General features: G+C 47.5%; 2 protein-coding genes across 2 annotated transcripts in view; both read left to right on the forward strand.

The window, feature by feature from the left end:
- The window catches only part of BPIFB3 (BPI fold containing family B member 3), a 15,020-nt gene extending 9,690 nt beyond the window's left edge, over positions 1-5,330 (forward strand). The window contains exons 10-15 of the mRNA XM_061125685.1: positions 72-242; positions 1,167-1,234; positions 2,648-2,690; positions 3,479-3,542; positions 4,148-4,224; positions 5,038-5,330. Coding sequence (XP_060981668.1) covers positions 72-242; positions 1,167-1,234; positions 2,648-2,690; positions 3,479-3,542; positions 4,148-4,224; positions 5,038-5,067 — 453 coding nt within the window. The 3' untranslated portion in view covers positions 5,068-5,330. The remainder of the gene's footprint in view (positions 1-71; positions 243-1,166; positions 1,235-2,647; positions 2,691-3,478; positions 3,543-4,147; positions 4,225-5,037) is intronic.
- A 9,066-nt stretch (positions 5,331-14,396) lies between these two features.
- On the forward strand, positions 14,397-40,499 carry BPIFB4 (BPI fold containing family B member 4). Its single transcript, XM_061125832.1, has 16 exons — positions 14,397-14,502; positions 15,470-15,532; positions 16,016-16,535; positions 17,503-17,607; positions 18,361-18,504; positions 19,707-19,770; positions 20,243-20,303; positions 21,320-21,411; positions 23,168-23,371; positions 24,684-24,737; positions 27,434-27,604; positions 29,794-29,861; positions 31,834-31,876; positions 34,054-34,117; positions 36,531-36,607; positions 40,264-40,499. The coding sequence occupies exons 1-16, from the start codon at positions 14,397-14,399 to the stop codon at positions 40,285-40,287; spliced, it is 1,860 nt and encodes a 619-aa protein (XP_060981815.1). The 3' UTR covers positions 40,288-40,499.
- The last annotated feature ends 30,340 nt before the right edge of the window (positions 40,500-70,839 follow it).

Consider the following 70,839-nt stretch of genomic DNA (forward strand, 5'->3'; position numbering starts at 1 on the left):
ACCGATCGATTCTATTAGTGGGGCATCTAAGATGCCCCCATGCCCCCTGCTCTGCCCTTGCTTCTCTCCAGGCCCTGCGGAAGCTGCCCCCAGGCCAGCAGCTCCTGCTCTCCTTGCGGGTGAAGAAAGCGCCCACGGTCACGCTTCAGAATCACAAGGCCACGGTCTCCATCCCAACTACCATCCATGTGCTGTCCTACCTTCCTAAAGGGGCCCATGAAGCCTTATTCCAGCTGAATGGGGTGAGTGGCTGAGGGGTGGGAGCCGGCACTGGGGTTCTGAGTAGGGCTAACCCACTCCAGGCTGTGGATCTTGGGGTGGGGGGCCCCACGGGACACAGCACAGGAAGCCCTCCCCCACTGTCGTCACCTGAGCTTCGGACTCCTGCCTGCTCTCTCATCACACATGTGTCCCAGGTGCTTCCTGAGGATCTCAGGAATTGTCCCCGCTGTTTATGGGGTCGCACAGAGTCGGACACGATTGAAGTGACTTAGCAGCAGCAGCAGCAGCAGCCTAGCCTCCCTGTGCTCAGATATCTCTTGGATGACCCTCCAGCTCCCCCTGGCCCCCCACCTCCAGTCTGCTCCCCTCCACCCCACCTCTGCTAGTTTCCCCAACCATACATCTGGGCAGAGGCAGTGCCTACCCTGCTCGCTCTCTGCCCTGGCCCCACATGGCTTGACACCATTCCTTGCCCCGTCCCCCACCCCCGGCCTCACTCTTCTGCTTTTCCCAGGCTTGCGCCCTAAGCCAGTTACTCAGGGCTGCCAGGTTCCCCCACCTTGCCCTTGTTGGTGCAGGGACCACCACGTTTCTCCCCTTCCTTTGGCTAACTCCTCGTCTTCCAGGATTCAGCACAGGGGTCACCTCATGGGCGATGCCTTCCCTCGCCCACTGCAGGCGGGATTGAGGGTCTGTCCAAGCGCCTGCCGCCCCAGGACTCCTTCGCATCCAACACTGATAGCCCTCAGTACTCCGGTTCCTGAGCACCAGAATCTTCAATTGACCTCCTCGTAGCCCAGCATGGACATGAACACACAGTAGGGCCTCAGCAAGGGGTAGTGGAGGAAATGAATGTTGGAAAGTCACCTGTTGGCCAAGGCAGACCTGTCTTCAAACTCCTTTTGTCGAATTTGGCACAATCTCTGCCTGCTCTTCTTATGCAGGTGATGACTTTAAATGCCCAGCTGGCTCCCTCGGCTACCAAGCTGCACATTTCACTATCCCTGGAACGGTAACGTGGGATCCTGGGTGTTGTCTTTATGAACAAGAATTAGGGGGACTTCCCTAGTGGTCTAGTGGTTAAGACTTCACCTTTCAATGCAGGGGATGTGGGTTCGATCCCTGTTTGAGTCACTAAGATCCCACATGCCTCATGGCCCAAAAACCAGAATGTAAAACAGAAGCAATGTTGTAACAAATTCAATAAGGACTTAAAAAAAAAAAAAAGAATTAGGGACTAGCAAAAAACCCTTTATTGAGAGGCAGCTGAATTGCAGGTGTTTGTTTGGCCAGCATCTTCCTTGCCTCTGGAACCTGCTGGGAAGGGGTGGTCTTAACCCATTTTACAGATGAGGCAACTAGGGCTCAGAGAATCAGCTCCAGAGTGGGCATCTTCCACTGCACCTGCTCAAAACCTGGCCCTGGAGATAAACCTGCTGCAAAGGTGGAGTCCAGACTTCTGAGTTATCATCCCTAGAGGCAGGCCATGGAGATACCTGTCCTTGAATGTGGTCAGATGCTTTGTTATTCATGTGGACTAGCTATTTCTCTAGTTTCTCCTCGCCTCTGTTAACTAGGCCTCATGATAATCATAATAACCGAGAGGGTGAGGTTGATGACAATCCTTCCTTATGCATGCACTGCACTTTACAGTTTGCAAAGCCTAGGCTCCAAAAATGCATTGTTCCTGGAGGCAAGTCCTCTGTGTAGGCCTCTGTCTCCAGGCCCAGCGCTCTCATCTTGGCCTGGGGCCTGGGGCCTCTCCGTCCCTCCCCTGGAAGCAGGATGCAGGAATTCTCCCAGGGGACTCTGAGATCTGACTGCCCTGTGCCATAGGCACCCGGTGCTCACCTGATCCCTGCCTGCCCCTCAGGCTGCGACTGCCCCCACCATCCCCCCCGCCTGTCCTCCACCTGCAAGGCTCTACCACCCCTCCATTTCTAAACTTGACAAAGACCTCACCCACTGCCAGGGTTCATCTCCTCTTCCTGGTGGCTGTCGAAGCTTCAGCTCTTCAGAAGAAGAGATGTGTGTCCGGGCTCTGGCCCTGGACCTTTGTGTGGGCCAGCTGTGATCCATTGGTGGTTTATTGCTGTTAGTGAGCAGCTGTGGGGTGCAGCACACCCTGTATCCAGGGCTCAGTCTATGGGAGGGCTACTCCTCAGAAAGTGTCAGTCAAACAAGTGGGAGTCAGATCAAGGTTCCAGGGCCATGGAGTTGGAAGTGGCAGTCATGACATTTCAGAAGGAGGTTAGCCCCCTCCAAGCCCATTTTACAGGTAGGAAAACTGAGACCCCGAGTCAAGGCTGAACGGAGGCAGAGTTGGGCCTGTAACCCTGTTTCCTGATCCTGGAGAGCTAAGGATGGGGCAGGCCGGGGTGTGGTAGGTGCTGGGGCCCCTCAACATCTCTCTTCTCTCCACCAGGCTCAGCGTCAAGCTGGCGTCCTCCTCTGCCCACACCTTTGATGTAAGTTCCTGGGAGGCTGGGCAGTTTGGTGGTGGTGAGGGTCTACAAGTGGGGTGGAAAGGAGGCAGGATGAGTCAGGCCATATGACTGAGCTAGCCCCAGTCTGGGCTCTGCCCCAAAAAGACAAAGTGGACAAACATCCGGGCCGGTGTGTGTCTCTATATGTGCATGCACACACGTGCACTCACTTGTCAAAGTCATTGTCTTAGGAAAGTGAATCTCACGATCTTTCAAAATCTTGGAACCTCACAAAGTTGCAAGTGTGTAGAATCTCACAAGGGCTCGAAATTCTGAAACTTCACACAAGTAATAAGGTCCCTGAACTCAGAAAGTTCTAACATTTCAGAGACTCACGGAGCCTTTAGTTTCCTGCTTCTTACAAAGTTCTGAGGTTCTACAATTTCATGATGGTTTCAGATTCTAGATCATTCTAAGGGTTTCTCAGCTCCTAGGAATCTAAGGTCAGACCACACAGAGTTACTGGAGCTGAACTCATTTCCTCCCTCTTTCTCAGACACAGGCCTCCACCAGGTGCCCCAGATCCTTCCTCCAGGAGAGCAGCCCTTCCAAGCTCATGGGGCCCAGAGTGAAGCCTGCCTAAATCAGAGTCCCCTTTGGGGTCACTGCTGGACTGCCCACCCCAGCAGTTCCTGTGCCCACTAGGAGCTGTGTCGTCAGGCTTGTGGGGAGGCTGGGGCAGCTGGACCTCTGGACTTTTCTCCCTGGGAAGGGTGGTACTGCTCCCTGCAAAGCCACCCCTTCCAGCCTCTCTGCATGCTCTGTTGCAGGCGTCCCGTTTAGAAGAATGGCTCAGCAACGTGGTCCGGCTAGCTTATGTGCCAAAGGTCAATGGTAAGCGCAGCCTTAAGTGTCTTCTTGGACACATAGAGTGTCTGAACTCAGGACTGCCAAATCCGTTGCCTCTCTCCATTATTCTTTTTTTTAAAAATTGAAGTATAGTTAATTTATAATGTTGTGTTAATTTCAAGTGTACAGCAAAGTGATTTGATCATTCTCCGTTGTTCTTAATAGACACTGAGGTTGGAGAGGGCTTGATCCCCCTTTCTAAGATGCAGAAACCAGGACTGTTTCCAGTCAAACAATATGGATAGCTACTACATCATGCCCAACTCTGGGCGTCAAGAGCTATCTGACGTGGATCGTGTCTTCAGGCTCACAATCCAGATGGAAATAGTTGTATAACAAATGAATAGAATATAAATGACCCAGAATGTGCAAGAGACTGAGGGGACCTCAAGGAGGCTCTGCTGAGGGAACCCCTTAAGACAATAGAGAAAAGGGACATTTTTGTTTGGGTTTAGTAGGATAAGTAGGAGTCTCACAGGAACCTGCATCTCCAAGAAGAGAATTGGCTAGCTCAAAGTGGTGGAATAGGGTCAGCAGGTCCCACCTTAGCCCCTCACATATCTTTGCTTTCAACCATGTCCTCTTCACAGTGAACCTAGATTTCGGGATCCCCCTGCCTAAGATCCTCAATGTCAATTTTGCCAATGCGGCCCTGGCAATCATAGAGGTGAGTTTCCCATGGTGGAGAGAGTAAGCCTTGATGGGCCTATAGCTTGTCTCTGGAGAGGGGACTGCTCTGCCTCCAGCAAGGTCTGTCGCTGCGCCTTTTTCTAGGTTGCTCAGGGATTATAAACTACCTAACTTGGGAATGGCAAATATGTGACATACATTCTAGCACTCTTTTCCTTACTTGCCCAAGGCAGATATTGTCAAGCAGTCACAGAGATCTTTCTTGTTGAATTCAGACACGGGACTGGCCTGTAGGATGGGATCTCAGGTTTCCTCACAGAATCACAGTTCCCCTGGTCCAGGAGTAGCAAGAACACTTTCTGTTTCTCCCCTGTGCTGTGCCTGTGGCAGCCTTATCTAATAGATCAGGACGTTTTTTCCTGCTGAGATTGGACATGGTCTCACAATCCTTTTCAGTCCAGTCCGCCTTTGAGTCTTGGAACAGCTCTAGGAGATAGGCAGATCAGGGAATGCTGGACCTACTTCTCAAATAAGGACCAAGGCTGTAGGAGGCCCAGTTTCTGGTCCAAGATCACACAATAAAGTCACAGGAAAAGTGACCCTTGAACCAAAGTCTCTAAAATCAGTGACCTCTCCCACACTGAAGGTCATTTATTCCTCGTTCCTTCATTTGTTCACTCATTCACTTCCTAAGTTCCGGTTGTGTTCCCAGTACAGTGCTCGCCCCAGGGCATGGGGTGGGTGTTGGGGGTAGGGGACGCAGAGTTGCTGGATGGGTGGTGGGGGGGTATAGCGGGGTGTTGGGCACAAGGGCTCAGAGGACCTAACCTAGAGCCATTGCTCCTTGCAGAATGCCGTGGTGCTGACCGTGTCATCCTGAGGCTGACAGAGGGCTGCCATCCCTCTGTGTTGACCACCAGAATCCTGCCCACCTGCCCACCTGCCTCAGTTTCCCTCCCAGGCTCTAACCCGTGTCTGTGAGAGTACAAGTGTCCCTTATCCACCCAGGGCCCCCCAGGTGCTCCGGCCCTGCAGCTCTGCCCCCAGTCTGGAGTGGGGACTGCAGGGTTAGCCACAAGACTCTGCTTTGGAGAAAGATCTAGGGCCTCCTTGGCAAGTCCTGAGTTTTCAATAAATGACTCGTCTCAGCACCTCCTGGCTGGTTTGTTCTCCAGTCACACTGGGGCCGCCTTGGCCTCTGCCTCCGGCGCCCTCCCCAGCTCCAGGCAGGGCTCCTGGCAGGTGAGGGGACTTGGGGCCTAGTCATTGTAGCTTCGTGTCCCAAACTTAACTGGTTGACCTTGGCAACCTCTGTGTCTTGTCTTGCCTTTGTCCGCCTCTGTGTGGCGCTCCCTGTGTCCCCCTCCCCACTTCCTTCCCCTCTCTCTATTATTCTTTTCTTATTATTTTTTTATTGGCCATGCCATGCGTGGCATGTGGAATCTTCGTTCCCTGATCAGGGATCGAACTCATGCCCCCTCCCTGCATTGGGAGCATGGAGTCTTATCCATTGGACCACTAGGGAAGTCCCGTCCTCTCTCTGTTTTTCTAAATGCCTCCATCCTTCACTCTGTTTCTCTGAGCCTGTCTGAGTCTGTGTTTCTCTGACTTTGGGACACTTCTCAGAAGTGACATCTGAGTTGAATTTTGAAGGCTGAGTACGCGTTTTCCAGGGGGTAAAGGAGTCAGTGCTCCAGGAAGCAGAGATGGGTGAGACTCCTGGAAGGTGTTGCCCTGGAGGGGTCACTTAATAGTTGCACACCTGCCATTGACACACCTCAGGACAGGCCTCAGGACAAAGCTATGCTGAATGCTCAGAGTGCGGGTGGGGAAACTGACGCCAGAGAGGAGCCTGGCTGGCCCGAGGCTGCACAGTAGCAGAGCTGGGATGGGAAACTGGGGATCCTGCCTCTCTTGCCCGGGACTCCTCTCCGCTGCTCAAGATGGGCCTCCTTGGGTTCTGGAGAATGGCCCCAAGTTGGTACAAATGGGTGGACTTAAGTGAAAAAGTGCCAATTAAGTTTTGGGAACTGGATTAGAGGATCTGGGGGTGCAGGGGGGAACAGAGGAGAGTTGGAACCCATCTAGAGGTTTACGCACCAATGGGAATGACCATCCTCTCATCCATCTACCCACCCATCCATTCACACATCAATTCATCCTCTAATCCGTCCATCCGTCCACTGTTCTACCCTTTCTTCCTCCCTATTCCCTTCTTTTTTCTTTACCTCCCCTCCACCCACCTGCAGCTATTGGTACGTACTACCTGCCAGACCCAGTGCTGAGTGACATGTGGGATTTATGTTTGACTCCCTTCTCACCTCCAGTGTCTCCTGACTCCCATCCAGGAAAATACAGTGAATATATGAGTAGCTTGAATTTTAGCTGCCTGTGTTCAAATCCCAGGGCTTCCCAGGTGGTGCTAGTGGCAAAGAACCCATCTGCCAATGGAGAAGACATAAGGTTCCATCTCTGGGTCAAGCAGATCCCCTGGAGGAGGGCATGTCAACCCACTCCAGTGTTCTTGCCTGGAGAATCCCATGGACTGAGGAGCCTGGTGGGCTACAGTCCACAGAGTGGCAAAGAGTCGGACATGACTGAGGTGACTTAGCACACACGCGCACAGGTTCACATCCCATCCCAGCTGCCATGTGGCCTTGGGCAAGTCATTGAATCTCCCTGACTCTCAGTTTCTTCATCAGTAACTTGGGGATGATGGTTAGTATGGTTTTGAGGGTTAACCAGCACTCAGGATGTTGACTTACCCACCAGTTCCCGTTAGCTCATGTTACTGCCACATTATTCTAGCTCTCATCCTGCCTTCATCTGCTCCTGCCTCTCCACCCAGACCCCAGCACACCTTCCTCCTCTCTCACGAGGGCTGCACCTGCCTATCTTATTCTTCACACTCTCCTCTCTTCCATTCTGTCCTCTTTCAGCCCTTTCTTGACCTCGTCTGGCCATCTCTCACCTCTGCTGACAGACTTTCCACGGCTGGGTTCTCACAGCCAGCAGAAAACCATCCAGACTCCCAGGTTTGGCATCAAGGCTGCCTGTGGCTTTAGCTGATCCTCTTGGAGCATGAAGAGGAAGCAGAGATGGTTCTGTGCCTTGGGCTCCTCGTCTGTGAAATGGGAATCATGTCTGTAGGACTCCTAGGTTATTTGAGGATGAAATGAGATAGTCCTTCTAGAATACAGAGGAGTGCCTCCAGCCTCACAGACCCTAGGCGGGCTCTGTTATTGTATTCGCCGCCCTGGATTGTCCCTGCCTCACCTTGTTCTCCCACTTGACCAAGAGCTCCCCAGGGTCAAGGTGAGGGAGGGTCTTTGCTCACCCTGGTGAGTCACGTGTTGCACAGAGTGGCAGTGAGAGCTGCTAACCTCTACTGAGCGCTTACCGTATACCAGCCTCTGCGTCAGATGCTGATGTCCCTTCGCTCAGTTAGGTTTCATAGAGACCATAATCAGTGGGTATTATCACCCTGTTTTAAAGATGAGCACTCAGGCTCAGAGAAATGGAACCGGACAGCTCCTAAGTGGCAAAGCCAGGGTTTGAACCAGATCCTTCTTCCCCTTAATCCGAAGCCTGGGCTTTTCATGACTGTGCTACAAAAACAATACTTTCTGTGTTTATTGTATGCTTCCTAAGTGCCAGACACTGTCCTAAAGACTTCTGATACTTTTGTCATCATCTCCTTGAATCAACCCTGCTTTCTCGGAACTGATTTTACGTTCACTCTAGAGGTGAGGAAACTGAGACCCAGAGAAGTTAAGAGACTTGCCCAAGGCCACACAGCTAGGAAGTGATGAGGGTCAGCACTTGAACCCAGGCCCCTGACTCCAGAGCCCAGGTTCTGAGCTGCCACATTTAGGGTTGGCAATGAAACCAGCCAGATGTGCAGAAAGTCCCTAGGTCAGCAGTGAATCAACAGTTCATGAGGGGGATAGGGGTTAAGTTGGAGGGATTGGTAGTGAGGCTGGGTCTGTTTCCTGGTCCCAACTCCCCACTTCATGAAGCCCCTGAAAGGCCCCCTGCAGGCTGAGTCACCTTCCGGATGAGTCACCTCCCAGGGCCTGGTCCCACCAGCTCCAGACAAAGGTGCCCTTTGGCTGCTAAGCCCAGGTGATCTCCTCGGCGCCAGAGCTACACTAATCCTCTCGGGGCCCCAGGGGGCAGGCTGGCCTCATGGCCACCAGGACCTGGCTGGTCTTGGGGCTGAGGACAGCACTTAACTTCATGTGTGCACCGCCCTCTACAGTTTACAGTAGGCGTTGATCCCTGCTCTCTGGTGGGAGGGAAGGGCAGGTGGAGAAAGGCGCGGTTGCCCTCTTTGCCCCATAAAACTCCAGGCATGTTCCAGACATTTCCTCTGCAATCCTGGAAACCTTTCTGGAGCAGTGTGATATTCTGTTCATTTCTCAGATGGCCAAACTGAGGACCCAGAGAAGAAGGGATTGTCCAGAGCTGAGAGGGCAAGTGGGATGTGGGAATACAGGCATGTGTGGTTCTTGGGGTCCCTGCCCTGGAACCCTCCTAGCCCTTACAGGTGATCAGTTGGTCCAGGGCCTGGGTTCAGGCACCCACTCACACCCCTTGTGGGTTTTACCAACTTGCTGCCTTGTGGTGCCAGCAGGAACCCAGGATGATGAGAATAAAAATAGCGCCTACTGAGCACCTACTGGGTGCTGGGCCTTGTTCTCACCACTTTGCATGATTAGATCACTGACTTTTACGACATCCTTTTGAGGCCAAGTCATTCTGGTCACCATCTTGACACCAAAGAAACAGGCTTGGAGAAAACTGGCAGCAGAATTCAAACTGCGCCTCTGGCTCCAAAGTCTGTTTTCCACTGAAGCACCCACCACAGATGAGGAAACAGTCCCAGAGAGGCGCTGGCCCAGGGTCTAGTAGTGACACTGGTGAGGTTGGCAGAACTTGATATCACCCATGCCTGCCTTCAGAGTCTCCACAGCTCTCAGACGGCAGGGAGGAAGCATCTCCCTGCAGAGTTCAGGGGAACACTTGTTTATGCTCAGCCTGACTTGAGAGCAGGCCTCAGTGGGGGAGAGAAATGCCCCCTCGCCCAAGAGAGCTTCTCAGATGGGCTTCATGGGTAAGGAGGAAGTGTCATCAATTAAGCATGGAGGTAGGGGGTCTTCCCTGGTGGTCCAGTGGTTAAGACTCTGCACTTTGAATGCAGGGGGCATGGGTTTGACCCCTGGTCAGACAACTAAGACCCCATGTGCAGTGGGGTATGGCCACAAAGTAAAAAAAATAAACATGAAGGTAGAGCCTGGGCCTGGGTTAAGGGTGGGAAGCAAGGAGGACTCAGATTACTCCCCAGGTTGTGTGCAGTGATTGAGAGCATTCGTTCATTCATTCGTTCATTTGCTGCACTGGTGTCTGTGCCTGTGCTGGGCTGGGAGTGGGGCACAGGCCTGGTTTGCCCAGAGCAAGGCCATCTCAGTAGGGCGGCAGAGGGCCTTGGGCGTCCAGAGGCAGCATCCGAGTTGGGGGTTATCACAGCATTCTAGAGAGGCTGGCATTTCTGCACTGGTATGACTAACAGAATCTGGGGAAGGGTGTTCTTTGGCAGAGAGGGCACGTGCAGAGGCTGGGAGACAGGGAGGTTGGGGGTGGTGGTAGTGAGAGGAATGGGCACCTTTCAGTGTGGAAGGCAGATCCACCTTCAGCGCCAAGGAAGAGGTCTGGTCTGTGTTCTAGCAGGTCTTGGAGGGGGCAGTGGCTGCCTCTGAGGGGTGGGAGCAGGTGCTGACTGAGAAGGAACAGGAAGGAAAATTCTGGAGTGAAGAAAATTGCAGGGAGCCGGCCTGAATGTACAGGCCCCTTACGGCCCTAAGAGAGAACAAAAGGTCTCTCTTTGTCCTGCCACCCCTTCTTGTTAAAGTATAGACTGGCATTTGTCTCCTTCAGGGAAACATCCTGGTGACCTTTTGCCTGTTTTCCTGGTGCTGATAAACTCGTCATGCCTGAACCTGTTTTCTATCTAGTTAATGTTCTATTGATGAAGCCTGTTTTCTATCTAGTTCTATTGATCTTAATCATGTTGGGCGCTAGGGTAATTAATGCTTTACTGATCTTAAGTGTGGGAATTTAAAACATCTGTAGCTCTGCACGTATGCAAACCCTCGACCTATTCTTAGTAACTCCTGTTAGCATATATATAGGCGTGGTATTCTTCAATAAAGTTGTCGGAGTCAGACGCAGGCGGACTCTGTCCCTCTCAACCCCATCTTTCTGAGTCTTATTTTCCTAGGTACTCTGGTAATTGCGTTCTCGACCAGTTCGTTTGCCGGCAGGCTCTGGCAGAAAATATGCTAAGACAGGGGTGCAAGCTACATACTGTATAACATTGTCACTATTTAAATAAACACTTAATATTTATGATTTTCACTGTATGTAAATTTTACATCTAAAGAAGAGGATCATTATGGCATGCATGTTAAAGTGTTTAGAGGGAAATATATTGTTAACTGCAACTTTCTTTGAAATACATTTTAAAAATATTTTTTTATTTTTACTTATTTGGCTGCACCAGGTCTTGGTTGTGGCATGCAGGATCTTTAGACATGGCATGCGGGATCTTTAGTTGTGGCATGTAAACTCTTAGCTGTGGCATGTGGGATCTAGTTCCCTGACCAGGGATCAAACCCAGGGCCCCTGTATTGGGAGTGCAGAGTCTTGGCCACTGGACCACCAGAGAAATCCCTGAAATACATTTGTCTTTTTTTTAAAGATGGATTGATGGATTAATGAATGAACAGATACATAGTAAAGTAAGCGTAAGAAAATACTGATGGTCGATGTAGCTGGTGGGTGGAACATGACAAGTGTATGGGTGCTCACTGTACAACTTTTTCAACTTCACTGGATATGTGGACATTTCATAATGAAATATTGGGAGAAAAACGTCTGCAGATCAACAGAAGCCAGTCTGCTTGTTCTCTTCACACTTGCCCCAAATTTGAAGAGTCAGGTCCAAGTTCATCTCCCTGAATCCTCAAATCAGTCCTGTGAGGCAGGTATTCTACCCACTTAACAGAAGGAAATACGTGATGAGAGGCAGGGAACAGGGGAGTGGCTGACCCAGGGTCATACATTGAGTTCTGGGTTTAGTGACACTGAACCAGGGTCAGCTTGATGCTGAGTCTGGGCACAGCTGTCTGCCCTGGCCAGCTGGAGTGGGCAGTGCTTGCTTTTGTGCTGAAAACTAGGTGCTTCTGGGGGTGCTTCCACTTCCCCCATCTGGGGTCCTAGCTAGGGTCTCCAATAATGTGCCCAGACCAGGGGCTGATAAGCCCCAGCTCATGTGACACCATCCGGGGCTGAACAAGTTCTCAGAATTGGCCACAAACCACAAACCCTTGTGGTTTTGATTCCGGTCTAGAATCCGGTCTCTCATAATTACATGGTGTTTCCCTCCCTGGGTCAGGGATCAGACTCCTGCTGCTATATAAGGCCAGCCTGCAACCAGATTCAGCCAAAGCAGAGGGCCCGGTGAATGGGACCTCTCAAGATCGAGCTGCAGGGACCTCCCGGGGGGTAAGGAGGTGCCCCCTCCCTCTTCAGAGTCTGGGCAGGGGGAGCCTGAGGTCTGGGGAGGCGATGAGGTGTGTCCCAGACTGGAGACCTGCCTGGGTAACCCTTTTCTGAACCTCAGTGATCTTGTCTGCAACATGGGCATAGTCAGGAGACCTCTCGGGGATCAACAGAAGGGCCTGAGTCACTTGAATGACGTGGGTGAGCAGAGCTGCACTTATCTTCCCCAGGAATGTTGGGGTTGGGTACCTGGGACCGTTGCTACCTCCCTGAGACTCGTTAGCTGCTTGCTGATGCCAGAAATCCCTCCTTTGATGCCCATCTTTTTTTTTTTTTTTTTTTTTAAATCATAGTAAATGTTTATTGGGTTGTTTTTTTTTCCAGATACAATAGACTTTATTATTTTTTTTTTCCATTTTCTCTTTTTTAAAAATTTTTATTTTATTTTTTTACTTTACAACATTGTATTGGTTCTGCCATAGAGTGACTTTTTTTTTTCATTTATTTTTATTAGTTGAAGGCTAATTACTTTACAATATTGTAGTGGTTTTTGTCATACATTGACATGAATCAGCCATGGATTTACATGTATTCCCCATCCTGATCCCCCCTCCCACCTCCCTCTCCACCCGATTTCTCTGGTTCTTCCCAGTGCACCAGGCCTGAGCACTTGTCTCATGCATCCAGCCTGGGCTGGTGATCTGTTTCACCCTAGATAATATACATGTTTCGATGCTGTTCTCTCAAAACACCCCACCCTCGCCTTCTCCCACAGAGTCCAAAATTCTGTTCTGTACATTTGTGTCTCTTTTTCTGTTTTGCATATAGGGTTATCATTACCATCTTTCTAAATTCCATATATATGTGTTAGTATGCTGTATTGGTCTTTATCTTTCTGGCTTACTTCACTCTGTATAATGGGCTCCAGTTTCATCCATCTCATTAGAACTGATTCAAATGAATTATTTTTAATGGCTGAGTAATATTCCATGGTGTATATGTACCACAGCCTCCTTATCCAGTTGTCTGCTGATGGGATGCCAATCTTTTTAACTGAAGGTGGTGATCCCTCTTTGAACAGAGAATTCTCTGGGCAGCGGGGTTCTAGGATGAGGTGAGGAAGCCAGGGGGAAGAAACTCTTGAATATATTAGACTGTAATATTCTTGTATGAATGAGTTCCCCTGAAATTCTTCCTAGGAAAGCAGGGAAAGAATGTAGGGGCTGTGTGAACTTCAGGGGATGTAGAGGGCAGGAGAAAGGGAAGAGGGTGCATATGTGGAAGGGGTTGAGGCCAACAATTTCATAGTTTTGCCTGGAAGGAACCATGTTCTGTTTTGATTCTCTGAGGCTGGTGAATGGGTAGACTGGTTTGGTGGAGTAAGAGAAGTTTATTAGACATGAAGGCAGCAAAATAAAGTTTCCTAGGGGTTGACCTGCTCATCCCCAAATGCATGCTTCACCCCCCCATCTCATAATACTTCGCATCCACTTCTTAGCGGTGTGAAATAATAGTCCCCCCAAAATAGCTACTGTTTATTGAGTGTCTGCTATGTACCACATATGATGTGCTGATGACTGCATGTATGTGCATGCTAAGTCACTTCAGTTGTCTCTGCGACGCTATGGACTGTAGCCCACCAGGCTCCTCTGTCCATGGGATTCTCCAGGTAAGAATACTGGAGTGGGTTGCCATGCCCTCCTCCAGGGGATCTTCCCAGCCCATGGGTTGAACCCACATCTCTTATATATACTGCATTGGCAGGTGGGCTCTTTACCCCTGGTGCCACCTGGAAAGCCATGATGGTGACTAGGAAGCTGTAATTCAAAAGGTCAAATCTCTCTTCTAAGGATTAGAATCCAGAGAGGTCTGATCTGGGGCCCTTAATCTTAATGACATGATGATGGAACAGTCTCCTCCAAAGAGATGGGAAGGGGTATTTGCTAGCTGGCTGGATGCATGCAAGTGTGGCTTGGTGAATGTATTGACAAGTGGATGGACTGATGGAAAGATGTATGGATGATGGATGTATGAAAGGAAGGAAGAAAGGATAGGTGGATGGATATAAGATCAGCTTGCTGGTTGGTTGGGTCATGGATAAATGATGGATAGATGGGAAGAAGGATGGATGGATGGATGAATAAGAGGGGGAATGGATGGTTGATGAGTGGGTGAATGGATGGATGGATGAGTGAATGGAAGGATGGATGGGTGAGTAGTTGAGTGAACAGATGAGTAGATTTCTCTAGAAATCTCTGGAGAAATTTCCTCTGTCTGCCTTCTACTAATTTGCTATTTTGATTGGAATCCCCAATACTCAGAGTATTTTTTCTCTATTCCTGAAGCTCCATTTGTAAATTTTCATCTGGGGAGATATTAATAAAACATCTGTGTTATCGGACAGTTTGGTTAATGGTATCTCCAGAGTCACTGCAATTTGACAAACTCAGAAGGTGGTATCAGGAACTCTGGACCTGCCCTATTCTATGCCCTTGGGTGGTTTCCCCTGTTTCTGGGCCTCAGGGTCTTGATGTGACTCTTGATGGGTTGGGGAGGGGTGGTGCTAACTCCAGCTGCTGGGCAGGGTGGTGACACCCAGCCATGGCCCTATGACCTGCTGTTTCCTTTGCAGAGAAGCGTGCCAGCATGTGGACGGCGTGGTGTGTGGCTGCTCTGTCGGTGGCGGCTGTGTGTGGCGCCCACCAAGGTACACAGAGCACCCTCAGGGTTTCCAAAGCCGTGCTGAGCAAAGGTGAGTCCAGCCCTGCAGAGGGTGGATAGTGGCAGGGGGTGGGTAGGGAAGTCCAGCCAACTCTCAAATTCCCAAGCACTCTCTTGCTCACTGGCAGATTCTACATCAGAAGGATGGGTGGCTTCTCTCTGGGCCTTAGTTTCATCTTTTCCGTAGGCTCCCACTTACTGAGCACTTGCTAGGGGCCAGACACCATGCTGGGGAGTTTACGATTGAGGCAGTAGAAAGCAGCGATTAAGAGCTTGAGTCTTGGAGTCAGCCTTCCTAGAGTTCAGATATTGGCTATATGACCTTAAGTCTATGACTTGAGTTCTCTGAGCCTCAGTTTTCTCACCTGCAAAAAGGGTGTCATTATGGTCCCCATCTCAGAGGACTGATAAAAGAACCTAATGAGATGAATGACATTTTGAAAACTTATCGCAGTTCCTGGTTCATAGAAAGCACTCAAAGTGGGAGCTGTCATTGATCCTGCCTTCAGTTCTTAGGGTCTTGCTTTTGTCATCTGGCAAATCAGGACATGTCTTCTGCCCTCATTCCTGTCTAAGGCTGTCATAGAATGAAAAAAGGGGTCATTTCCTCAGTGTCACAGGCCTCAATTTCTTTATCCATCAAGTGGGGACAATAATTCTGGCCTTGACTGTTTTCCAGGAATAAATTGGAATAATGCACTAAGAAGTAGGGTTTTTTTGTTTGTTTGTTTTTTACACTGTAAAGTGTGGAGTGCTTGGAAGGAAGGATCATGAAGAAAATCTACCCAGGTTTGGCTGAATGGTGTCAAAATCCAGTTAAAGTGTGAGAGGTCAAAGCCAGCTGCTAATGAGTTCACGGGGATGTCAGGGCTGGTCAAGAGGAGCCTTACCATTCAACCTCAGGCATTTACCAGTGGGGAAAGGGGGACCAGGGAACGAGCAGTGCTGGGGGCCGGAGGGGGAACGAGCCTCTGAATGAGACCTTTGCTTCTCCACAGCCATCTCGGACACCTTGCAGCAAAGTGATGTTCTTCACTCAGCCCTGAGAGAGGTGCCCATGGGTAAAGCTGGTGGTGATGGTGGTGGGCCTCTCCTGGGGGGTCTGCTTGGTGGAAGTGGAGGTGGTGGGGGAGGTGGTCTTCTGGGGGGCCTGCTTGGTGGCGGGAGTGGAGGGAGTGGCGGTGATCTGTTGGGCGGAGTTGGAGGAGGCTTATTGGGTGGCAGTAGTAGCGGTGGTGGAGGGCTCCTGGGTGGCAGTGATGGGGGGCTTTTTGGTGGTGGGAGTAGCAGTGGTGATGGTGGGCTGCTGGGGAGCAGTGGTGGGGGGCTGCTGGGTGGTGGAGGCCACCGTGGTGGAGGGCTCTTGGGTGGCAGTGGTGGGGGGCTCTTGGGTGGTGGAGGCCACAGTGGTGGAGGGCTCTTGGGTGGCAGTGGCGGTGGTCTCTTGGGCGGCAGTGGTGGTGGTCTCTTGGGTGGCAGTGGTGGTCTTTTGGGCGGTAGCCGACACCGTTACGATGACTACAGACGTGCTGAATTCCCCCGAGGTGTCGGTGGTGTTCCCTACAATGACTTCCATGTCCGAGAACCACCCCCAAAGTATACCAATGGCCGCCAGCTGGGCGGTAATTACAAGTATGGTCACATTGAGACCAGTGACAACACCGCTCAGCTGGGGGGCAAATACCGATACGGTGAGATCCTTGAGTCCGATGGAAGCATCAGGGACCTCCGAACCAGCAACTACCACAATGCTGAGAATGCACACGGCAGCCACAGGGACCACGAGCGGTACAGGTCTGCTGAAGGTGCGGCGCCCGCGGGCAGACTTCACCGGCGAGAACTGAGGCCTGGAGAGATCCCGCCTGGTGTAGCCACTGGGGCACTGGGCCCGGGTGGTTTGCTAGGCACTGGGGGCATGCTGGCAGCTGATGGCATCCTAGCGGGCCAAGGTGGCCTGCTCGGCGGAGGTGGTCTCCTCGGTGACGGAGGACTTCTTGGAGGAGGGGGCGTCCTAGGCGTACTTGGAGAGGGCGGTATCATCAGCACCGTTCAGGGCATCACTGGGTAAGGAGGGGCTGGGGTCTCCCTGTCAAGCTCCATGATGATCTCCGAACAGAATTAATTACCCTCAGGGGCCTGGAGTTGGAATAAGGATGGTCTTCAGTGTCTCATACACTTTCAGACCCGGCCTCAGGACTGGATGTCTTGAGTCTTGTATGTCTTGTATAATTTGGGATCTTGCTGTTAAAAGTCCTGAATTTGAGTCCCAGCATAGCCTTTTATATTAGCCTGTGACTTTGGGCCATTCTTTTCCTCTATCTGAATCTCAGTTTCCTCCTCTGTAGAATGGTCATAGTAATATAGTCAAGGTGGAAAAGACCCAAGATTGTGCATACATATTATAATTTCAACTATGCTCAGCCTCCTCCTCATATTCACTATTTAATTTGACCAATATTTAGAGCATCAACTATGTGAAGGGCGCTCTATTGTCCCTAAGGGCATGACCTTATGGTGAGCCAAAACAAGACACATCTCTTGTTCTGATGGGGCTTGCAGGCTGGTGGGTTATATGGCATCAATAAAGAAGCCTGGAAACAATTAAACACTTACAATGCTAAGAAGTTCATGGAGAAGTGAGGAGGTATACAGTGGAGAGATCAGGGGAGGCTTCCCAGAGGAAGAAAACATAGACCTGAAATCTAAAGAATGTGTGGGAAGAAACCAGACAAAGGCGGGCAGGGACAGGCAGAAGGAGTAGCATTTTTACATGAAGAAAAAAAAAAAAGATCAAAGCAAAATATGGAAATATAAGCAATAGACCTCCAGGCAGTGGGAGACTGGGTCATAGCATATTTTTTGCCTTTAATTTTTCTGTTTTCCAAACTCTATCCACAAATTGTAGGTCTTTCTAGAGTTGAGAAGAATGAATGAGGTGCAGAGAAGGGAGATACGGGGAAGACGGTCCCTGGGGAGTGGGGTGCCGGGCAGTGGAGATGGCTGCCCTTTCACTGCTCTCGGTGCCCTGCAGGTTACGCATCGTGGAGTTGACTCTCCCTCGGGTGTCGGTGCGGCTCCTGCCTGGCGTGGGCGTCTATCTGAGCTTGTACACCCGCGTGGCCATCAACGGGAAGAGGTGTGTGCCCTTGGTTCCAGACGGGTCCCTGCCACCCTACATCCTGGCTGGGAGATCTGGGGCAGGTCATTTCTCCTTTTTGTCCATAATGTGGGGACTAAAAGACCTGAGGTGTCATCAGCACGCACATGGCTTATACCTTTGGGCTCAGGTCATCTCCTGAGCAGCAAGTAGTGAAGGCAGCCTATGCAGAGGTTAAGATCCTGGGAGGTTGGAGTCCGGGGGCCCCTTGGGTTCAAATCCTGACTCTCTTTTAACCTGTGTGAAGTCGGGCCGGTTCTCCTAATGTCACTGAGCCATAATGTCTTCACCTGCAATGGGCACAATAAGACATATCCTTTCCCAGGTGGCTGCAGCCACTGTGACAGATGGTCTCCCTGAATAGTGTCTGCCAAGTAGTTGGTGCTCATTAGGGGACCTCAGGTGCTGGACTTTTGCATTGATTTATCCCCATGGGATGAGGTCATGCCTATAAAGCAATATGATTGAGTGGTCTCCTTGGAAACCAGAATTTGGACATAAGGTTCATTTATTGACCTCTGTCCCCAGCCTTTGAAGCTCTCCTAAGTTAAGTGGGGATAGATTTGTTCACAGATGACTTGAGGGTCCAGGGAAGCCTTCTGGTTGGGGACCCCTAGACGTGAACCAGCAGCATAGTAGATGGCAGGAACCGCCAGGGCAAAAGCCGAGGTGCAATGTGGTGGTTGGGGGTTGACTCACTGTCTCCCTGCACCATGGTCTCCTCCCCTCTAGTCTTATTGGGTTCCTGGACATCGCGGTGGAGGTGAACATTACGGCCAAAGTCCGGCTGACCATGGACCGCACGGGTTACCCAAGGCTGGTCATTGAGCGATGTGACACCCTCCTGGGAGGTATCAAAGTCAGGCTGCTGCGAGGGTGAGTACCAGCGGGCTGTGGAGTGCCTTGGCAGATGGTAGAGTGATCATTTTTTTGCAAATCATAATTTAGAACAGAGGCTCTGGAAGCAGCTTGGGGTTCCAACCTCTTCAGCTTCACTATTGCTTGCAGTGTGACCTTGGACAGTTCTGTTGCCCTCTCTGAGCTCCACTTTCTTTATCTGTGAAATGGGGGTAATTTTTTCCCCTTTGGAATTGAGATGGTGAATGTAAAACACCTAGTGAAAATCTGGCACATTTTAAGAGTCTACGTTACTTGAATAACATGGGTTTTGTGTCTAATGGTGCTCTAACTCACAGGGAAATTTCCCAGTTGATGCTATTCAATGTGATCTTAATCAGATGTTGAGTTTTTTCTATTACACTCTACCCACAAAGTGGCTGAGTCCACACCTTGTGTCCAGAGGGGTTTTCGAGTGTCTGGCTGTTGGCTGGTATGGCCAGTATGCTGCCCCGAGATGATGGTCTCAGATGAGGGCACATCAGGGCCACTCATAACTTTCTTTTCACTCCCTGGCCCTCATCTTGGGAGATCCTCATCTTGGTTTCTCTGAAGCCCCCTAATCCTTCCTCCCCTGTCTCATCAGTTTCTTTCTTCTCCAGTCCTCATCTTATCTAGACTGTGGGATCAGAGAAATTCACTGATGAAGCGACAGGCAAATTTTCATTTGAGCCCCAAATTTCCTATTCCTGTGGGCTTCTCTGAGTCTTTCTGCTCCAGGGTGGGTGGAGGCAGAAAAAAATCAACCCCTGGGGTTCTGGTGAGATAAGGAGGGGGAAGGAAACCCAGAAACTTCACAGACTTTTAATTCACATTTTCACAAGGAAAAATATCTGGTGGTACATTGTTCAAAATATAAAATGATAAAAAGGCATGGCCCCCTCCCTCTCCATCTCCCATCTTCCCCCTTCCCAGAGAGCTCACCTTGGTTATTTGGTTCTTGATTCTCCACCCAATTTTTTTAAACAAATGAAGCAAACATGAATGTAAATTTCATTCCCCTCTATCATTTTAACACAAGTGAGCACATACTGGAAATATTGTTTTGTACTTTTCTCTCATCATTGGTCTATTGGGAGAATTTTCTGTACCAAACATGAAGTTTCCTTTTGCTTACCTTTATATGGTTGTGTAATATTCCACTGTTTGGTTGAACTGTCATTGATTTGCTCTCTCTTCAGGCTTCTCCCCAACCTCGTGGACAACTTAGTAAACCGAGTCCTGGCCAATGTCCTCCCTGACTTGGTAAGAATCCATCCTGGGACCAGGAGCAGGAAGTACAAACTTTCCCCAAAGCGAGGGGCCACAGTGCAGCCTCCATTCCTGGAGGCACAGAGGTGACCCAGAAGGAGAGAGGGAGCCAGGGGGCTGGGATGTGTCCTTGGGGGGTCTGGAAAGGGCCCTAGGGGATGCAGAGGGACAGATTAGTGAGGGGGTAAGGAAGTGAGGCTTGAGATACACACAGTTCTTGGTTGGAAACCCAGCTCCAGCACTTCCAAGCTGGGTGGCAGTCACATCACCTCTCTGAGTCTCAGTTTTCCCATCTGTAAAATGGGGATCATGAGAAAGCCTTCCCCACAGGGCTGCGGGGAGGACAGGACAGGGCCACTCACAGAAAGGCAGTCAATACAGTTGCTAGTATCATTGTTCTCATCTGTGTATGACTCCCCAACCCCCTGCGTGGTCACCAGGATTCCATGCCCTCTCTCCCCTGCAGCTCTGCCCCATCGTGGACGTGGTGCTGGGCCTTATCAACGACCAGCTGGGTCTCGTGGACTGTAAGTCCTTCCTTCTTTGCTTCATTCACCCAACATCTTCTAGCACCTGATCTGGGCCCAGCCCTCAGAAGGGGCCAGGGACACAGCAGTGTCTGGGAGGAGGGCCCTGTGTGGTGCACGCAGTGCTATGTGTCTGACGCCAGGGGAGAGGGGCTACCTGGCCCTTCCTCTTGTCCCCGGACACCCCTCCACCCAAGCCCCAGAGGGAGGAGCTTCCCGCTTGGACCCCTGGGCACTGTGGCTCTGGATGGTGTCGGGATGCTGGGTTTACTGCCCGCAGGCAGTGTGTGGACTTGGAGAGGCTCTTCCCAGTTTCCTCATCTCTAAAATGGGGCAGTTGGCCTCAACTCCTAGAGAGACTGGAGTGACTAGCACTAGATTAGAGAGTGACAGACTCCATGGAGACCGTCCAGGTCTTCAGATTCAGGCTCCGACACTCACCCTTGATCCAGGATTTCAGAGTAAACATTCCTGAAGGCAAGTCTGCCCCGTGTGGTTGTCCAGGTCGTGCACTCCATGACTCCAGGGGGCCTCCATTCAGATAAATCACAGAATAATGGTAGCACCAGTTGGGCAGTACACAGTCTCTACAGCCATACAGGGTTGGAAGAGCCTAGAAGTTAGGGCCCTTTATCACAAGCAGTCAGAGAAATGCCAAACTCAATTAAGCACCACGTTGTGGAGCCCCATAATTTCTTCCCAGTACAGCACTTCACAGCTTACAAAGCTTATCAATATGCAGAATCTCATTGCCCACCCCCAACCTCAAATATGGCCCGAGGACTTCTGTTAAGCCTATTTTACAGGGGAGGAAATGGAGATTCAGAGAGGTGCAGTATCTTGACCAAGATCATACAGCAAGGAAGAGGCAGAGCTAGGTTTTGAACCCAGAATGCTTGCTCTTTCCATGGTGTCTGGAGCCAGAACCTTGCTGCCCCACTCTCCTCAGGTCACAAAGAAGGTGTCTGGGTGGGTGGGTCGGGGGAGCCTCCTGTGACCCCCACCTTTGCCTGCAGCTCTGATTCCTCTGGGGATACTGGGAAGTGTCCAGTATACCTTCTCCAGCCTGCCGCTCGTGACTGGGGAATTCCTGGAGCTGGACCTCAACGTGAGTGCCTGGGCTTGGGTGGGGGAGGTGGCCCTCTCCCCACAGGCTGAGGTGTGAGCGAGGACCCCACCTCCCCTGACCCCTCCCCCCGGAGGTCCCCCCACCCCCACACCCCCTGCCACCAGGGCTGCTGCTGAATGCCTGGGAGGCAACATTTGAACAAGACCTTTTCCTGCTAGGATGAGGACCTTCAAGAAGCTGTGTTGGGAAATTCAATCACAGCCAACACTCACTGTGTGCCAGGCACATTCCTAGAACTTTATGTAGATTAACCCCGAAGTAGGCACTCTTATTGAGGAAAGTAAGACACAGAGAGGTTAAGCCACTTGCCAAAGGTCACACAGCTAGTAAATGTGAACCCAGGCTTTGGAGCAGGCAGTCTGGCTTCTAGCTGTGGAGCTGCTGCTATGGGCTTGGGTTTGTTGGAGGAGTGAATCTGGCTATTTGTGTGCTGGTAGACATTAACACCTGATTCTTTAAAAAAGTCCTAATTTTCCATGGTTAATTTCCATGGTATAAGTACCCCTACCCTGACCAATTTCAGGCTACTAACATGACTCATTAAACACAGGGTTGGAAAGAGATGCCTGGAATTGGCTCTTGTGAGCTGATGCGCGTTAGCTCAAGCACACCACTGAATCAGGCCCATAACTGTGTAGGTGCATGCACACACACACACGTACTTACCCTGGGCTGCACAGACACAAGTGCCTTCCACTTCCTGCATCAGACCCAGAGCAGGCACACCCATGCTCTCAAAGACACAGCACACCTGTGCACACATGTATGTGCACACAGTATATCCACAAGCACAGAGTGATTCAGGAGATGTTTATCAGTTAGCTGCTGTGTGCCAGACTCTGGACTGGAACTGGTGGTGAACATAACAAGATCCCTGACTTGAGGGAGGTGACCATCTACTGGAGTGGATGGGCCATCTAAGAATCACTCAAATGATTAGAGATCTTGAGCTATGTGAAAGGGATTCCTGGGCTATCAGAGCCTAAAGCAGGGGATATGATTTACCCAGGGAGGTCACAGAGGGCTTCCTGGAGGAGGTGATACTTGAGCTGAGACCAGCCAACGGAGTGGGACAGAACAGAAGAAGAGTGTGTGGGAGGAAACGGCAAGCAGGAAGCATCTATGGATGGTAGGGGTGCTGAGGTGGAGGTACAGATAGACAAGACCCTGGTGGCTGCATCGAGGAAGGGGGGTGAGGGAGGCAGAGTGACTCCAGATGAGGCAGACCGCGCAACACCTTTTATGCTATGGAGAGTAGTCTGGCCTTTAAAGAGTGGGTACTCCAGTGTATATGGAGGGTGCATCAGCTTGCTACATTGTTAGTGGAGGGCTCTCATTCTTCTATTTCAAATATATGGCACTGAACCATGGCTTAATTATAAGTGTTCATAGAGCAGGAACTGCAAGAGAGGCTTGTTGTTCAGTCACTAAGTTGTGTCTGACTCTGTGACCCCACAGACTGCAGCACGTGAGGTTCCTCTGTCCTCCACTATCCCCTGAAGTTTGCTCAGATTCATGTCCATCCAGTTGGTGATGCACACTAACCATCTCATCGAGAGATGCTATTCCATCACAAATTGAATTTATGGGACCATACATGAAAGTCACTCAGACCCAGTGGGTTTAACCAAGGAAGGCTGCCTGTAGGCAAATGTAGGGATTCATTCCAGCCTTCACCCCTCTCCTGCACTCTTCTCTCTGCACCTCTCCCCCTCTTTCTTCTCTACTTCCCCAGACTTTGGTTGGAGAAGCTGGAGGAGACCTCATCGACTACCCACTGGGGCGGCCAGCCTTGTCTCCCAGGCAGAAGATGCCAGAATTGCCCCCCATGGGCGACAACACCAACTCGCAACTGGCCATTTCTGCCAACTTTCTGGGCTCGGTGCTGACTCTCCTGCAGAAGCAAGGGGCCCTGGATGTTGACATCACCGATGGCATGGTGAGTCAGGGCCCCCGGGACGGGGCGGAGGGGCAGCGCTCAGCTCACTGTTGATTCTCTCTAGTCCCCAGTGTCCTGGAAATGGCTTGAAAGCAAAGACTGTGGACAGTCCACCCCTTAACTCATGACACTAAACAACATCGAAACGTTGCTCCCTATCCAATTCTACATAATTTTATTCCAAACTTTTAAAAAAGCATAATATAAATCCATATGTCTGTAACTCAGTACAAGTGTTTTGAATCCTTTTGCTTGGTAAACATTGATAATGCATAACTAAGAAACATAAGAATAAAATATCACCTTTAGGTATGTTCCATAGTCATTTTCTCTCCAAATCTTTTCTTTTAAAACATTTCAAGCTTTCATCAAAGCTGCAAAATAATACAATTAATGTCATAATATCCTTCACCTAGATTCACCAGTTAATGTTTTGCCACATGTGCTTTATATCTATCCATCCGTCCATCCACCTATCTTTATCTGTCTGTCTGTCTGTCTATCTATCTATCTATCTATCTACGTATCCCTCTATCTGCTGTTGAACAGCTTGAGTGTTTGGAGTCATCACATTTTGTTCCATAAAATTCAGTGTGTATCTCATAAGAACAAGAGTTTCTCAAAATAACCCCATCATGTGCCTTATGTCAACCTTGATTCTACCAAGAGAAAAGTCTCCATTTGGTGCCAGTCTGATGTGACCCTCCCTTAAACTTTTAGGTGTCCTCTTTTAACTCAGGGAGAACAGAACTCCCCCCCCCCCACCACCCCCTCCACAGACAATGGTATCCACGCACAGTGTGAGGTCATTGTTTTGTTTTTGTTGCATTTAGTTTTACAGATGCCATCACCTTCTGTCAAGTGGTACTGGCTTTCCATTTCTTAGTATTTGATAATTTTTAAAAGTTAGTCATTTAAGGAAGATATTAACTAAATAATAGCACAGGTAGTTCAGGGATATGGCGGCATCATGCACTTAATGGACACTGGGTTTCACACATGGACCTGCTGATGTCCATCTTGTTAAAGACTCACATTTTTAGAGAAGAAAGGTTCAGATCTTGCCTCCTGCCCTGAGAAGCCCTGTCTGTGGAAGCTTCAGCGGCTGCCCCATCCACTTAACCCCCAAATGGCTACCTCGCTCTGCATGGTGGCCCCTGTTGGACCTGTGGTGCCTCCCCAGAGGCCTTAAGGGAGAGGACATGCCTCCACTGGTTGTCTGAGAGGGGTAGAGGTTTAATCACTGTGTTAGCAACTCCTGTCTGTCTCCATAGCCTCAGGGACCCATACAACCCTTCTTCTTTCCCTGCAGTTTGAAGAGCTTCCTCCACTCACCACGTCCACACTGGGAGCCCTGATTCCCAAGGTACGCATGGGTGGTGCCTCCCCTTGCCTTCAGCCCCACGTTCCCTTTCACTTTCCCAGGAGCTGGGTAGGAAGGGAAGACACTCAGCACTAGGGTGGAAGATCCAACCTTCTCCCTGCACCTTGAAAGGACAGTGAGAAAGGCTTGGAGACCAGACCCCTGGGGGTATGTGGGCGCAGAGCTCTGAGGTGGAAAGCACCTGAGCTCTAGCTGTGGACTGGCCTGCCAAGGTCTAATCCCAGCCTGGTCACTTCCTCACTGTGTGTCTTTGGGCAAGAGTCTTAATGTCTCTGAGCCTTAGTTTCCTCATCGGTCAAAAGAGGATGGTAATAACTATTACACAGGTTCATCCAGGAGGGCAAAGGGGATGATGCTCGTAAAGATACTGATGCAGAGCTTGGTGGTGGAGAGCATGGAGTCCTAGAGGGAAAGAGCCACATCTTTGGAGCTGACAGACATGAATTTGACTCCAGCTCAGCACATCCCAATCATACTCCCTTAGGCAAATGACCTCTCTGAGCCTCGGTTTTCTTACCTGGACGACCTCACAGGATGACTGCAGCTCTGGGATATGAATATAGGCCCAGAGTGGGCATTTGATAAATGTTAACTGGATGGCATCACCGACTCAATGGACATGGGTTTGGGTGGACTCCGGGAGTTGGTGATGGACAGGGAGGCCTGGAGTGCTGCGGTTCATGGGGTCACAAACAGTCGGACATGATTGAGCGACTGAACTGAAATGAAATGTTAACTATGATAGTTCTTGTTAATAATAACATTAAAAAAAAAAGCAAATGCAAATGCAGTCTTGGATCAGCTGCCATATACAGTTGGAACAAAGGCTTTTCTGATCCCAGTTCTTGTCCTAGCTCTGGTTCCAGGCCTGCTACCCTGAACCTGGCAGCAAAGAGCTTCTTAAATGGTGTTATACAGGTGCCAAAGATTTCTGTAATTGACAGCCATTTTAGACATTTTTCATCTCCTGTCTACCTGTCCCATCTTGTTCTGGGTGGAATTCAAAGGAAAGGAAACTGCACTCAACAAATGGTCACTATCGCCCTCGTGTGGTTGAATGCTGAATGGCAGGGCACCGTTGACACAAACGGAGGCATCACCAGGAGGCAGGCGGACCCTTCAATCAACCGGACTTTTGTTTATCAGACCATTTCATACATGCACTGCACTTTATGGTTCATGAAAGTTGTTAAGAATCCACAGTTTCATGTGGTTTTAATCCTCCTCCCATCCATTGGGCCAGAAGGGAGGAGAAACCCAGTTACAGGTGGGGAAACCAGTTCAGAGCGGCCACACCACGTGGCGGCAGCCCAGCTGAGTTCAGTGAAGCAAAGACTCAGGCTATGGGGCTGGGCCTGTAGCAGGGGGGGACTGAGGATAGGCATGGAGGAATGTCTCCCGGAGTTACCAGGAGGCGCTTGGCCAGAGCCAGGATAGGTATCCAGAGTTTTCTGCTGCTGTGGAGAGAATTCAAGGTAACCTCTCAGGGTTCCTGTGAATGGAGAGTTGTGAATTCTTGGAGATTCTGCATGTTGGGGTGGAGGTGGTTGGGACACTGGGCCCCTCTGTGGAAATATCCTGAAAACCCTTTTGTAAAAAGCCAATGAGCCAAATTATCAATTTGTTGAGAGGCAATTTGCCCAAAGGTGAGTCCACTGAGTGGCCAATTGGCTATATTTATTAGATTTGCTGTTAGATGAAGAGTTTTCCAGAAGAGTTTCACCTTGAATGTGGTCAGGAAAATGAATGCCTTCTTAGGATCAGGACACACCCTGCTGCACTGGATATAGAAAAGTTGACGTTTAAATTGGTTTCTTTTTAAAGTAACTTTGGGATTTTTTTCCATATATTTATGCTCACTTAACATATTTAAGAAAAATGTTCCTTAACCTTTTTTGATAAAGCAGTTATTTAGTAAATATGGGGGCTGGTCATTTGATGACTTGTCCCTTTAGCCAATTTGGAGGAATCAGTTAGCAGCAAGCAGGCTCTGATCCCTCCCACCATATATCTCCAGAGACCCCAGCAAATCTAGGCGGGTGGGGCAGGCTGTGCCTTGCTCTGGGAATTTCACTGTGAGGCACCTGGAATTGTAGACTTTCTCATTCCAGGTGGGACATCCGGAGTCAGTAGGAAGGGAGAGAGGTCCTGGGCTCCCGAGTCACACAGACCTGGCCTAGAATCTCAGCTCTCCTTGTGGCCTTGGACAATTTGCTTGATGTTCTCCCTCTGAGCCTCAGTTTTCTCATCTGTAACATGGAGAAGAAAAGCAACGTATGGAACTGTGACGAGTCAATGAAATCATGAATGTCCAACACCAAGCTCAGTGCCCCTCCCCCACCCCTCCCCCCTCCCCCAGGACCCTATCTCCCTAAGGACCAGGTTTTCAGCATTTCCACAGTATCAGTGTCAGGTATTGAGTTTGAAGCTTTGCTGGCATGATTACATTGAATTCTCATGATATCTCTTTGTGAGAGGCTTGGAGAAGATTGCCCCTGGCCAAACCCCACAGTGGTTGGAGGCTTTGCATGTGGTTTGTAGGACTCAAGCAATATTGCTGAGTCTGAGGGGATCCAGTGTGGGACCCCCTGCTCTGTGCTTAGAGGTTGGCTGATGACCCCCTGAGTTCCCCTCTGCTATGGAGGGCCCTGCTCACCCCATCTGGTGTCTGCCCACAGGTGTTCCAGCAGTACCCTGAGTCCCGCCCCCTCACCATCAGGATCCAGGTACCGAACCCACCTTCCGTGACGCTGCAGAAGGACCAGGCGGTGGTGAAGGTGTTCGCCACCTCTGAGGTCATGGTCTCCCAGCCCAATGATGTCGAGACCACCATCTGCCTCATCGATGTGGTGAGTGGGGGTGGGAGGTCATGTGGTCTCTGGAAGCCTGCAGACACCTTCAGAGCCCCCCACGCCCCCCCCCCCATAGTGACTATGAGATGGATTTGGGGGCCACATGACCTGATTCAAATCCAAGCTTTAAGGGCATTTGTGGCTGTGTGACCTTCGGGCTTCATTTTTTTCCCGTACCCCATGGCAGTGGCAGCAGGGCATTAATAAGATGCTCAGGGAAGTACCAGAAACACCAGAAGGAAGCCAAAAGTGCTGGCTGGTATTATTTTCACAGGTTGTGTACCACAACCCATGCTGAAGCAGTCCTCAGTCATTTGTTCAGCAATATTTATTGAGTACCTACTATGTGCTATGTTTTCTACTATAGGCTGGAGAAAGGGGAACAAAACAGGTAGTTCTGGCTTTCTTGTCCATGGTACTCAGGAGGAAAAGATACAAATCAACAATTTCCACAATTATTTCATAGAGGGGAATTCTCTTAAAATGATGTAATTCCTTTGATCGAAAGTCTTTCTCTCAGACTTACACAGCCGATCCTCTGTCATCCACAAAGTCCTTCCTGAGCATCCTCCGGTCACCTTTTGGCTTCTCGGTGTTCCTCCAACATGCCAGGCACAGTCCCACTCGGGGACTCTGTCTCGAATGCTCTTCTCCCAGACATCTGCGTGGCTCACAGCTTGACTTCCATCAGGTCTCTGATCTAATGTCACCTCCTCCGAGAGGTCTTCCCAGACCACCTGTCTCAAATACTCCCACCCCTCCCATCTCTCTCCCTGTCTCCCTTGCTTTACATTGCTCATAGCCTTAATGTGATATTATTAAATGAATTCATTGGTTAGTTTATTACTGGGCAGAGACCCAGACCATTTTATTCACTGTAGGATCCCCAGAGCCAGGCACAGAATCTGGCACACAGTAGGTGTTTGGTAAATATTTGTGGGAGGAATGCGCTCAGTTGTGTTGAGTGCCATTTCCCCCTCCGTGGTGAAAGGTTCGGGCTCAGACACTTAGGGTCCTGTCCTGTCTGCTGTATCTTCCCAGTCTCTCCTCCCAGGGCTGGAGACATGGTGAGCCACCTCCAGTCTGGGAAGTGGGTGTTCTCGGCTGGAGCTCACATGGAGTCCATGCTAGGCATCGTCAGATGAGAAATTTAAAGGGGTGATTCTCACCCAGGAGTGGAGATGGCTGCCCCTCAGCCAGTCCCCTGTTGATGTGTCCCAACCATGCAGGAATTTTTTTCCATCAATAGCCCATACATTTGATCCAGCTCAGAACCCTGCCGTGACCCCACTGCCCCCAGGATCAGCCCTGATTCCACTCCAGCCCATGTGCCCTGCCTGGTCTGGCCCCACCCCCACTCCAGCCTCCAGGAGTCCCCTCCCTCCTCACACTCTGGTTTTCTCTCTGTCCCTCTGCCAACCCCTTTCTTGCCCTAGCTCTTATGCACACGCCCTTCCCACTGCCTGGATCATTCTCACACCCTCTTTTCCATCTGGCCAAGTTGTACATATACCCTTCAGGCCTCAGCTGAAAAGTGCCATTTCCCCAGGAGAACTTCCCACGCCTGGATCAGTCTCTGCCATACACATCCAGTGCTCCTGCTGCTCTCCATCGTCCTAATTATTGTTTTTACTAATAGCATCGCTTGAAATTGTTGGAAGCTTCCCTTTTCTCACAAGACCAACTTGTTTTATTTTATTTTGGTGGGGGGGGGAGGGCCAAGAAGCAAAGAGGGGTCTTCTGACAGCAAGGCTTCTGTTTAGAGAAGGGGATGAGTCTGAACCTTTTATAACCTCTCTTGAGGGGGGACGGGGCAGTTATGACTGACAGTGATGATGCCCAATCGCAACTACAACAACTGTTCTGAAGCAGGTCCCCTAGGCTGCAGGCCAGGCCCCCCTCCTCTGAGACAGCTCAGAGAAACTCAGTAAACACCCCCGGCCCCTGTGCCAATCATTGGCTTCCTGTGGCTGTTGTCTTTCCTAAGAATGTTCCTCCAACCTTTGCTTTGACTTACTTGTGAACAACAGTTAATGCAGGCAATTTATGATTTCCAACTCCTTCCCTCCAGCGGTGGGGAAAATCCATTACATTGTGTGTTATTGGGGGTCTCAGAGGGAGCCCCCGGTGAGCGATGAACACTGTAAGATGGCAGTGACGTTCCATTCACCTTCCCTTTCTTCCAGGACACAGAACTCTTGGCCATGTTTTCCGTGGAGAATGATAAGCTTATGATCGACACCAAGCTGGACAAGTAAGTGGGTTTGCTGCCGAGGGTTCTCGCTTTTCATAAAGACGTCTTTGGCATTCTTATGTCTGGTGCCAACCTACAGGGAGGGCTTAGAGGTCTCTGGACTTGGCTGCTGAGTAAATCCAAGGGACTGCACAAGGGAAAATGGGCCATAACTGCCAAAACCACTGGTGTGAGCAGGGCAAGAAGGGTGGAGCTGTGAGCCTCACAGAAGGACCTGCCGCCAACCACAGCATGGACAGTAATGATACTGCTGCAGCTGGTGATTAGCCGGGCTCTGTGCTGGCTACTTCTGTGTCTGATCTCGTTCAGCCTTGCAGTGGCAGGGCTATTATTCTCCCATTTTAAAGAGGAGAAAACTAAGGCTCAGAGAGGTGGATTTATTTACTCAAAGAAGGCTACAATATGAGAACAGAGTGGGGGCTGTGAGCCATCCCAGTCTGTCTGACTTGGAGCTGTGTCGAATGGTTACAAGCACCAGCTACGGAGCCAGTGGTATGGGTTCATACCATACCAGTTCGAACCCCGACTGGCTGTGTGATGTAGCCAGGTGACCTTGCCTCTCTGAAACTCAGTTTTCTCATCTGAAAATGGGCATCGTTGTCTCTACCTTATAGGACTCATAATAATAGCTGTTATTTATTGGGTGCTTTCTATGTGCCAGGCATTGAGCTAAGCCTTCAAGGTGTCTTCATTCATTTAATTCTTGACATCAGCCTATGGCCGCAAGGGTTATTATTATTGTTATTATTGTCTTGAAGGGTCCCACTTCAAGACAAATGAGAGTGTATGTAACACTTGCAGCGTGTGCCTAGTTCATTGTAAGGTTGTTGTCTTGCAATAAATATTTATCAAGCTCAACAGTGAGAGCTGCTCCTACTGTGATGCTAATTGGAGCCATTCAGGAGTTGCTAAGGAGGTCTGAGACTGAGGCCTGGAGGGAGAGAAGGGGTAGAGTAGAGCCTGAAAACTTCCAGGGGCAGGAAAGAGCTTGGGTGTCCTGGATGGAGCAGGAAGAAGGAGGGACGGAGTAGAAGTCGGGAAGGAGTAGAAGTCGGGAAGGACTCCCACCTTCTGAAGCAGTCTTCTCCCCTGAGAAGCCTCTATTGTTCATTGGTTTTGCTCCCCCTGGAGGTCAGTGGCTCCAATGTCTCTTTGCCCATGAGCGGTCTGGTCCCGCCTCTCTCAGGTGGGACTGCTGGTTTGCCTGTGAGATTCAGGTGCAGCAAGACCGAAGCCCTCACAATGCAGAGAAAGACCTTGAACCCAGGCTCGGGCCTCCCTGCTCAGAACAGCCCAGCAGCCATGAGTGCATCTCAGGGCGTGAGTCTGGGGCTTCCTCTCCCAGCTCTGTGGCCTTGGCCGGTTTCCTGGGAGCCTCTGGTTTCTCCTTTGTGGAGTTCCTGAAGGATCTTGCCAGGTAGTGATGATGCTCGTGTGTGCATAGCACTCACTGGGTACCAGGGGTGATTCTATGGGATTTACTTGAATTACCCCATTTAGTACTTATAGACACCCACTCTGCAGAGGAGGAAACTGAAGCACGGGGAAGTTAAGTACTTTGCCAAGGACACATAGCTGCGATGCGAGCCTTATGCACATGTCATCGTGTCTGGTACATAGTTAATGCTCCATAACAGAGACCAGCCATACTCATATTAACTCCCCCAGATCCAGAGGGGTCTCCCTGAGGTTGTTGGTGGACGGTCTTCTTACACTGAAATGTGAGCCTCTTATGATTCTCAGGCAATTGCTACTTCTTTCTTTCTTTCTTTGGCTGCACTGGGTCTTTGTTCTGGTCTACTGCAAACTCTTGGTTGCAGCATACAGACTCCTAGCTGAGGCATGTGGGATCTAGTTCCCTGACCAGGGATTGAACCCAGGACCCCTGCATCGGGAGCTTGGAGTCTTAGCCACTGGGCCACCAGGGAAGTCCCAATAGCTCCTTCTAATGAGCTGTTTTCTTCATCTGCAGGACCAGCCTCAACCTCAGAACCTCAAACGTGGGCAATTTTGATGTAAGTACCAAGCTCAGGCCCCAGAGTTAAGTCTGGGAATGGCACCCTGTGAGGCTGGCCGGGGACTGGGATGTCAGTGAATTCCAAAGCGTTGATTGGCATCAGTGCTGTCAGGCCTCATTTTACAGATGGAAAAACTGAGGTCCACAAAGCAAGTGAGGGGCAGAGTCCTGATTCACAGCTCCTTCTACCATGCCTGTGGTGTCCCATTCTAACTGCCCCCACGGGGATCACTTGGCCCAAATCCTCCACCCCAGGGTGGGTGGCTGTGGGAGCAGCCATGACCTTTGGGACCTCTTCCTTCCTGGATTGGGGGGACTCAGCTTTGCCATTGACTCTTGTGTGACCTTGGCTATACCTACCCACTCTGAGTCTATTTCCTCATCTGTAAGGCAAACAGGTTTGAATTTCTTTTGAAACCTCCACGTTCTAAAATTCTGCCTTTCTAAGGATCATGAATCTGAGACACTTATATTCTAGAATTTGGTCCTGTTTCATCAATTTTTTCCTTCTTGTGTCCCCCACCCCATCTAAGACTTTGAAAATGCCCATTTGGGGTCGCAAAGAGTTGGACACGACTGAGTGACTGAACTGAACTGCCGATTTTATAAATTGGCAGTGAAATTGATGCTTGCTTTCTGGGGCAAGTTTGGGTGAGATTTCCACTTACGCAGAGACAATCAAACCATCTGGTGCTTTTCTTATCCAAACAACTCATAGGATTGGTATCATCAGCTTCATTTTATAAATGGAGAGATTGGTACCCAGATAGGGGCAGTGACGTGCTTTACAGCTGGTCGGAGCAGAGCTCAGACTAGAATGGAAATCTCTGGACTCCAAATGGAAAAAGACACCAGTACTTAATGGGAAATTAATGAATATTTCTGGAGCAATAGAAATTGGCATCAGACACTAGGTTAACCTTTTATTTATTTATTTTTAAATCAAGCCTTTCTCCATTGATTCTCAAATCAAACTTATGATTTGGGTGCAATTACTGGCCCACTTTCCAAATAAGAGAATCAAACACAGAGAAATTGAGTGACCTGCCCAAGGATGTGTTAGTCATTCAGTTGTGTCTGACTCTTTATGACCCCATGGACTGTATAGCCCATCAGGTTCATCTGCCCGTGGGGATTCTCCAGGTAAGAATACTGGAGTGGGTAGCCATTCCCTTCCCCAGGGGATCTTCCTGACCCAGGGATTGAACTGGGGTCTTCCGAACTGCAGGCAGACTCTTTACCAACTGAGCCACCAGGTAAGAGGCAGTGCTGGGACTTGAATCCCATGCTCGGTCCCCATAGTATCACGTGGCACCACACCATGGCAGGTATTCTACACAGAAGAGCTTATGTTTGGTTTGGACAAGTACTCCCTGAGGTAATGATTGTCCACGCACATTTTCAGACGTAGAAAGCAAGGTTTAGAGAAGTGAAGAGCAGTTCTATATGAAAAAGGGCTTCCCTGGTGACTCAGAGGCGAAGTATCTGCTTGCAGAGCAGGAAACATGGGTTCGATCCCTGGGTCAGGAAGGTTCCCTGGAGGAGGGCATGGCAGCTCACTCCAGTATTCATGCCTGGAGAATCCTATGGATGGAGGAGCCTGGCGGGCTACAGTACATGGGCTTGCAAAGAGTTTGACACAACTAACTATAGCATGCACACACGCTATATGAAAAGGCTCAAGGCCAAGCATTTTACATGATCTGCTCCTAATCCTCATTGCTTCCTTGCAAGCTGGACTTGTTGGCCCATTTTACAGCTGAGGAAACTGGGGGTCAGAAAGGTAAGGGAAGCTGCCTGGAAGTCCGTGGAAGCTGAGCTGGGGTGGGACCTGAAGTGCTGGTCACAAAGCACAAGGGCCTTCCAAACCACCAAAGACCCCGTGCTCTGTGCCCCTTGGGAAGACCGTTCTCCCTTGGTCTCTGCCTCACCATGAGCCTTGGGCCAGCACTTGCCGGGCACTGGGCCTCAGCCTGCCCATCTGTACAAGGAGCAGGTGGACCAGATGTGCCTTGGGGTTGGTGGTTCTGGAATCACAGGGGCTCCGGCTGCAGCTCCCAGATTCTTCCGAAGATGCTCTTCGACTTCCTCTCCAGCCACGGTGGCGGAGGGCAGGGAGCTCAAGGATCTCTTTGGACCTGAGCGAATCTCTGCTTTTTCGTTCTTCCTCTGCAGGTTGGCCTCTTGGAGGTGCTGGTCGGGAAGATTTTTGACCTGGCGTTCATGCCTGCAATGAATGGTGAGAGAGGGTGCCCCAGGGGTGTGTGGCCTGGGGATCAGGAGGTTACTGGTTTGTTGGGCATATATGATGCACAGCTGTTTCACCTCAAGAGCATTCCTGAGACCTTTACTCTAAGCTTATTTATCTCAGCCTCTGAATGCAAATATTGCCCCAAGATTCCATCAACTTCTTTGTTTGCTGTTTTTGTTGTATTATTTTCCTGCCCCACCTTGCTTGACTGATTTCTCTGATTAGCTATGTGAACTTCTTGTTATATGTGAAAAGTATATGTGTGTACATTTTAGAAAGTCCAGAGAGGCTAGAAAACAAAATCTCACCTCCCAGAGACAATTAATCCCAATATCTGGGTATACTTCCTTCTAAACTCTTCTTCTTTTTTTTTTTTAATTTTTTATATTTATTTTCATTGGGTTTCTTTTCAGTTGTGATAAGATATATATATAACATAAAATTTGCCTTCCTAACCATTTTTAACTTAATTCACATGGCTGTGTTCCTGACTTATTTTTTCTGACTTATCTTTAATTGTGTATTTATTTTTACTTGCGCAGGGACCACATGTGTATTTTATTAATGTAAAAAGTTCAATCAGTACAGACAGAACTAAAGTTGCTGTTACCAATATTCCCAGCCTCCTAACCCCTAGACAGTTACATGGTCAGTTAGAGGGTTTTCTTGCCTAAATTTATAAATAGATCAAACAGCGTGGTGCCTCATCTCTGTGGCTCCATGTTGAGCCCTGGGGCCACTGGAGGTTGGGTCAGCTGCTCCATCAAGAACCACAGCCCTCAAGCTGTTACCAACCAGGGTTCTTGGCCCCCTTAATCAATAGAAATCAATAGAAATTGATCAGAGGCCAGACAAGAAATGCAAGCAAGGCTTTATTGGGGTCCCTGCTGCAGCAAGGGGGGAGCAAGAACAAACAGGTTCCCTTGCTTACTGTCTGCCTGAGTGGGGCAAGCTTGCTTTTTATATGTGGTGAGGGTAAGGGTGGTCTAGTGGTCAGGCAGGAGGGGTGACCTAAGTGGTTTGTCCACCCCTTAGGTGGTATTGTGTGTACAGGGCATGCACAGTACCCTGCTTGTGTTCCCAACCTCCTCTTCTTTGCTCCAGGCTCTTCAAAAGTGGCAGTTAGGTTTTTGGTTTGTCCAGAATTTGCCCCAACTGTTATTTTTAGTCCCATACAGTTTCTTTGTATTTTCTTGCTTGAGGAGAGGTGTGTCCAGGTGCAAGCATTGCAGCAAAGGGTCCCAGGTCCCAGCTTGTCTCATTACTACTGGACCCCAACCTCTCTCCCCACTTCTGCATCCTGGAAGATGGGATGAAGAGGGGTGGCAGCAACTGTACCAGCTCAGTTCGTTTTGAGAACTCTTGATGTCAATCAGACCTTTTTTCAGGGGACTGTCACCAGAGGAGACTGAATCAGAACCACAGAAAAGCGTTGGTCACCAAGCCCATGCTCGTTCCCTGGTAGGAGAGGATGATATCAGGAGATGGATGGGACTGGGCTGACCTGGGAGCCAGTAGATGGAGATGCTCACCTGGGCTTCACCACTAGGAGGTGCTGTGAGCTTGACAGCAAGTCCCTCAATCTCACTATACTGCGATTTACCATTCTCAAAAGTGAGAGGTTGGGTTAGATCCATGATTCCCAAGAAGGATTCCATAGAAAATCAGTCCCACAAGATACTCTAAGAAAAGGGTTCCATGACCAAGCAAGTTTGGGAAATACTGCATAGGTTCCTTGGGGGTAGATTCACAATGTCCTTCGTCCTTTGAAAAATCCTGCTGGAGTCAGGTAGTGTTTCAACCTCACTCAGTCCTGTGTTCCCCACCTGCCTCTCCCACCCTTTCCTGGCTCCCTTCCTCATTCGATTTCTTCCTTCTTTCTTTCTAGAATGTTAATCAGCAGGTCTGCTTAGGCTCCGATGACCTAAACCATCTGATGATCTAGACCATCCGTGGAAGTCACTTGTTGGGGTCCCATGTGTTTCCTTCTGTGCCTTCATTCAGCAAGCCTCTGTCTCCTCCTCTGTGCTCCACCCAGGTCTGGGTGATGCTGGGGACACAGTCCTTGCCCGAAGAAACTCACAATCTGGTGGTGGTGACAGATGTGAAGACAGGATGTTAGTATGTTGTGGTTTCCATAATGGAGTTGTTCAGGAAGAGTGGCAGGAGCCCAGAGTTGCTCTGTCTGGTGGGTAGGAGACCTCACAGAGGTGACATCCAAACAGAATTTCGGGGAAGTCTCAGAACTCAGCAGGCAGGCAAGGGTGAGGCTGTGTGCTCCCAGCACAAGGACAGGCAAGGACAAAGTCCTGGAGGCATGAAAGACATAATACTGGAGGCTTCGGGAAGGTTGATGGCTCTTGGCCATGCTGATTTACCTGGTCATTTTTTTCCCCCACAGCTGTGCTGGGCTCTGGTGTCCCTCTTCCCAAAATCCTCAACATCGACTTCAGCAATGCAGACATTGACATCTTGGAGGTAAGGAGAGAGAGAGCTCTGTTCTGCCTTCCTTGGCAAACCCAGGAATTGGGAGGAAGAAGAGAAGGGAAGGGAAGGGTGGGACAATAGCAGCCTCTACCTTCAAAGGATGGGGCTGAGGGAACAAGAAACAAAGCTGCTAGGAGCCTTAAATGAAGCTTTCCTCACTGCCCCCATCTCACAGATGGGTATACTGAGGCTCAAAGCAGTAAAGGACTTGCCCAAAATGAAAGTGTGACATAGTTCATCAGAAAAATTTTTATTGAGCACCTAATATGTGCCAGACAATGCCCAAGGGGCCGAGGAAACAGTAGTGAACAAAAACCCTGGCCCTTGCAAAGCTTCAACCAGTGGGTAGATGGGCCTTTGGGAAAATATTTCTGAAATAATTACTAATTGGAATCATGGCTAGTGCCATGGAGGGGGTCTTGTTACCACTACCAAAATACACATATGTTCAATATCTGAAATTCAAAAAATACAAAAAAGATGAAACAAGCACACGTTTATCTTCCTAGATATATTTGCAACCCAGAAATTATTGCTTAGAACATTTTGTTATTTTTCATTCCAATCTCTCTGGAATTTTATTTTTAAACATGGCTTAATCAGGGGGTTGATCATTAGAGCATTGGAGTTAAAGAATAAGGGTCCTGGCATCCACTGGCCTGGGTTTAAATCCTGACTTTGTCAGTTTCCAGCTGAGTGATTCTGGGCCTGTTATCTCTGCTATACAAAGGGGCTAATCATAGTGTATATCTACAGGGTTGCACTTAGGATAAAAGAGGTTCTGCACATAAAGTGCCTTGTACAGCCCTTGGCACAGAGTCAGCATTCTAGAAGTGTCTGTCATTATCAGCATCACTGTAATAAAGAAGGTGCAGTGTACATCCTGGTGCACAAACTGTTCTGGCTCCAGGATTTAGTTCTTTAGAACATGATCCCAGAACATGATTCCAGATTGACAAAGTCCTTTTCAAAAGGTGACACCTATTTGCATAGCCACCAGCTGTGTGCCGAGAGCCAAGCTCCTCACACTCATGCCAGGCTTGGGCCTCAGCCCAGGGGACAGCCCAGCCCCCAACCTTTGGGGAAGAGTCAGGAGAGGTGGCAGTGACCTTGAATGGGCAATGTGGGTCAGATGCCGGCCCTGGGCAGTCCTTAGGGGTGCCAGTCATGGTCCCTTCTCCTGAGCTCCTGCAGGACCTCAACACTACTCTGAGCCTCAGTTTCCTCATCTGAAAATGGGGAACACCACCACCACCCACCTCATGGAGTGGACAGTGAGAGATTAAGTGAGATACAGCATTTCAGTGTTAACGGTCATCATTCACTTTTTAAAAATGGGTTAGGAAATGTGAACAGGATTGGCAGCAATTTATTATCCCCATCATCACCACTGTCATCATTTCTACCATTTACTGAGCATGTGCGGTGCTCCATGCACTGTGTTACATGCATTTGGGCCTTACCAGGGCTCCGGTCAATGTTTGCCTCACATCGTAGGTGAAGGACCTGAGTATTAGAGAGGGTAGGCCACTTGCCCAAGGTCACTCAGCTGGTGAGAGGCAGGATTTGTCCTGAAGTAACAGAGACAGCTCAAACCAGTGGTTCTCAACCAAGGCTGTATTGCAACCCACCTCCCCAGCCTGAAGGGGATTTTGAAATGAGTAAGGGTGAATTTTCTTTCCTGAATAATCACGCTTGAGCATTTTATATCAAAATCTGGGGTTGGCCAAAAAGTTCATTTGGGTTTTTCCATAACATCTTATGGAATAACCCAAACTAACGTTTTGGCTGACCCAATACATATTATTTTGTTATAAATTACTTATCTTTTATTTCTTCTGTATATTCCAGTAAAAGAATTATACTGGCTTTTAAAATATATGTATCAGTAGATTATGTAATCTATGAGATTCGTTTCAGAATAAAGGAAGTAATATGAAGACCTATAATAAAATGAAAAATGGGTGTTGGGTCTGAAAGGTGAAAAATCACTGGTTTAAAGAAAGATTCAGAAAAAAAAGAGAAAGATTCAGAGGCTCTTGTAGGCTCTCTGTTGTTGTTCAGTGGCTCAGTTGTGTCTGACTCTTTTCGACCCCATGGACTGCAGCACACCAGGCTTCCCTGTCCTTCACCATCTCTCAGAGCTTGCTCAAACTCATGTCCATTGAGTTGGTGATGCCACCCAACCATATCATCCTCTGTCATTCCCTTCTCCTCCTGCCTTCAATCTTTCCCAGCATCAGGGTCTTTTCTCATGAGTCAGCTCTTTGTATCCGGTGTCCAAAATATTGGAGCTTCAGCTTCAGCATCAGTCCTTCCAGTGAATATTCAGGATTGATTTCCTTTAGGATTGACTGGTTTGATGTCCTTGCAGTCCAAGGGACACTCAAGAGTCTTATAGGCCCTCTGTAAATGGTAGCTATTCTTCTTCTTATTATTACTACTACTATATGGGTCTAGCCATTTATTTTAACTTTTTATTTTAAAATAATTTTAGACTTATAGAAAAGTTGCAAAAATAGTACAGAGAGTTCCAGAACACTCTTCACCTATCTTCCTCCAGTGTCAGCATCTGCTGTAATCCAAGTACAAAGATCACAGTCAGGAAATTAACATTAATACAAATCTTCAGGCCTCAGCTACCAGTTTTCCCACTAATGTCCTTTGTTCAGGATCCAGGCTCCCACCTCACAGCTGGTTGCCACACCTCCTTAGTGCCCTTCAATCTGTGACAGTTCCTCAATTTTCGTTGTGTTTTGCGACCTTGACATTTCTGATGAGTTGGGCTGGATTTGTGGGATGTCTCTCAATTTGGATTTGACTGATAGTTTCTCATTATTAGATGAGGTTATGTATTTTTGGCAAGAATGCTGCCAAACAATGCTGTGCCCTCGTCAGGGTACCATGTCAGGGCACGTGACGTCAGCATCTCCTTCCCGGAAATGTTCAGCTTTGATCTTGTGGTTAAGGTAGATCCTGCCAGTTTCTCCACCAAGTTACTATGTTCTCCCTTTATAACTAATTAATATCACATGGGGCTTAAACTTCAACTCTATGCAAATATTCTGCTTCTCACCACACTTTTCCTATTAATTTTGTCGTTCATTAATGATTTTTGCCTTCAACAGTTATTACTGTGCTGTTTGCCTGAATGGTGATTTTTTATCTCTGCAATTCCTTTCACACTTACTAGTTGGAGTTCCGCTGTAAAGAAAAGTTATCCCTTCTCATTTATTTATTTACTCAATTACTTATAACAGTATGGGCACATGGGTATTCATTTCTGCTATGAATTAAGTCTGTTGCTTTTATTATTGTTGTAGATCTTTTTAATTATGAAAACTGGAGTTTGGAAGAGGAGTTTGGAGAGGGTTTGGAGAGGGGCTCAGGCCTGCTTCTCTTTATTTGGAAAAGAAGGAAATGAGGGGTAGGGTATGAAGCATCTTGCCCAAGATCCCCTGCTCACAGCAAGCTAATGACACAACCAGGGTGATTCTCAGGCCCCTTTGGCCCCAGCTGTCTCCACTGTTCAGAGTTACTGCTGCCAAGAAATGCGGCTGGCCTGACCCCAAGGCAGGTGGCTGTCTGCTGAGCTGCAGCCAGAAGCCACCCCACTCACTAACCAGCACTGTGTTCTGCCCTCCAAGGACCTTCTGGTGCTGAGCACCTGAATGACGGAGGCAGAGCTGCTGCCACAGCCTGGGGAGAAGCTGGAACCAGTCCTGGAAAGGCTTGGCCTGACACAGTCCCCAGCTCCAAGTCTCTTCAGCTCTTCAACACGTCCCTCCCCACCCCTCCAACCCTCTTCTCACCTGCAGCTGCCCTGAGAAAGGGTCCAGCCACTGCCCCCATCGACCAACAATCCCATCCATGGTCAGCCCCCCGCAGGGGCATAGAGTTCTCCTAGAAGACCGAGGCCTCTCAGGCTCCATGCCATACCCCAAGCTGAGAACTTTATGCTTTCAATAAAAGATTCCTCTTTCCCTGCAGTTGGGGCGAGTCTCCCCAGAGGACCCTCCCTCAGGGTCTGGGTGTTTCTTTCCTTGTTCAAGACTTCGCGGGGGGCACCTGGCAGATGTAACTACAGCCTCATGAAAGATGGTTCAGTCCATGACTGAAAAATGCCAGACACCTCTGAGGGCCCTGTGGATGGGTGGGCCCTGCCTTCTTCAGCTCTCAGCTTGGCTGATCTCTCATTCCTGTTTCCCCATCCCCAACTCCACAGCACACGGGGAAGGTCAGCACTAAGAAGCAGCAAGTTCAGTCATTAAACTGACTGCACTGCTGGAGGGCTGCCCTCTGGCCTAACTCCCATTCGCCAAGATGACAAAGCTCTCCACTCTTGTCTCAGCTTTCAGCTGCCCTTGCCCCTCCCCATCTTCTCTGTGTTCCCAGCGTGTGACTTACTTCCGTCCAGAAGGGTGGTGGATGGGAGCATCTCAGGTCCCAGGGGACAGGTGAAAGAGGCAAAAATAAGATATCCTCCTGCCTCATCCTCCTGAGAGATGTTTATGGAGTGCTTGCTACCTGCTGAGCCTGGCACTGAGACTTTGGTCTCATTTAACCTCACGAGAGCACCATGAGGTAGGTATCAGGATAGTCCCTATTTTGCAGGTGGGGGAAACTGAGGCAGCAAGAATTGCAGTGACTTGCCCAAGGTTGCACAGCTGCAAAATGACAGCTGGGGTTTAAACCTGATGATTTAGCTGCAGGGCTTCAGCCCTCTCCACTTACCACACTGTCTCTATTCGTAAGCTGCAGGGAGAAGCCCTGGGCTGAATTTGTCCCCAAATCTGCACAGTCCCCAGAGTGAAGAAAGCATAAGGAGGGAGTCAAGCACCAGCACTTCCAAGCTTCCACCAGGAAGCATCGCTTTCACTCACATTTCATTGGCCAAAGCAGGTCACACGATCTAGCCCAATGACTGTATGTCCGTTGAAACTTAGACTCTGGCCAATTATTGTCTGCTGAGAGCAACTGCTCCCCAAGCCCCACCCCAAGGATCCTGGAAACCCTCTCTGCCAGACAGTGAGGGAAACGGCCAATCTCTTCATGTTGAAAACCATCAGACAGCATTCTACAGAGAGGTTTACCCTGCCACAGGACAGCTTTATACATCACCAACCTCAACTCTGGCATCAGGAGGTCATTAAAAAGCAAGACTTTTGGAGTCAGGAGAATGGGGTTCACATTCCATCACCGTCACTGGTTGACTTAGTGAGGCTCTTAGCCTTCTAATCTTCAGTTTTCTTATCTGTGGGCTTTGCTGGTGGCTCAGATGATAAACTATCTGCCTGTAATGAGGGAGACCCGGGTTTGATCCCTGGGTTGGGAAGATCCCGTGGAGAAGGGAAAGGCAACCCACTCCAGTATTCTTGCCCGGAGAATTCCATGGATGGAGGAGCCTGGCAGGCTACAGTCTATGGGGTTGCAAAGAGTCGGACGTGACTGAGTGACTAACACGTTCTTATATGTAAAATGGATAATAATACTAATACCTTAAAATGAGTGTGAGGCTATTTAGATGAGATCATTTTTTGTTGTTGTTGTTTTCTGAGGTGCTTATTAGCACCAAGGCTGGCACACAGTAAGTGCTTAATTTCTGCTTGCTGTGGTTAGAATTTCTAGAGTGTGAGCCTTTGGGACCCTCTTGCCTCAAAGACTGCCAGTTATTTCTTCAGCAAAGATGAGCTTCTTCAAGACCAGCAGAAAAGTGTAACTCGGGGCCTGCAACCATGGTGAGCCGTGTGCATGTCCCCCCATGGCAAGAGAAGGAGAACACTTTTATAGAGGGGGAAAGGAAGTTGGGAGGGCTGTAGTAAACAAAGGGTCCTTGGTTTTTCATTGGCTGAATCCTTGCAAGGAGAGGAGAGGAGCCTTTCTTCTTCCTGTCAGGGCTCGGCTTTTGTCATGGGATGTGAGAATTCCCTGTTCTGGTCTCCCAACTCTATTGAAGTTTCTGTTGATTAATTTGTGCACCTCTGGTCAGAGCTAAACTGAGACCAAGGAAGGGTACTTGGCATTGCTGGCAAGAGATGCCCAAGGGATCCTTCCTAGAGGAAGGCAGGAGTTTCCCCCCAAACAGCTCCATCAGAGCCACAGAGGACATTTAGAGCAGTTTTAGCAGAGTTATTTGATGCCAGCTTATCGCCTTGAGGGGCATAGAAGTATTAAAGTCCTTTTTACACAGTTTGTATCTTCCTCCCAGTGATTTTTAAAAAGAACTTCCCCTCCATGTCTTGTTTTCTCTTTCACTTAAATGTCAGGGAGTTAAATCATTTAGTTTATTCTCAGTAGTCTATTGTAACCCAATGTATTGGGTTTATTCCTGACTGCATCATTCATTCATTCACTAAGTGGCTACCAATTCTGTCCTCCTGGAGCTTCAGTCTTACTCCACAAGACAGATCTTTAACAATAAATTTTGAGAAAACAAGAATAAGTAAATTAGCAAACAAAAAGGCTATTTTGAGATTGTCTTGAGGGTTAAAAAGATAAACACAGATACATATCAAGGAGGGAAGAGGGAAGGGGAGGCACCTTTGGGTGGTCAGAGAAGGCCTCTCTGAGGAGGAAGCATCATCAGAGACCCCTCTAGGGACCTTCACAATCTATTACCCTTCCCCAGGATCCAGTGTCTCTTTCTCTCTTGATCTGTTGGTAACACCCAAACCTTAGCTCCTGGGAGGGGGGCTTGGAAAGAAGTAGGGTGGGACTTCCTGTCCAGCCTGCCCTGGGAAGGGTTAGAGGGGAGGAAGTCCCACCTTAAAGGGCGGTGCCTCAAGAGGGTGACCAGAACTTGATTCCCAGGCCAGTGGCTAAGGCTGCTCTGTTCCTACTTCCAGTGTTAGAACCAGCTCCTATAAATCCTTATGAATTCATCCATTGTTTCTATTTCCACCTCCACCTTGGTCCCCCTCCCATCATCTTTCCTATGATCCCCTGCTCTGGCCTCCTCACTGGTCTCCCTCCTTTCAATCTTGCATCATTCTCCACTCAGCCGCCAGAGGGTTGGGTGTTTTAAATTGCACGACCAATCACCTACCTTCTCTGCTTCAAGCTCGTCTGTGGACTTTTTTGTGGTACCCAGAGCGAAATCCAGACCCCTCACCACTGCTCACAAGGCCCTGCAGGGTCTGCCCCAACCCCCTTCTCCAGCCCCACAGCTGGTTCTGTGCAGGTGGAGGGGCAGTGAAGCCCTCCGTACGTCCCTCATGTCTTTCTCAGACTTTAGAACACCCACATCCTTCAACAAGTTTAAGTTTTTCTGCTATTTAATTTTTGAAAGAATTGAACTGTTTGTGGGGGGTACATTTGGGGATCATAAGCAACTCATTTCATTTCCCATTGGCTATGATTTCTCAGAAGTCAAAGGATATGCTCAGGCATTCTTTCAAAGTGAGAAGATGGAAAGGTTTGGAAAACTAGAGAAGGAAAAGGAGATGAGGTTGGATCAGATTAGAATTTGGGCAGAGAAGCTTGGGTGGACGGTCCAAATGATAATGGGTGATCTAGAACACTGGGACTTCTGGGTTAGTGACAGGTGTATAACAGAGGAGTGAAGCTTGGTGGGCTTAGCCCTGCTGACTCAAGAGAGGATCTTCAACACCTGGCCTGACTGTTCAGGCCTCAGATCACATTGCCCCTTCCTTCTGCTCATGATGGATGGACCAAACCATCACTGCATCCTGAGTTGACAATGACAAAAGTCAAATAAACTGTTATTTTAAATTTAAAAGTATGAAGAGGCTTTACTAAGCATCTGCATCAGTTTTGGATGATTCTGAGGGTTCCCTGATAAACCGAGGATGCTCCTCAAAATTGCAGGGATTCCAGGTTTATGCATGTGAGTGAGAGGGCTCCCTGAAGCATTAGGGGGTGGGCAGCAGATTTCATGGCAGGACATGCAATGAGACTTCTCAGGTAACTACATGATGTCCTATTTCAGTTATAGTGGACAAACAACAATGCCAGATGTCCCCCTCAAAGAGCTTGCTTAATAGATGTTTCTGCTACTAATCTTGAGTAACAAACCATATCAAAACTTTGTGTCATAAAGCACAGTTCATGTTGTTGTTGTTGTTCAGTTGCTAAGTCGTGTCCAATTCTTTGCAACCCCATGAACTGCAGCACACCAGTTTTCCCTGTCCTTTTCTATCTCCCTGTTGCTTGCTCAAACTCATGACCATTTAGCTAGTGATGCCATCCAACCATCTGATTCTCTGTCACCCCCTTCTCTTCTTGCCCTCAATCTTTCCCAGCACCAGGGTCTTTTCCAATGAGCTGGCTCCTCGAATCAGGTGGCCAAAGTATTAGAGCTGCAGCTTTAGCATCAGTCCTTCCAATGATTATTCAGGGTTGATTGCCTTTAGGATGGACTGGTTTGATCTCCTTGCTGTCCAAGGGACTCTCAAGAGTCTTCTCCAGCACCACAGTTCTAAAGCATCAATGCTTCAGCACTCAGCCTTCTATATGGTCCAGCTCTCACATCCATATATGACTACTGGAAAAATCATAGCTTTGACTCTACAGTCAAAAGTGATGTTACAGTTTTAGTTACCACATAGATTCTGTGGATCAGGGCAGCTCATCTCTGCTCCAAAGTGTCAGACCTCAGCTGGGAATGATGGCTGGGTGACTTGATATCTGGGGGATGGAATCACCTGGAGGGTTTTTCATTCACCTGTCTGGCAGTTGACAGTGGCCGTTGGCCAGAACACCTGCACGTGGGCAGCCTGTCCTTGTTCTGGATTCAAAGGCACAGAATGGAAACTGAATAATGTTTTTATGATCCAGTTTTGGAAGTCACATGGTGTCATTTCTGTTTGACTCATTTAGTCAAACCACTCACAAGGGCCTTTCCAGTTTCATCAAAATGTCACAGCGTCACAGAGCCTTGAAAGTGGCCCTATCACCTCTGAAATTCACTGGCTCTCTTCCATTGCACAGAAGTGAGGAAGCCCAGAGGGTTTGGAGAAGAGAAAAAGGAATAGTCTGATGGAAAAAGGTGAGCAGCAGGAGATGGGGGCCCAGAAGGCTAGCCAAAGAGTTGAATTTTCTCCTGTAAGCAGTGGGGAGCTGTGGAAGGTTCTTGAGGAAGGGGAGGAACCTGATGCTGGTGTTGGACATGCAGAAGTGGACAAGGCAGACTGCAGTAGGAAAGGCTGGAGCCTCAGTCAGGGGCTTGGAGAAAGAGAGGAGGCCCCTGGGAGAGGCCTGGTCACCTGGATAGTGGCATTTCTTTTTCCCAGGACTTCTCTCTGTGAAAAGGATGTCCACCCAATCTGGTCTCCTGAGGTTTCCCAATACTGAGCCCTGAGGTCTAAGCTTAGGCACAGAAAACCATCCCGTGCTCTCAGTTACCACCTCCTTCCTGCCAGGCCCCGAGGCTCCCTGACTGGAAGTAGGCTCTCCACCAGTGCTGTCCAGTCTCCCTCTCAAATGATTAAACTTCCCATTTTGAAGATGATTTCTGGAATAGAGTCAGTGTCTGTGATTCAATGTCACAGCCAACCTAAAAACCCAGGTGTGGGTGCAGGTGCTCAAGAAATGCAACCCCCATCCCTCTGGCAGATTTTAAGCGCAGCCTTTGCTACTTTGGAGCTGGGGAAACTGAGGCCCAGAGAGGCAAAAGGACTAGCCCCGGGCCACACGCTGGGAGTAGCGTGGCAGGATTGGGATCACCTCTCCTGAGTCCACGTCAAAACTTCTTCTCTATCATCACTGCAGCTCAAATACCAGTGAGCACAGAATACCCTGGCAGTATTTACAGATGTAGGCTCCCAGGCCTCCCACTCCCCAGAGCTTCTGACTCAGTAGCTTCGGGATGGGGGACTGGAGTCTGAATTTAATATGCTTCACAGAGAGACTGGTAAAAAGACTGAAAAATATTGCTTTAGTTTACCATCCCCATTGGGCAGTCAGGGACACTGAGCGGGGAAAGAGCAAACAGGTGCCAGGGTTAGGCTTGGTAGTCGATGCTCAGCCCTGAACTCGGTTGGGCTTGACCTCTTTGTAGGGTGTTTCAAGTGATCCCCGCAAGGCATTACGTCTGTCCCTCTCTCCTGCATCAAGGAATGAACCAAGTGTGACTGAGTCGGCCAGCATTCAACTCCCAGCCCCAGTCACTTTCCAGGTAAGAGGTGACTCTGAAAAGAGCAACTGCAGAAGCTGGCATGGCCTGGGCTTGAGAAGAACAAACCAGGCAGTTACCCTAGGGGATCTGAGGGGCCAGTGATTAAGAGCCCTTGTTCTGAGCCCTGAGCTGACCTCATGCCCCACCCCACCCCCAGCCTGAATGCTGCCACCTCTCCTGTTAGCTGACCATTTATCTTCCTCTGGGGAATTCTGCATCTTTCTCCTAGTTGCTCAGGCTGCACCGTGGTCAGAGCTCTCTCTCCTTCCTTTACTTGCCTTCTTCCTCCATCTCAGACTTGCTCCACCCACCCCCTCCAAGTTGCTGGGATCATTCAAACTGTTCTGCTGTCCCTGTCCAAGTTCAGTCTTTGTTCCCTAGTTTCTGGACCAAGAAAAGTCTCCCAGCTCCTGTCACGACTGTAACAGGAGGGAAAGGGGCAGGGCACAATTTTTGAAAGACATAGCCCAAGGGCACAATATAAACTGATTAGAAGCAAATGGGACCAAGATAGCAGATAAGATTAGACCTTGATCCTGAATCAGCAAGTGAAATGACACACTCAGAGGTTTTGGCTGGGTTCGAGTGCCAGCACATGGGTTCAAGTCCCATGACAGTTCCAAGGCACTGTTAAAAGACCAAGGAGCAGGCTGTGGCCCAAATGCTGGAAATCTCCGCCCCTTCCCCAAAATAGCTGGAATAGTCCTCCCACTCAGCATATGAAATTATCCAGCCTGTTAAAAAAACTAACCATGCCACATTTCGCAGCTGCTGCACTTACCCTCTGTGATGGCCCACACTCTGTCTGCGGAATGTGCTTCTCTGTATCTGAATAAATCCACTTCTTATCTACCACTTTGTCTCTCGCTGAATTCTTTCTGTGATGAGACATTAAAAACCTGAGCTTCATTAGGTTCTGAAATCAGGTACCGTGGGTTTTGGCTGGGTTTGCATCCCATCCACGTGGGTTCAAGTCCCAAGCAGGGTTTTGGCTGGGTTCAAATGCCAGCACGTGGATTCAAGTCCCAATCTGTGGTAAATGGTTTCACTACCCTATCTTGAGCCGCACATCTGATCCTTTATATAACAATCATTTTCCAAGCAGTTGCTATATTCCAGGGTGCATGAGTAGGACAGCCTCCCCTCCCTACCATCCCTTGAATTTAGGCAACTCTACTGCTGGGGAGTTAAGTTGGAGCCAGAAATCCTCGCCCAGGCTGCGTCCTGGGACCTTGGCCCAGACATAGCCTGTGGCCTCTGGGCCCTGTCATTTGTCCAGGCTGGGAGATGTGGGCCCCAGGGCCCCTTCCCAGACTTGGGCAGCCTCTCTCCCACTGGAGGGTTATGTGTGGTAGCTGTGATCTCATTTGACCTTTATCTGGGAACTATGAAGAGAAGTAGGGCTTGGGATTCCCATTTCACAGGGGGAGCACTGAGGCATGGAATGGGTATGACTTGCCAGGGCTACCTGATGAGAAAAAGGCAGTGCTCGATGGCAGTTGAGGCCTCCTGATCATGCCTATGAAGCTCTTTGTGCAAATCTTAACAACAGTGGATCCAGTTCACTTTGTGCCTAGCATCGTGATGGTGCTTGGCACTGAGATAAGGTCTTGGCATGCAATTCATTCGGGCATCACAACAGCGCTTCACAGCAGGTGCAACCAATGACTCCACTTTACAGATGAGGAGACTGAGACTCAGAGAGAGGACTTGAGGTCACCCAGTGCCGGAAGAGCAGAGCTGAGATTCAAATGTAGGTGGTCCTGACTTTGGTGCACATGCTTGCAACCTAACCCATAGAGATGATGGGGTGACATTTAAGCCCACCCCAACATGGGGTCCTGCAAAGTGACCAGAGGAGGTGGGGGTAAGGCTGATAATTGTTGCACCAAGGGATTTTCATACTGAACTGTCTCATCAGTTAGTTTACCGATGAGAATACCTACTAGGATTGAGGTAATCAACCTCAATGAGATCACATCACACTATAGTGTAATATAGTATAATCAAGTATGTGCTGTGTTGTTGAGAAAGTCAATTCCTAGGTAGGTTGATAAGAAGTCTGGGATCCCCAAGGAAGAGAGAGGGGTCTGGAGTTCTCAAGGAGGAGAAAAGGACAGACTTTTTTTTCTTTAAGCCCAAAGTTGATGATTATACAACAAAACAACTCAGCTTAAACTCTGTACTAAGGATTGTGAGTTGAGGTGTATGCATACTCAGTCGTGTCATACTAGCGAGTGGGGCACTCTCCATTCCCCCTTCTGATGTCTATGTCAGGAGCGTTCTCTGTCCCTTCTCATACTTTAATAAAATTCTGCTACACAAAAGCTCTTGTGTGATCAAGCCTGGTCCCTGGTCCTGAAGTTAAATCTCCTTCTTCAGAGATCATGAATCCGATGTCATTCACTATAAGCTACCATTGTGCTTAGTCGCTCAGTCGTGTCCAATTCTTTGCAACCCTATGGACCGTAGCCTGTCAGGCTCCTCTGTCCATGGGATTTTCCAGGCAAGAATGCTGGAGTGAGTAGCCATTTCTTTCTCCAGGGGATCTTCCTGACCCAGGGATGGAACCTGGGTCTCCTGCACTGCAGGTGATTCTTTACTGCAGAGCCACCAGGGAATAATAAGTACTATTAGAAAGGCTTAAACCTAGTTGTGTCCAACTCTTTGCAACCCCGTGACTGTAGCCCCCCAGGCTCCTCTGCCCCTGGGGATTCTCCAGGCAAGAATACTAGAGTGCGTTGCTATGCCCTCCTCCTGGGGATCTTCCCAATCCAGGGATTGAACCCAGGTCTCCTGCATTGCAGGTGGTTTCTTTACTGTCTGAGCCACCAGTGATAATCAAGTATAGTATAATCAAGATGAAAAAACGAGTGAAGGTTTCTGGGCAGCCCAAACAGAAAAACCAATGAGAGTGGAGCTGCTTGGGTTGAGGAGGGTGGGATTCAGAAGTCCTGCCTCTTGGGCTCCCTTACTCCTAAGAGAGTCTAATTAATGAGAATAATAATGGCAAAATGGTGGTAAAACACCACCAAAGAGAGATACAAAGTCTTATCATAATAGCAGCTAAGATCCTCTGAGCACTTGCCTTGTGCTGGGTGCCACATGGCCAAGCCCTTTATTTTCTTATTCTTTAATGTCTTTATTCTTGCTCCCATTCTACAGATGAGGAAACAGACTTAGGTTAGTTAAGCAGTCTGAGAACACACTGATAATAAAAGGAAGACTCAGGATTTAAACCCAGAATCCAGATGCATCTTCCATGCATCACCATGTTGTGAGTCCTGTGAGTTGCAGCAGAGTTATAAGAAAACTGTCCATGGGTTCATTTATAGGATTTTATGGGAATCCATTTACTGATTTCCAACGTTTCTATGTTCTCATTCCCAGAACCCTCTTTTCAAGAGTGGCTTCTTCCACAAACCTTACCACCTTACCTTCTTCTAATGTTCCTTCGGAACTTCATTATAAAGCATTTTTCTCTTTGTCCCAGTTCCTACTCAAGAGCTTTGCCTTGGAACATCACTTCTAGGACTTGGAATAAAATGGGCTGTGAGTGATCCTGGAATGTCCAGGAAACAAGCCAAGTGGTTTTCAATTTGCTCTCAACAAAAGAGGAGTGTTATTATTGCTCCTAGTCTTAACCTACTTAGAGTTATTGAGAAACATTTTTTGATAATACATCCCCTTGTGATTTTTGTTATATACATTGAAAGTAGTTCAAAGGATTGAGCAACACAGTTTTAATAAAACTCCTTTCATGCCTCTCTGCTTATTTGCTGAAAAAGTATGCAGAATTGTTCGTGGCACTTAGCTCTCTGAAGATGCAGATTAGGTCTTTGATGGGTGCTGAACCCTGCTTTCTAGCAATGAGTAAAGTAATTTACAGGTAAAACAGCTAATTGGGAAAAAGTCATCCATTTTATTAAAACATCCATTTCTCAATCAATATTACTGTGTGTTAAATTGTTATTTAAAAATTTAATAGATTATAGTATTTTAGTTGCTCAGTCATGTCCAATTCTGCAACCTTATGGACTGTAGCCTGCCAGGCTCCTCTGTCCATGGGATTCTCCAGGCAAGAATACTGGAGTGGGTTGCCATTTCCTCTTATAGGGGATCTTCCCGACCCAGGGATCGGACCCAGGTCTCCTGCATTGCAGGCAGATTCTTTACCACTGAGTCACCAGGGAAGCTCAAAGGGGAGCAGAACATGTGACCCTCAAATACCCCACTTTGACGTGTAGATTATTTTGAGCTGAACATTCAAGCCCACCAGACAGACTCAAGAAAAACTTTCACCTCTCCCTTAATTATTTAAAATGATTAAATAGGGGGCCTGGCTCAGGGAGAGAGCTATTACCAGAGATAACTTTAAAAAAATAGTATCTACTATTATTTTTTTTAATTAATTAATTTATTTGTTTGGCTGTGCTGAGTCTTAGTTGCTGCATGCAGGATCTTTGATTTTCATTGCAGCAAATGGGGTCTGTTTGCTTTTTTTTTTTTTCCATTTATTTTTATTAGTTGGAGGCTAATTACTTTACAATATTGTAGTGGTTTTTTTTTCTTAGTTGCAGCATGCAAACTTTTAATTGTGGCATGTGGCATTCAGTTCCCTGATTAGGGATCAAACCCCGGCCCACTGCATTGGGAGCATGAAGTTCTAACCACTAGACCACCAGGGAAGTCCCAGCAGAGATAACTTCTATCTGAATGACCTAACTCTATGGCAGGGCATACATCTAATTAGCAAACATCTCCTCTCCTTATTGTCCTATGAATTACTCTCCTCCTCTTTGGGCTCTAGGCCAGTATCCAGTTCCTTAATTCAGGATGGCATAGAGGTGTCAGCTGCTGCATTTGGCCTTGGTTCTCCTATTTTTGGGCTTCCCTGGTAGCTCAGCTGGTAAAAAATCTGCCTGCAATGCAGGAGACCCTGGTTCGATTCCTGGGTTGGGAAGATCTGCTGGAGGAGGGATAGATTACCCACTCCAGTATTGTTGGACTTTCCTGGTGGCTCAGCTGGTCAAGAATCCACCTGCAATGTGGGAGACCTGGGTTGGGAAGATTCCCTGGAGAAGGGAACAGCTACCCACTCCAGAATTCTGGCCTGGCGAGTTCCATGAACTGTATAGTCCATGGGGTCGTAAAGAGTCAGACATGACTGAGCGAATTTCACTTTTTCTTTCTCATATTTTTATGGAACTCCCATACATACATAATTAAATTTGATTTTCTTCTGTTAATCTACCTTATGTCAGTTTAATTAATAGACCAATCAAAAGAATCTAGAAGTGTAGAGAAAAATATTTTCCTGTCCTAAATAATAGTCTAAAAGATTATTTTACTTTTTGATGTGGACCATTTTAAAGTCTTTATTAAATTTGTTACAATATTGCTATATTGCTTCTGTTATATATTTTGATTTTTTGGCTGCCAGGCATGTGGGGTCTTGGCTCCCTGACCAGGGATTGAACCAGCATCCCTTGCACTGGACCTTCAGGGAAGTCCCTAAAAGATTATTTTAAATATTTAGTGCCTTAAAGTCAAGGGAGATTTGAAAATTTTTTTCTCATTGTGGATGCAAAGTACATCTCTCTCCTTGACTATCCGACCTCATCCTCTGTTCTTTTCCCACTTGTCAGCTTCAAGACAGCTTTGCTGACCTCCCAACTATGCCTCCAACACACCAGCTCCTTTCCCACCCCAGGACCTTTGCAACTGCTGTTCTTCTGCCCAGATGGCTCATCACTCTAGACATAACTATAGCTGCTTCTCTTATCCTGGGCTATCTCATCTAAGTCAGTTTCTCAGTGAGGCCCTCTCTGACTTTTGTGTCTAAAATTTCTCTCCCTTCCTGTCAACCCTTCATATTCCCTGCCTTGACTTTCTCTTAGCACCAACCTCTTCTTCTTACAAGGACACCAGTCCTTTTTTTTTTTTTTTTCCCTTAATTTTTATTGGAGCATAGTTGATTTACAATGTTGTATTACTTTCTGCTGTATGGCAAAATGAACCAGTTGGATGTATACATATCCACTTTATTTTTAGATTCTTTTCCCATATAGGTCATTGCAGAGTATTGAATGGAGCACCCTGACTACACAAGGATGCCCCCCACCCCCTTATTGGATTAGGGCCTATCCTCATGACTTCATTTAACTTAATCATCTCTTTAAGGACCCTGCTTGCAAATACAGTCACGTTCTGAGTACAGGAGCGAAGACATCACCATATGAGTTGGGGGGTGTGTGTGTGGTCACAATTCAGCCCATAACATGTGGGAAGTTTCACTTTACACCAACTCCCCAGCTCTATGCTTCTCTGTGTGCACTTATGTCTGTATGCTCTGCTTCAAAGGTGTGAGCAATACATGATTTTAAAAAATTCTATGACTCAGTATAAACAAAAAGAATTGTGGAATTTACTCACATGGATGTTGGTCTGATTAAAAAGCACAGTGTGTCTTCCAAGACTGTAGAGTGATGCTCCACATAAGCCCCCCAGGAAGGGAAAGGGAGCTTCCCTCCCCAGATGGTGCATCTAGACTCTGGGGATAAACAGACTGCAGGCGGGGATGGCAGCTGGCCAGGCTGCTTTGCCCCGCTGTCAGTGGATAACCCTCCCAGGTGGCCGTCTCCAGCCCCTGATGCGTCTTTTACAGATGGTGCAAACTGAGGCGTCCAGAGTGGAAGGGACTTACCCAGGGGGCCACCTGGCTCTGTGACTCTGTGCACTTATCCCTGACTCATCCTGGTCACACTGTCTCATCCCTCAGGCCTGGCATCACTCCACCCTGGTGGGGCTGTTTGTCTTCCTTCTGCTGCATGAGGTGTGAAATGCGCCAAGAGCCTGCAGGCAGCTCCCAGATCAGCCAACCCACATGTCCTTGTGACCGACTCCAGGCTCCCACAGCAGTGGCACCTGAGAGCACTGGGGACAGCCTGGATGCCTGGGAGGGATAAGAAAGTGGGCTGAGGAGAGGCCCATGGTGGGTCAGAGGCTCTGACTTGCCTTGCCTCTGATTCCTCTCCACTGGGTATGGGCCCCAGGAGAGCCACAGTGAGGGTGAGTGAATAGTAACAGAGACATCCATCCTCGTGGCCACAACAGCCCCTTCAGTGGGTACCACCCTTTGCAGTTTGCAAGTTACCCACCCTGTCCATCAGGGAGGCACCACTAAAGCCAGTACCTAGTGGGAACCTGAGACCCAGAAATGAGAAGGGATACACTCAAGGTCCTGCTTCTAGCCCAGGGGCCCCTCAGATCCTGGTGTAAACTCCAGGTGCAGCCTGCGGGCTCCCAGATTCCCTCAGTGCCCCCTTGGGAAGGGGAAGAGTGCTGGCATGACTACTATGTCCAGAGAAATTGTAGTTCTTCTCTCAGCTAGAACCAGAATTTCCCAGGTACATCTAGATTCCTTAGGAACGTTGACAAGTTCTTTGGAATTCCCACAGTATTTGTGTGGCTTCCTCAGAGACACTGACATTCTTTTTATTTCCCCCCATGCTTCTTTTCCTAAACTGAAGTATAGTTGATTTACAATGTTGTGTTAGTTTCTGGTAAACAGCAAAGTAATTCAGTTTTATACATAAAATATATATTCATTTTCATATTCTTTTCCTTTAAGGTTTATTCCAGGACATTGAATATAGTTCCCTGTGCTGTGTTGTCCAGTAGGTCTGTGTTGTTTATTTCATATACAGTCTTATATATCTGTTAGTCCCCAACTCCTAATTTATCCCTCCCCCACCTCCTTTTCCCACTGGTAACCATAAATTTGTATTCTACATCCGTGAGTCTGTTTCTGTTTTGTACACAAGTTCATTTGCATCATATTTTACATTCCATATAAAAGTGATATCATATGGTATTCATCTCTCTATTTCTGACTGACTTCACTTAGTATGATAATCTCTAGGTCCATCAATGTTGCTGCAAATGGAATTATTTCATTCTTCTGTATGGCTGAGTAATATTCCATTGTGGGGCTTCCCAGGTGGCGTTAGTGGTAAAGAACCTGCCTGCTAATGCCGGAGATGTAAGAGATGCAGTTTTCAGTTCCTGGTTTGGGAATATTCCCCTGGAGGAGGGCATGGCAACCCACTCGAATATACTTGCCTGGAGAATCCCATGGACAGAGGAGCCTGGTGGGCTACAGTCAGTGGTGTTGCAAGGAAGTGGCTCACATCTTCTTTATCCATTCATCTGTCAGTGGACATTTAGGATGCTTCCGTATCTTGGCTATTTTAAATAGTGCTACTATGAACATTAGAGTATGTGTATCTTTTGTCCACATATATGCCCAGGAGTGGGATTGCTGGATCATATGGCAACTCTATTTTTAGTTTTTGAGGAACCTCCATACTGTTTTCCATAGTGGTTGCACCATTTCACACTCCCACAAACAGTGTAGGAGGATTTCCTTTCCTCCACACCCTCTCTAGCATTTGTTATTTCTGACACGCTTATGGAACAATGGTGTTTCTGAGGAAACACCCAGTTGTCAGGAAACACCGAGAATTCTGTTTAGAAGGAAATAAAAGACCTCTATTTTATAGAAATAGAGAGATTTCATACGGAGAGGTTAGCATCCCTCAGGAATTTGGAGTGTCCCCTCTGTTCCCATTAGGAACTCTGAGGATTAGATTAGATTAGATTTCTCTGAGGATCACTCACAGAAGGGCTGATAGTATTTCCTTTTTTTTTTTCTTCTCACTTTGTCATTTTTTTTTTTTTTAATTAGTTGGAGGCTAATTACTTCACAACATTTCAGTGGGTTTTGTCATACATTGATATGAATCAGCCATAGAGTTACACCTATTCCCCATCCCGATTCCCCCTCCCACCTCCCTCTCCACCCGATTCCTCTGGGTCTTCCCAGTGCACTTGTCTCATGGCAGTCCCAGGGCACTTCCCAGGCCCGAGCACTTGTCTCATGCATCCCACCTGGGCTGGTGATCTGTTTCACCATAGATAATATACATGCTGTTCTTTCGAAACATCCCACCCTCACCTTCTCCCACAGAGTTCAAAAGTCTGTTCTGTACTTCTGTGTCTCTTTTTCTGTTTTGCATATAGGGTTGTCATTACCATCTTTCTAAATTCCATATATCTGTGTTAGTATGCTGTAATGTTCTTTATCTTTCTGGCTTACTTCACTCTGTATAATGGGCTCCAGTTTCATCCATCTCATTAGAACTGATTCAAATGAATTCTTTTTAACGGCTGAGTAATATTCCATGGTGTATATGTACCACAGCTTCCTTATCCATTCATCTGTTGATGGGCATCTAGGTTGTTTCCATGTCCTGGCTATTATAAACAGTACTGTGATGAACATTGGGGTGCATGTGTCTCTTTCAGATCTGGTTTCCTCAGTGTTTATGCCCAGAAGTAGGATTGCTGGGTCATATGGCAGTTCTACTTCCAGTTTTTTAAGAAATCTCCACACTGTTTTCCATAGTGGCTGTACTAGTTTGCATTCCCACCAACAGTGTAAGAGGGTTCCCTTTCCTCCACACCCTCTCCAGCATTTATTGCTTGTAGACTTTTGGATAGCAGCCATCCTGACTGGCGTGTAATGGTACCTCATTGTGGTTTTGATTTGCATTTCTCTAATAATGAGTGATGTTGAGCATCTTTTCATGTGTTTGTTAGCCATCTGTATGTCTTCTTTGGAGAAATGTCTGTTTAGTTCTTTGGCCCATTTTTTGATTGGGTCATTTATTTTTCTGGAATTGAGCTGCAGGAGTTGCTTGTATATTTTTGAGGTTAATCCTTTGTCTGTTTCTTCATTTGCTATTATTTTCTCCCAATCTGAGGGCTGTCTTTTCACCTTACTTATAGTTTCCTTTGTTGTGCAAAAGCTTTTAAGTTTCATTAGGTCCCATTTGTTTAGTTTTGCTTTTATTTCCAAAATTCTGGGAGGTGGGTCATAGAGGATCTTGCTGTGATTTATGTCAGAGAGTGTTTTGCCTATGTTCTCCTCTAGGAGTTTTATAGTTTCTGGTCTTACATTTAGATCTTTAATCCATTTTGAGTTTATTTTTGTGTATGGTGTTAGAAAGTGTTCTAGTTTCATTCTTTTACAAGTGGTTGACCAGTTTTCCCAGCACCACTTGTTAAAGAGGTTGTCTTTTTTCCATTGTATATCCTTGCTTCCTTTGTCAAAGATAAGGTGTCCATAGGTTCGTGGATTTATCTCTGGGCTTTCTATTCTGTTCCATTGATCTATATTTCTGTCTTTGTGCCAGTACCATACTGTCTTGATGACTGTGGCTTTGTAGTAGAGTCTGAAGTCAGGCAGGTTGATTCCTCCAGTTCCATTCTTCTTTCTCAAGATTACTTTGGCTATTCGAGGTTTTTTGTATTTCCATACAAATTGTGAAATTATTTGTTCTAGTTCTGTGAAAAATACCATTGGTAGCTTGATAGGGATTGCATTGACTCTATAGATTGCTTTGGGTAGAACAGCCATTTTGACAATATTGATTCTTCCAATCCATGAACACAGTATGTTTCTCCATCTGTTTGTGTCCTCTTTGATTTCTTTCATCAGTGTTTTACAGTTTTCTATGTATAGGTCTTTTGTTTCTTTAGGTAGATATACTCCTAAGTATTTTATTCTTTTTGTTGCAGTGGTGAATGGTATTGTTTCCTTAATTTCTCTTTCTGTTTTTTCATTGTTAGTATATAGGAATGCAAGGGATTTCTGTGTGTTAATTTTATATCCTGCAACTTTACTATATTCATTGATTAGCTCTAGTAATTTTCTGATAGAGTCTTTAGGATTTTCTATGTAGAGGATCATGTCATCTGCAAACAGTGAGAGTTTCACTTCGTCTTTTCCTATCTGGATTCCTTTTACTTCTTTTTCTGCTCTGATTGCTGTGGCCAGAACTTCCAACACTATGTTGAATAGTAGTGGTGAGAGTGGGCACCCTTGTCTTGTTCCTCATTTCAGGGGAAATGCTTTCAATTTTTCACCATTGAGGGTGATGCTTGCTGTGGGTTTGTCATATATAGCTTTTATTATGTTGAGGTATGTTCCTTCTATTCCTGCTTTCTGGAGAGTTTTAATCATAAATGACTGTTGAATTTTGTCAAAGGCTTTCTCTGCATCTATTGAGATAATCATATGGTTTTTATCTTTCAATTTGTTAATGTGGTGTATTACATTGATTGATTTGCAGATATTAAAGAATCCTTGCATTCCTGGGATAAAGCTCACTTGGTCATGGTGTATGATTTTTTTAATATGTTGTTGGATTCTGTTTGCTGGAATTTTGTTAAGGATTTTTGCATCTATGTTCATCAGTGATATTGGCCTTTAGTTTTCTTTTTTTTGTGGCATCTTTGTCTGGTTTTGGAATTAGGGTGATGGTGGCCTCATAGAATGAGTTTGGAAGTTTACCTTCATCTGCAATTTTCTGGAAGAGTTTGAGTAAGATAAGTGTTAGCTCTTCTCTAAATTTTTGGTAGAATTCAGCTGTGAAGCCATCTGGTCTTGGGCTTTTGTTTGCTGGAAGATTTTTGATGACAGTTTCGATTTCCTTGCTTGTGATGGGTCTGTTAAGATCTTCTATTTCTTCCTGGTTCAGTTTTGGAAAGTTATACTTTTCTAAGAATTTGTCCATTTCATCCAAGTTGTCCATTTTATTGGCATAGAGCTGCTGGTAGTAGTCTCTTATGATCCTTTGTATTTCAGTGTTGTCTGTTGTGATCTCTCCATTTTCATTTCTAATTTTGTTAATTTGGTTCTTCTCTCTTTGTTTCTTAATGAGTCTTGCTAATGGTTTGTCAATTTTGTTTATTTTTTCAAAAAACCAGCTTTTAGCTTTGTTGATTTTTGCTATGGTCTCTTTAGTTTCTTTTGCATTTATTTCTGCCCTGATTTTTAAGATTTCTTTCCTTCTGCTAACCCTGGGGTTCTTCATTTCTTCCTTCTCTAATTGCTTTAGGTGTAGAGTTAGGTTATTTATTTGGCTTTTTTCTTGTTTCTTGATGTAAGCCTGTAATGCTATGAACCTTCCCCTTAGCACTGCTTTTACAGTGTCCCATAGGTTTTGGGTTGTTGTGTTTTCATTTTCATTCATTTCTATACATATTTTGATTTCTTTTTTGATTTCTTCTATGATTTGTTGGTTATTCAGAAGCGTGTTATTCAGCCTCCATATGTTTAAATTTTTAACAATTTTTTTCCTGTAATTGAGATCTAATCTTACTGCACTGTGGTCAGAAAAGATGACTGGAATGATTTCAATTTTTTTGAATTTTCCAAGACCATATTTGTGGCCCAGGATGTGATCTATTCTGGAGAAGGTTCCATGTGCACTTGAGAAAAAGGTGAAGTTGATTGTTTTCGGGTGAAATGTCCTATAGATATCAATTAGGTCTAGCTGGTCCATTGTATCATTTAAGGTTTGTGTTTCCTTGTTAATTTTCTGTTTAGTTGATCTATCCGTAGCTGTGAGTGGGGTATTAAAGTCTCCCACTATTATTGTGTTACTATTAACGATTCATTCTCCAAGTCAGCGATTCATTCTCTCCAAGAAAAAACAGAGACTTCATGAGAGGGGCCTTGGAGCACGGAACACACTTCCAGGGGGCGAAGGTTGCCTTGGGGAATCAAGTGAAAGCTGTGGCTTCTTCCCAAAATTTAGCGGATGTGCCCTTGGAGACATGAGCAGACAGAGAGCTCCGCCCACCCCCCCCTCCCCCCCGCCCAACACACACACACAGGTGCACACATGTATTCACACACTCAGACACAGTGCACACACAGACAAGTCTGCAGACACATTCACACACAGTGCACACACAGAGGTGTGTAGGCACATACACATACTGATTTGTGGTGTTTCCAGGAAGTCACAACTCTTGCCCAGGTTTCTGGTGTGGATGATCTCATGGCCTTATCCTCCTCAGGCCTCCAGGGTAGAGCCGTGGCTCTGCAACATCCCCTTCCCTATTCTGGTATTAACCAGAAGTGGCCAGTCCTCCCCAGAGCCCTGCTCAGCTTCCTCAGGCCATCTGCCCACCCTCTCCATCCCTGGCCCAGCCCTTGGCCCTCCTACTACTTAAGCTCATCTCCACTCCTGGCTCTCACTTTGTGATCAAGCAGAGGAGGCCCACAGGTCCTGGGTGGCCAGAGCACATCCCAGGTAAGGGTGCTGCAGTCCCCACACTCAGAAGCCCAGAGAGCAGCCAGGTGGAGGTGAGAAAGGAGCTGGAGCCCAGCTTCAGGTCTGGGTTCTGTCACTGACCTGCCAGGTGACCCTAAGGCCTCAGTTTCTAGGTCTGCAAAATGGGAACCCTCAACCTTTTTTTTTTTTTTAAATAGAAGTATAGTTGATTTATAATATTAGTTTCAGGTGTAGAACATAGTGATTCAGTACTTCATAGGTTGTATTCCATTTAAACTTATTACAAAATAATGGCTCTATTTCTCTTCTCTGTACAATATATCTTTGTTATATCTTATCTATTTTATAGATAGTGGTTTGTATCTCTTAATCCTTAATCCCATACCCTTACCTTACCCCTCTCTTGCCTCTTCCCACTGGTGACCACTAACTTGTTCTTTGTATCTGTGAGTCCATTTCCATTTTGTTATATACATGCCTTTGTTTTATTTTTTTAGATTCCACATACAAGGGATAACAGAGCATCTGTCTTTCTCTGTCTATTTCACTAAGAATGAAAGTCTTTCTAGGTCCATGCATGTAGTTGCAAATGGCATTACTCCATTCTTTTTTAAGGCTGAGTAATATACATACATACATGTGTGTGTGTGTGTGTGTGTGTGTGTGTGTGTGTGTGTGTGTGTGACATCCTCTATCCACTCACCTATTTATGGACACTTAGGTTGCCTTCATATCTTGCACAGGGAGACCTCTCTTTGACATAAATCATAGCAGTAACTTTTTGGATCTATCCCCTTAGGCAAAAAAGATAAAAGCAAAACAAGCAAATGAGGCCAAACAAAACTAAAAGCTCTTGCACAGCAAGGGAAACCATTAACAAAACAGACTGATCTACTGAATGGGAGAAAATATTTGCAAATCATATGACTGATAAGGGGTTAATATCCAAAATATACAACAGCTCACACAATTTATTACCAAAAAAAGAAGTAATCTAATTAAAAACTGAGAGGACCTGAATAGACATTTTTCCTTAGATGTTTCTCCTCAGCCTGTAATATATCATGCCTGTGAAACAGTCAACGCCATACCTGAGGGAACTCAAAGCCCCCTTGTCCAGAGACCAAATATCTGTCAGCTCATGGACATTCTGTGTTTATTTTGCTCGTTTGTGGTAAACATTAGGGACACAGAAACCTGGGAGGAGGGGACACAGGAAATGACCTGAGGTGGGTGCTGAGCAGGGCCTGGCTCTCCGGAGCTGCCCAGTACGTGTCCCAGCTGTTCCACGGACCCCACTGTTTGCCCAAGAAAGAACAGGGGCTCCACTTCCCAGGTCCGCTTGGGCTGCTTCATACCTGTCCCAGGTGAGAAGGAGGACTGAGCTCCTGCCGGCTGGATGCCGAGGGGAGGGGCTGGGTGAGGACTGTTACACCGAGTGTCTGCAAACAGCAACAGTCCTAGCTGCCGGGAGCCAGCACACGGGATCCCACCCATGACAAGGTCATGAGGAGAAGACCTGACAGGCAAGGCGGATCAGGACTTCAGGGGTTGCAAAAAGCTGCCCCGGCGCTCACCTTAAAGATGATCTCTGTCTTTCTGATGCTTGCTATATTAGACTACTCCCTACTTTCTGTGACACAGGTAGAAGGCCTTCCCCGATCTCTTTCCAAACAGAATCAACTTAGAACTTTAATCAATATGTCGCCCTGGACGGTGGTATCCTATAAGATTATCCAGGATGAAAGGAGTGTTTCAATCTAGACCCCTTTGCTGGCATTCTAGCCTGGTTGGCAAATGCGTACTAATGCACATGACTGCTCACAACACCTTAATCATAAACAGCATAAAGAACCTGATCACACAAAAGACCCTGATAGGCACAGAGCCCAGGGGTGAGGAAGCTCTATTAGAGAACACAAAAAAATATTATTCTAAAAGTGGTTATTGGGTCAACGCTTGCTGTGTTTTTGCTCTTAATGTGCTGAGGCTTTAATATAGTTAAAGATTTAGAAAAATAAGAGTTTAGCCCTAGTGTGGAAACAATAAGATAATTGTTAATTTTAACCAAGAGTGCTAAGCAGAGGCTGCCTCACTGGAGCCGCAGAGTCTTTGTGTGGTAAACTTTTTAGATAAATTTAGCTGAGAACTTCTGCAAAAAGACTGACTTTTGTGTTAACAGGATTGTATTTCTACTATGTTGCAACCTGCTGTACCATGAAACTGCCACTTTTCTGTTTTCTGCTAAGCTCAAGGCAAAATAGAACAATAAAAAATAGACTATGTAATAATATGTAAAAAATATGTAAAAAATAATATATAAAAAATAATAATAATATGTAAAAAATAGACTATGGAAAACAGCTTTGCATTCACCTAGGTCATAAAATGGCAATGGGCCCCAAGGCCAGAAGATAATGTACAAAAGTCTACTATGAAAAGAGACTCTCATAAGCTAAAAAATATGCAGAAAACATCCTGGTCTTGTAAAGGGCAAACTGATGTAATGTTAAACTAACTCTGTATGTTATCTTTTACCTCCCCTTAAAAATGTACTAATTTAGGGTGTAAAGGCTACAGTGAAAAATAAAGCATTGCCAGACCCTGCTGCATACCCCCAGTCTGGTCTCTCTCTCTCTTTCTCTCTCTTGCCGACGCCATTCATCCTGAGGGTACCCCTGGATCCTGCTGAGGCTGGACCCTGGCACCTAGATGTCTTATTCCATTTGTTCTACTTATGAGGAATAAGTCCTGCCTCCTTCACCTGCAGCCTGCTCGTGAGGGTGCATTGGCTGAAAGAGACAACCCCCTCCTAGGCACTACCAAGAAAGAAAACACATTGTCAGATGCGTCCAGACTTCAGAGAGAGTCAGAGGGACAAGGAGTGCCCCAGAGCCCAGGAAACATGGCAGCCAAGCCCTCAGGGAGCAAAGATCACCCTCCTGCCTCCCCATCATCTTTCTTTCTTTACTTCACATATCAAAAAAAAATTTTTTTTTAATTTATTTTATTATTTTTTGGCCCCACCACACAGCATGTGGGATCTTAGTTCCCTGACCAGGGATCGAACCCTGCATTAGAAGCGCAGAGTCCCAACCACTAAACTGCCAGGAAAGTCCTAATTTCATATGTTTTAAATTGAGGTTTAAGTTACATGCAGTAAAGAATGCAGCTTGATGACTCTTTATGTATGTGTATCTACCTGTAACCACACCCAGGTCAGAGACAGGACATTTCCACCCAAAAGTTTCCCTTATGCTCTATCCTGCTCAGTACTGTCCTCCAGAGGTGACTAGTCTTCTGACCTCTGTTAACCATAGGTAAGTCTCATCTGCTTTTGAACTTCATGTAAGGAGAATCAGATTGCCTTCTTTTACTGAAAGTAGTGTTTGTGAGATCCACCCATGTTATATCTATCAGCTTTCTCTATTTCTATAAGTCAAGTTAAATCTCCCAGAAACCCAAACTTCTCCTCTCGCCTGCCTCCCGTCCCCCCGGAGTGCACTCAGCCCCCCAAACACGTCCCCTTGCCTGGGCAATGTCTGTGTGTGCTGCCCTGTGGAGTGGCCCCGGGGGGACCTGCTGTGCCTCCACCCTAGTCAGCCCAAGGCCTGGAGGAGCGAGGCAGCCCGTTCTTTCTAGAATCCCTCACGGATGTTCCAGAGCAACCATCACGGGAGAGCTCAGGCCCACCATCCCGTATCTGTTCCCCCGCCCGTCCCCCGGGGTGAACGAGGTCCGCCCTCGCCCACTGCCCTCCGACACCGGCCCTGCGTCCCTTCCCCTCCATTCAGCTCAGTTTAGTCACAGGTCTGGCCTTGACTTCTCAACCGGCAGTCCTGAGGATGGATCCACAGTGTGTGTGTATGTGTGTGTGTTCCACAAAGTCTGTTTTGAAAAGTATCAAAATGCCTTCGGGAACCAGGCAGGCAACTCCAGTGAGGGAGTTGCTGCCATCAGCTGGAGCTCCTATACATGGACTCTGTGTTTGGCCTGGGCTTCCTCACAATACAGGGACTGAGGTTCGAGGGCAAGTGCCTGCAGAGAGTGAGAAGAAGTTCTGTCTCTTAAGTGACTTAGCTGCAGAAGTCACAGGGGCTTCCCCTGTGGCTCAGCTGGTAAAGAATCCACCTGCAATGCGGGAGACCTGGATTGGGAAGATCTGCTGGAGAAGGGAAAGGCTACCCATTCCAGTATTCTGGCCTGGAGAATTCCATGGACTGTACAGTCCATGTAGTTGCAAAGATTCAGACTAGACTGAGCGACTTTCACACACTCAGAAGTCACAGAGCATCACTTCAGTAGTGCTGCATTCATTTTAACAATCACCAGCATCTCCTTATCCCAGCCCCGACCCTCCATCCAAGGAGAGGGAAGATAACTCCACCTCTCAGTAGGGAGAGTATCAGTAATATTGGAATAGCATGGGTATACTGTCGCTCAGTCATGTCCGAATCTTTTCGACCGCATGGACTGTAGCCCACCAGGCTCCTCTGTCCATGGGCTTCTCCAGGCAAGAATACTGGAGTGGGTTGTCATTTCTTTCTCCAGGGGATCCTCCCCACCCAGAGATCGGACCCGCATCTCTTATATCTCCTGCATTGGCAGGTAGGTTCTTTATCACTGGCACCACCTGGAAGCCCAGGTGTAATACTACGTTGTTGTTCAGTTGCTAAGTTGCGTCCAGCTTTTTGTGACCCCATGGACTGCAGCACCCCAGGCTTCCTGGTCTGTCACTACCTCCTGCAGTTTGCTCAAACTCATGTCCATTGAGTCGGTGATACCATCCAACTATCTCATCCTCTGCCGTTATCCCCTTCTCCTTCTGCCTTCAATCTTTCCCGGCATCAGGGTTTGTTTTTTTTTTTTTCCAGTGAGTCAGCTCTTCACATCAGTTGGCTGAAGTATTGTAATAACACATAAGACAAGATAAATATATAGTTGTGGCTATCTTTGGAAAATGCAGTCTTCCTCATCCATTAGCCCAAGTTTTAGAGAGTGGATTCAAGCAATAACCATCTCTCACAATCCTAGCTATCATTACCCACCAAGTGATCTTGAGCAAATCCTTTCCCTTCCATTTCTTCATCTGCAAACTGGAGTTAATACTGTGTGCCTCTCAGTGTTGTTCTGAGGATTCGATGATGTGAAACGGTGACTGGAAGGCACCCAGCACGGGGACTGGTGCATGTAAGTGTAAATGGTGACTGTCGCCTCACTCACATCAACCAGCTGAAGCATCACACCATAGTGTGGGCTCAGGCCAGCCCGCCCGACTCTGAATCCTGACTGCCATCTACCAGCTGTGTGGTCCAGAGCAAGTCATTTTACTTCTCTGCACCTCATGTACCCCACCCTGCATTAAACAGGCAGATATGAGACATTATGTGTGCATTCTATTCAGTGGAAGAACTAGCTATTAATCAAGTAAATAAAATAGAACTGTCAACCATTAAAAAAAAGGCATAATAATAGAACTTATAAGGTTCTCATGAATATGAAATACGGTGATGCAGACAAAGTCCTTAGCACAATATCTTGCACATAACAAGCTTGGTAAATGCCAACTGTTATTAGGTTCGTGTGTGCTGAAGAATTTACTACACATTCAAAGGTGCTTCTCTAAGGTCATGTTTCCCTCTCATGAGGTAGGGCAAGTAAAAGTTCCAGCTTTACAAATAAAGAAATGGAGGCTCAGAGAAACTAAGTGGCTTGACTAAGCCCCACATGAAAGTGATGGTGAAGACCGGATGAGACGGCCAGGCTCCTGGATCCCAGATCAGTGTTCCCCTATTGACCAAACATTGTTTCCACAGGAGCCTAGAATGATCATGGGAATGTTTCTGTGGGCTCTCCTCCCCCCTTGCTGTCTGCTTAGTACCAGTCTTGCTCAGTTTGGGGGCTCCAGTTCCCAAACAGGTAAGTCATCTCATCCTTCCTTAGAGCTCCTTCCATGGAGATTCTAGAAGAAACAAACTCACCTCTGTTGGACAAGCTAGCACCTGCCACCAAGTCATTCCTTAGAGGTTCTTAGATTTGCAAAGTGATACAGGAGGCACTTGGAAGCCCACTGCCTTCCCCAAAGGTGCCTAATCCCTTTCAGATCACCTTTGGGGGTCTAGATCATATATTTAATACAAACCACAAATACAAATACAAATCACCTCTCTGCTGTCTCACATAGTCTTCTTTTGTTTTTAAAATTATAGTTGAGTTACAGTGTTTCAGGTGTACTGCAAAGTGATTCAGTTATGTATATATATATTTTCAGATTCTTTTTCACTGTATGTTATCATAAGATATTGATTACAGTTCCCTGTGCTATACAGTAGGTCCTTGTTTATTTTATTTAGAGTGTATCTGTTAATCCCAAACTCCTAATTTACCCTCCCCACCATAATCTCCTATTCTTATACTTAGTTCCCAAGTAAATCTTTCTAGCTTTAATCTCTGATGATCTAAGTCCCATGAGATTGCAAGTGAAGTTTAACAGTTGCTTTGGAGCCACACCTCATGGGCTTGTAATTCCCAACCTTTAATGAAGGGCCCTTTGGAAACCCCTCGTATGCCTCAAGACCACAGCCTGGTCCATATTTCTCTGAAGTCTTATTTGGAACCTCACTTCTTGTGCCAATTTTTATCATTAGGGATTGTTTGGCTGTGGGCTTCCTGGGTGGCTTGGTGGGTAAAGAATCCGCCTGCAATGCAAGAGAGCAGGAGACATGGATTCAATCCCTAAGCCAGGAAGATCCCCTGGAGGAGGACTTGGCAACCCACTCCAGTATTCTTGCCTGGAGAATCCCATGGGCAGAGGAGCCTGGCAGGCTACAGTCCACAGAGTTGCAAAGAGTCAGACATGACTGAAGCGACTGAGTATAGCACTGCACATTGTTTGGCTGCAAGAAACAGCAACCTCCCCTACAAAGTAGTTAGCAAAAAGAAAATTGATTTATAAAAGAAGAGAGATGTCATCCACTGATTTCAGAGTTTAGAAGTCCCTTGGATCTCCCAGGATCCTAAAATTAAGATCTGGGCAGCTGTCAACCACTAAACAGCTATATCCTATGAGGCCACAGCACTTATTCCTCAGTATCATCACTTTCTCGCTTCCATCATAGGTGGCCTAAATGTGGTCACCTTGTATCTCAGTTGTCATTGCCTCCTGGGTCAAGTGCTCAAAAATATCTCGCGAGGGAATTCCCTGGTGGTCCAGTTGGTAGGATTCCGGGCTCTCACTGCTGAGGGTGTGGGTTCGATCACTGATGATCCCCCAAGCAGCATGGTGCAGGAAAAAAAAAAAAAACTAGCGAGAGGTTGAATCTCTGTTCTGAATTCGCAAGGGTGATCCTTATCCCGGTTCCTGGATGTGGCCACAGAATGGGTTCTGAGCTGAGCGCCATAGTCCTACATCTCTATGGGGGAAGGGGAAGTCTTGGACTCACTCACGTGTCTGTCCCAACAGGCAGTAGAAGTGGAGATCTCCTCAAGCCTGGCCAAGTGGTGTGGTTGGCCCCGGTTTTCTCAGTGGAAGCAATCGGCAGGCTGGAGCCATCAGGAGTCCTTCAAGTAGCAGAGAAGCCATCCACTTCCAAAACCAAAGCTTCCCTGAATATGACCAGAAGTTCGTGTATCTGAAGGACATGGACACTGAAGATTTTGTGGAATACAGTGCCCAGTCTAAGAAAGTCAGTATGCAACCAGACTGGCCCCAGAACCCCAACCTGCTGACCACACCCCTAGTGAGAATGGCTGCACCTACTCCAATTCCACCCATGAGAATGCACGTGACAAATCAGGCCACCGTACATAACCCTGGTCAATGTGAAATGAGTGGCCGAGACTCTGCTGACAAAAGTCCTGTGATCAGCCAAGGATCCTCAGGCCATGAAGAAGGGAATCCCTCCAGACAGTCTGATCATGAGGGTAGGATGAACCATGGCCACTCTGACCACATGTTGCCCACCCACCCTGGCAGTAAGAACATGGGTGGTATGGGCGTCTCAGGCAGAGACCATCATGCAGGTGTTCCTCTAGGAAATGGTCTCACATCTGGGGCAGCCATGCCTGGCAATTATGGTCAGTCTATGGTTGGGTCATCTAGTTTTGGTCAGTCTATGTCTGGGTCATCTAGTTTTAGTTTTAGTCAATCTGAGGAAGGGTCAATAAATGGTGAACTTGAGTCAAGGAAAACTGGTAGTTTTGGTCAGTCAGAGGCAGGGTTAATAAGTGTTCAAACTTGGACTGGGTCACATAGTGTCCGTAATCAAGTTGGGAGAAGGTCATCTGGAGAGTATGGTCAGTCCAGGACAGAGTCAGTGAGTGGTCAGTCTGAGTCTGAATTATTGAGGGCTTGAGGTCAGTTGGGGACAGGTTTAGTGAGGGGTCAGACTGGTGGCAGGTCATCTAATGATTATGGCCAGTCTGGGGCTAAATCATCTGGTGGTTTGGGTCAATCTGTAGCAGGGTTAATGAATGATCCAGCTGGGGATGGGTCTTCTAGGGGTTATGGTCTGCCTGGGACAGGGTCAGTAAATGGACAGTCTGGGGCTTGGTTATCTAGTGGCTACAGTCAACCTGTAACAGAGCCAGTGGATGATCATCCTGAGTCAGGGAAATCTGGTGGTTTGTATCAGTTTGGGACAGGGTTAATGACTAGGAATAGGTCATCTACTGGGTATAGTCAAATTGGGACAGGGTCATCTGGAGGGAATGGCCAATCTGGGGAAAGGCCAACAAATGGTCAGCCTGGGCCTGAAAAATCTGCTGGTGACAATCAGTTTGAGGCAAGATCATCTGGAAGCAATGGCCAGTCTGATTATGGGTCATCTCATCATCTTAGTCAGTCTGAAACTAGACCAGTTAATGGACTAGATCAGCCTAGAGCTGGGTCATCTGGCGCATCAGGTCAGTCTAGGGCTGGTTCGATGAGTGGTCAGCTTCACGCTGGACCATCTGATGGCTCTGTTCAATCTGGGGCTGAATCAGTAGGGGGAAACGGTCAGCTTGGAGGAAAGGTATCTAATCATATTCATTCAGGGACTGCATCATCCATAGATTCTGGTCATTTGGGGTGGGAATAACTGTTGGCTACAGTCACTCTGAAAGTGGGTCACATAATGATCATGGCAGGTCTGAGGCTGGGACATCCTTAGGTCATGGACAGTCAGGACATGGCAACTCTGACCACTCTGGCTCCACTGGAGAAGTAAAATGGGGAAACATTGGCCACATGGGAACCCCAGTGGACGGCAAGACTCCCCAACATGGGATACCAGTCAACAGCAATGCGTTGCTTCCGCCGGCTCATGACAGTCCAGGAGGAGGCACTGGAATGGGATCTGGAAACCTTCCCAGCCAAACAAATGCTCTCAACAAAGACATCTTGGCTCAGGAAGGGCTGCTGGGAGCCATCCTTCTCAACAACCAGCATCTGATCAGGGAGCGTGAAAGGCTATGTAAGATCCTCCTGGACAGCAAGACTTTACCTGCTGGCAAAGATCACTTACTGGAGGCAGCTGGGTCCTTGGCTCTGGAAGGCTTGTTTTGCAAGGGTTCTCTAGGGGGCATCTGTGGCCATGGCAGTCTCGACGACATCAATGATGTTCTAAAGAGTGCGGTTCCTTTTGGGAAACTCAACAGCTGGTGAGTTTGAGTCCTTTAGCTATAAAGTAGTTCCCCCAAAGCATTGGTTAGTAGAGGTTCCAGGTATTTGAAAGCTATCACTCTCTGCTGTGAGTTTCAGATCTCACTTACCTGTGTAGAAAGTTGACATTGAGAAGGCAACATTAGATATCTCTTTCTTCTCCAAACTGTCAATCTAGCACTGTTATGATGTTATACCTTGGATTTATGTAGTCTTGTCTGAACCCCTACTGAATTACAAATAGCCCTGGAAAGAGGTACAACAGAAGCCCTTCCTAGTGAAACTGTAGTCCTTATTTAATACCCCAGTGATTAAAACAGCATCTTTATTATAAGGTAACACCACAGTTACCAACTGATGCTTTGGATTTGATGTCCTAACTCTCCTTTAGTACCCCAGTTAACTGAAACCATCTGTTATTGGCTTAAGCTTTCCTTATCGAGAGCTAGTAGGAGTGGGACTTAGAATGGAAAGCTAGATTAAAGATGAGAGGGTTCAGGATAGAAGAAAGGCCACACTGCAGTTTAAGTGTTGAGCTGAGAGGCCTGGGAACATCTTTTTCACTTTCTCTCACCCTCCCCATTCTGTAGGCTCAACATTGTCACTTTGATATTATCCAGGTATCATGGAAGGTCTATCCTTTAACCCACTTCCAACTGCAATTTCAGACCAGACTGACAATCAGTTCCCCAAGGTGAGTAATGTTCATAGCTAGAGAAGTGGGGCACAGAAGAGAATTCCTGGAGGTAGTAGACAGTTTTTCAACATCAGCACAATGTCCCTTGGCTACAGTTAGCCTTGGCCAGGAAATCTTCACAGCATCTGCCTAAACACATCAGCTCCTTAGGGATGATTGCTAACAGTAAGACAGCTGTGAGAGTATATCTATTATTTTTCTGCCATTTTTGCATTCTTTATTATAACAAACTTGGGGGAAGGGAAGTTAAAGCATAAACCTAAATTTACAACCCAGAGACAATGGCTGTTCTTCCCAGAATTCTTTCAGTATCATTTTGAATGTCAATAACTATTCCATCACATCATTGTACAATGATACATTTTAACCATCTTTCTATTGTCAGATGCTTGAGCTGTCCCAATTTCACTCTTATAAAGAACTCTGTGATTAACATCTTGACTAACAAATCTTTGTTCATAGCCTCAATTATTTACTTAGAAATTCTCAGAAGTATAATTTATAGATTTTGGCAAGTATTGTCAGATTGCCTGCCAAAGAGATGATGAGATGATGAGAGCATAACTATTATTGAGTACCTAATATTGATATTGAGTT

This window comes from Dama dama, chromosome 23 (assembly GCF_033118175.1).
Source record: "Dama dama isolate Ldn47 chromosome 23, ASM3311817v1, whole genome shotgun sequence".
Taxonomy (NCBI): Eukaryota; Metazoa; Chordata; class Mammalia; order Artiodactyla; family Cervidae; genus Dama; species Dama dama.

Coding starts and splice junctions, on each gene's coding strand:
- BPIFB4 (XM_061125832.1), top strand. CDS start 14,397: ATGTGGACGGCGTGGTGTGTGGCTGCTCTGTCGGTGGCGGCTGTGTGT. Junction 15,533..16,015: donor CCTGAGAGAGGTGCCCATGG/GTAAAGCTGGTG, acceptor AATTCCCCCGAG/GTGTCGGTGGTGTTCCCTAC. Junction 19,771..20,242: donor CCAATGTCCTCCCTGACTTG/GTAAGAATCCAT, acceptor TCTCCCCTGCAG/CTCTGCCCCATCGTGGACGT.